Source organism: Hyalella azteca, unplaced genomic scaffold (genome assembly GCF_000764305.2).
Source record: "Hyalella azteca isolate HAZT.00-mixed unplaced genomic scaffold, Hazt_2.0.2 contig11611, whole genome shotgun sequence".
Lineage (NCBI taxonomy): Eukaryota > Metazoa > Arthropoda > Malacostraca > Amphipoda > Hyalellidae > Hyalella > Hyalella azteca.
Genome location: NW_025941602.1, coordinates 81,516 through 146,388, shown reverse-complemented (window position 1 = coordinate 146,388; position 64,873 = coordinate 81,516). Strand labels below are relative to the sequence as shown.

Here is a 64,873-nt window from a genome sequence, read left to right as displayed (position 1 = left end):
TAATGAAGAGCTCTGCCCTGATTATAGAAATTTAACATCATAGTATATACCCATCCATGTTTCTGTTTAACAACTTGATTATATTACTATATACCGACACATGCTACATGATGTACCTATGACACACAAATGTTTATGACTTATTGACAATACCATGGAGATATGACTTTTCCTTATTATTTCGCCATATTTTTTCAGGTGACCTTCCCAGACATGGAGAGAGTCGAGTGGGTGAACAAGGTGAGGTTTTTGAGGGTGAAGTCGTTTTTTTTATATAACGCCCGTTTTACGTTATTATTTGTCACTTCCTAAATTCCGCCTACTTTAGTATAAAATTTTCAAGTATAAACAATAATGCTTACCAAAAGAAGATGATGCATATTTGAATACATCAAAGGAAAGATAATTCACTCATAATTCACCCCATGTTATTCAGTTATTCATAAAGCATCATTCTAAATATTCGTGTTAAGATTTGGTTTTGCTGCAGTTGTACATAACCGGCACTTAATAAATGTTGTTTTTGCATAACAACCTAACGTATTAGAATGAGAAGAACGTAAAATTCCCTCTTGAAGCCTAAATGCAAGCCTAAAAATTAAATTCAAACTCTTTTAAAAATTGGAGCCTTTTGCAAAAATCTTAGTAATTTAATTTTTACTAATAAAAGCTGTGAATTTAAATTCCAGTAAATTATCTTAAATTTAAATCTTCTGTAACCTTTTCTTGCTGCATACTCAATGTAAACTGAAAAACAAAGGGAATGCGCTGTTTTCGTTATGATGTAATAAGCATCGGTGAGTTGTTTTCGTTATGATGCGATGAGAATCCGTGCGTTGTTTTCGTTATGAAAACATCGGTGGTTGTTTTCATAACGATTCAGTTGGCATCGGTGCGTTGTTCTCGTCATGATGAGATAAGCATCGATTGGTTGTGATCGTCACAATTCAGTTAACATCAGTGGGTTCACGATTCAATTAAGATCAATGGTATGTGATCGTAACGATTCAGCTGGTATCGGTGGGTTGTGATCGTAACGATTCAGTTAGAATCAGTGGGTTGTGATCGATAACGATTCAGTTAACATCAGTGGGTTGTGATCGTAACGATTCAGTTAGAATCAGTGGGTTGTGATCGTAACGATTCAGTTAGAATCAGTGGGTTGTGATCGATAACGATTCAGTTAGAATCAGTGGGTTGTGATCGTAACGATTCAGTTAGAATCGGTGGGTTGTGATCGTAACGATTCAGTTAGAATCAGTGGGTTGTGATCGTCACGATTCAGTTAGAATCAGTGGGTTGTGGTCGTAACGATTCAGTTAGAATCAGTGGGTTGTGATCGATAACGATTCAGTTAGAATCAGTGGGTTGTGATCGTCACGATTCAGTTAGTATCGGTGGGTTGTGATCGATAACGATTCAGTTAGAATCAGTGGGTTATGATCGTAACGATTCAGTTAGAATCGGTGGGTTGTGATCGTAACGGTTCAGTTAGAATCGGTGGGTTGTGATCGTCACGATTCAGTTAGTATCGGTGGGTTGTGATCGTCACGATTCAGTTAGAATCAGTGGGTTGTGATCGTCACGATTCAGTTAGAATCAGTGGGTTGTGATCGTAACGATTCAGTTGGAATCAGTGGGTTGTGATCGATAACGATTCATTTAACATCAGTGGGTTGTAATCGTCACGATTCATCAGTAAAACATTGCCCTCAGATCGTGTACAAGCTGTGGCCGTACGCCGGCCAGTACGTCAAGGATCTCTGTGATCTATGAACAAGGCACGAAATGGAAAAGAATCGGCGACAGGCCACATCAGGCCTACACTTCAGAGCCGACATCACTATGTTATGTTATGTTATGTTATGTTATCCATTCATGGAACTGGCCTGTCTACTGCGTCACTTGTCTACTTTGACCTGTCTCCAATTCATTCGTGGAGCGATTGTTTTCACAAGTCACCTATGAGAGAAACAAGCAATGAAATATAATTTCAACTAGGGTACTGGAGTCCCTTATTCGGACCAAAAGCTATCTGCTTAGCCGCAACAAGTGATCAAACCCGAAATGTTAGATCACTGCAATATGCAAGCATGTACGAAAATAAGCAAAAGGAAGATGACCTGTTTCCGTGGCTTGCTCATGTTGAGTGAAGGGGAAGAAGTGCCGCACTGTGATAAAAAAAGGAAAAAGTGTCAATGTGATCGAACACAGAAAAAGAAAAGTGTCAAATGTTCCAAACAGAGGGGAAAATATAACGTGTTCAATTTGACTAATTATCGTCAAGCAAGATAAATGCACAGTACATGAGATAATTTTTTTTTTATTTTTCTAACCAACGTTTCTGACGATCTAACCAACGTTTCTGACGAATAATCTCATTAACTTTTGAGGTTTTAGTCTGTTTATGAACAATAGAATTTCTGGTATTTTGAGCTATGCAATCTGGTATTCTCGCTAAGAAAAAACCTGGCAACACTTGAGTGGGCTCACTGGGCTGTCGTGTCGTCGCGCTGCACTCGCGCAAGCCGCAATTCATGTTGGCAGTTGGCACGGTAACGTTCACGACAGTGCGTGGACAGTGCTGTTACTTTGAAGTGATTAGTGATCCCACTCGTGTAATGATGCGAGTGTTTTTCGTACAGTCGTACACTATGTTCTATTTGAGTAATCTGACTTAGTGACAAATTATTAATAGTTGAAGACGCACTTCATAATTTTAGCGTTGACCGTTATTCCGTTAACACTGGTACCTAGTGTCAGGCTAGTGACTGGTAGTCTGAGTGATAGGCGATAGCCTAACATTATTATTAACATACTTTGGAAGTTTGGAATGCTTTTGTAAGGACTGCCTACTGCCTAGCACAACGTAGCCTACAGCTAGACCGGTAGACTTAGTCCTGTAGTCCAGACTCCAGCCTACCACAAGTCCACAACGTTCTCAGATTATCAGATACTTTTAACGTGTGATACTGATACGTTTTAGTTTGATGCTGTCAACAATAATCAAGAGTATCAATAAATAATAAAATGATGATTAATGAGCCTTGAGCCATGCTCAGCATCCTATTATTATTATGTAATGATTATAGGCTCATTGAGATTTGAGCCTGTCTCTTATACACATCTAGATGTGTATAAGAGACAGGTAGTAGTCAGGGAGAGATTTCTAGTGCTTCAGATCAGTTTTGTCTATTTTGCGCCAAAGGTGCAGTATCCAGCTTCAATAATAAGTTTTTCTAACTGGAAGAGAACTATAAAAAATGTAACAGCATTGACCAGTAAGGAATTAAATTTGTTTCAACTTGAAAAGAGCTTGAAGCAAAAATTGGAAACCAATACTACGTGCTGGAGTTAATGCGTCTTGAATAATACAGAAATAAAATTACTCCTATTAATGAGTATCTGGGAATTTAATTGTCCACTTTTGTTGACTGTGAGTCTGCTAAGAGTTCTCAATTTAACTCACACTATTCAGTAATTTCTCAAAGTCCCTTATCATCGTTTTCCTCAATGACTACTTATTAAAGTTAAGCCCANAATCTGTTATATATGGTAATTTTATATTAACTTCCAAGCCGGTCTATGTTACCCCGTCAGGGCTGATATTAGGTGGTCTAAGTTCCCCCATTTGGGGGTGGCACCCCCCATTTGTAAACTATGACACTTTCCTAAAATTTGTCATTTGCATATGTAACTAGAAGAGTTCCACTACAATGCATCAATACCTGGAGTTATTTTACCAAGAAATAAAAAAATTGGAGGGGGTACTCTGAGGGCTTTAAATAATAGCTTTTTTTCGTGGGTCACATTTTTATTTTTTTAACCTATTAGATATGCAAACTTTTTAAATCTTTCTATTGTGTTATGTAGCCTCAGTATTAGGCCTTTAATGCTTATTGACAAAATTTTTCTATGTCAAATAGTTTTTGAGTTTTGGGGTTTTTGTTAAAAAAACGAAAAGTGGTCTAAGTTACCCCTGGGGTCTAAGTTACCCCATTTTACGGTATGGAGTATGTTTAGAGAGAGAAGAATTAAAGCAGCATTGAGATGTAAAGTATGACTGTATAAAGAATATATGATTAATGTTGGGAGCGAGAGATGAACCTGTTGAACTTGACTGAGCTAATGAAAACGTAAGTGTCATGCAATACTATGCAAGTGTGAGTTACTTGAGATATGGGCTTACCCCGAAGTGTAATAGGTCAAGGAGAGGAATAGCTTATATACAGATCAGTTGATCAGCTCATAATAGATTCACTGAGCCAGAGTGCAACAAAAATTAGGATAGGCAAGAGAATACAAGAGGGTGCTGAGCTGCAGGGATATCTGCTTCTAAGGCTGTCTTCAGCCTTGAAGAAACTCAATGACTGCCAATGCAGCAATATAGGCTGCTTATTGGCATCAGGCCTGTCTCAATTTTTCTGAATAAGTCCAGTAGTTTAAAAGAGCCTTAGGGCTGAGACATGCTAATGTGCACTGCATTCTCCGACTTGGGCAGTTATTGTCAATGTAATTAATAGAGTTGTCTAGATTCAATCAGAAGTTTCCACAGCCAGTTAGCAGTCACTTCTGCTACCTGTCTTGTCTGTGCCAATGTTCATTCCATTGAATGAGGAAGCACTTCTTCAACTGGCACATTGATTCCTCTGTTTGAATAAACTAATATAATCATAGATACATTTCTTAGGTAACCAAGGTGCAATTTTTAATGAAAAGTTGTCATGATTTCTTACCCTGACTTGTGCATCATCTCTGAGAGAGATTAGAGCTAATTTCTGTCTTGCAAATGTAAGCAAACCATTTGGAAAGTCACACTACATTCCACATTTCTTCCTTATAATTTAATTTAATTATAATTTAAATACAATTTCATTTCCTTATTTATTTCATTTTCTTATAATATAATGACTTCCTATGTATGTAATGATCAACATTTAAAAGGTTAAATATGTAACGTGGCTAACCTTTTCAACCATTTCAGAAGAAATATTTCATAGTAAAGTAGCACTTGATCAACTATGACTACCAAAGTAGATGAGGAGAAGATAGAGGAGTTAGCAGAGAAGGTGGAAGAAGTTGCAAAAGATGTGGCAGAAGAGATAGAAGGCGCGTACAGCAGCTTTATCGTAGACTACATTAAACTGTTCAGCAAACGCTTCTTTGAGTGGGTGACCGTATATGCTGTAGGGCTTCTCAACATCAGCTTTGGCTGGCTCATGGCACCACTCTTCTTCATGGTGCTTAGAGAGAAGCGGTCTCGTGCTAAGCAGTTCAATATCAACGTGGTGAGATCCATCGTCAACACTGATGAGAAGGAGTTCATCCAGGCTATCCAAAAGTACACAACTTTACCATCATGGGTGAGTGTTTACTGTTGCTCAGATATCATCTGTTCGTGATAAGCTGAGCCTTCAGTGTTTGCTCCCATCTTCATTTGTCGTTGCATGTAATGTATTGCTTCACTTGTGTCTATTGATGCGAGTAATCTATTTCGGACGTGCCATCAATTGTTTTTGTTTGTCCCAACTGATGTCCTGTTGGTAAATATGTGCTCGTGTCTATTAATGGGTTGCTGTAACTTGCACTCATGGGTTGCTATAGATATCCAAAACTAACTGCATTGGATGTTTCGTTCATTTCGAGCGCTGTGAAAATTCTTTGATAATATAATTTATTAAAGTAGACACGGTGTGAATGTTCCCTCCGATCTAATAATTTGCTTTCTTTAAAACATGGCGGCGTCATTGACCAGATAAAAGAATAATAACTTTGTCTTAACAGTGTGACAATTTATCTTTTTTTTTGTCGGTGTTGATCATTATTATATCTTAAGCTTGTTTTAAATTTCAATGTGTTGCTATAAAATGTACTTTCTGATGGTATCCACGATATGCATATATTACATGTAGCTAACACGGAGTAAAGATAATAATTAAGAGGCGCCCAATGCTTCTTATGAAATTGACATTTCTTCCACTAGCTATGGAGGTTTGAATTTCTGATTCCATACCGGTGATATTGCTTTCTTATTTTGTAAATTTCGGTGGTATGACATTCATCTTTTTCCATTCCGGTGATGTGGGATCCATATTTAGTAAGTCCCGCGGTATGGGTTCCATATTTAACCTTTTATTTGATGTGTTTTTCTTATTTTATCCATCCTGGTTGTATAGCTTTCAAAATTTAACTTATACGGTACCGTGACTTAATATTTTGCGCATCCCGAGGATGTTAACAATGTTGTGCATCCCGGTAGATGTTTGTCTGTCACACCGCGTCTCCCGGCGTATATAGTGGCAGATGACACTACAGGTGTTGTCGGTGCCATGCATTGCTGCAGGTCAGCTGCTGCACCTGCAGGCTGAGGGTATAGGGCAGCTGCAGCACCCGCAGGCTGTGCGTATAGGGCAGCTGCAGCACCTGCAGGCTGAGGGTATAGGGCAGCTGCAGCACCTACAGGCCTGTCTCTTATACACATCTAGATGTGTATAAGAGACACGTATAGGGCAGCTGCAGCACCTGCAGGCTGTGCGTATAGGGCAGCTGCAGCACCTGCAGGCTGTGCGTATAGGGCAGCTGCAGCACCTGCAGGCTGTGCGTATAGGGCAGCTGCAGCACCTGCTGGCTGTGCGTATAGGGCAGCTGCAGCACCTGCAGGCTGTGCGTATAGGGCAGCTGCTGCACCTGCAGGCTGTGCGTATAGGGCAGCTGCAGCACCTGCAGGCTGTGCGTATAGGGCAGCTGCAGCAGCTGCAGGCTGAGGGTGTGGCTCGTTCGTGTCTTCGGCATCTCCGTTGGCTGTGCTGTGATCGCCGTGCAACTGATGCCAAAAATCACATGAAAGCTGAATTAATGAGCCATGTGCTTAAAAAGTGAAAATAAATAAAAAAAACATGAATTGTTATGTTGTTTTTTAAACAAAATATTTATTAGTTTCTTTTCGCTATTAGATTTTCAAAGGTAATCGAACCTATTACTCGTTACAATAAAGACTATAAGGCCGTCATTTTCACCTATGCTAACAATAGCATACGTGCACAAAACATATGTCTATTTTTGCCTTCAGTAATCGCGCGTCTCAGATATTTGTCGGCACACGTGATTCCGCTCGACGAAACTTCTGCCACATCACTGGCCGCTCGATGATAGTATCAGTTACAAAAACAAATAGTTTATATTTTTCTAAATAGTGACATTTTCTTACTCACAGCATGCACGAGCAGTGAGCGTACGTAGCACTGATACACACCCTTTTGTAGAGCAAAAACGTTTCGCGATTTAGACAATGTCTTGCATATTTCTTTGCAGAGTGTGGAGTTCCGTGAAAAATTGGTCCTGACTGTGACATATCGATGTAATCATGCATGCTTTACGTCTATCATCGTCTTTAAATAGTGACATATCGATGTAATCATGAATGATTTACGTCTATCATCGTCTTTAAATAGTGACATATCGATGTAATCATGAATGATTTACTGCTATCATCGTCTTTAAATAGTGACATATCGATGTAATCATGCATGCTTTAAGTCTATCATCGACTTTAAATACGATTACGTATATCGATTTACGCATATTGATATGCGTAAATCGATTTACGTATATAAATTTATGTATATGGATTCACGTCTATCGATGTAATCATGCATGCTCTACGTCTATTATCATCTTCCACGTATACCGCTGCGTGGTCATTTCCTATGGTTAATTATGCCTGCGTCGTCGCTGTGCATTGCTGTAGTAATCGTCCAACTCAGCCCTATAGCCCTCCTATACAACTGTGCCGTATACGCACCTGCTGCCAAGCCCTGTGTGTGCTGTCTTCACTCAGTCTCTACACAGCTCTATGTATAGCTCTTGTTTAGAGATGCAAAAAAAAACGTTTTTTTTTCCAGAGTGTTTTTTTTAGTAAAAAAAACGTTTTTTTTATGTGTTTTTTTTTTTGTTTTTTATTGTTTTTTTTTTCTTTCATGTATTTATTTGGGATCAATATATCTATACCCTTAATATACATTGAAATGATGTGTTTTTAAATCTTATTTAACATATCTCATGTGTGATTTATAATTTATCAAGCCTAANCTCCACACAGCTGTATGTATAGCTCTTGTTACAGTCTCCACACAGCTGTATGTATAGCTCTTGTTACAGTCTCCACACAGATGTATGTATAGCTCTTGTTACAGTCTCCATACAGCTCTATGTATAGCTCTTGTTACAGTCTCCACACAGATCTATGTATAGCTCTTGTTACAGTCTCAACAGAGCTGTATGTATAGGTCTTGTTACAGTCTCCACACAGCTGTATGTATAGTTCTTGTTACAGTCTCCACACAGCTGGATGCATAGTTCTTGTTACAGTCTCCACATAGCTGTATGTATAGCTCTTGTTACAGTCTCCACATAGCTGTATGTATAGCTCTTGTTTCACAGTCTCCACACAGCCGTATGTATAGCTCTGGTTACACAGTCTCCACACAGCTCTATGTTTGGCTCTTGTTACAGTCTCCACACAGCTATTTGTATAGCCTTGTAACACAGTCTCCACACAGCTGTATGTATAGCTCTTGTCACACAGGCAAACGTCAACACATTCAAATTCGTTTGCCATTCATTTGGATAACTATACTTAATACTCTTATTGTATTATATCACTTCATCATAGTACTAACGTTACCGTCATCAAGCTGTAGTTCTATGTTCTGTTGATGTTCATTAATTCCCTGATTTAATTATTATTAATGAGCCTTGTATTATTAATGACCAATCGCTTATTATAATATAATGACATAATCGTGCTATGATATCACCGTCCTGTGATGACATTCACTACCATGGCAACTGGCTTTGTTGCCTTTACTATTACAACTGTAAACAACGTGCTCTGTGACAAGCCTGCACTATTTTAGTGCCAGATTAACTATAGAAGCAGCCGATACTTCGAAGCTAAAGAGAAACTCGGACCAAAAATGTATTTTTCTTTTGCAACTGCCTATGTTTCAATCGTTTCTTCGTTTTTTTTACTGTGGAAGGATCCTCGATTGTTCTCGTAGGTTTATCGTTATTCTATTCTATATGTGAACATGAAGAGCTAGTACGTTGTAATGACAAAGGATTCTAGTTCGGTAGTAGAACGCATAACACCTGCACGCGATGACGCATCGTACGAGTGTATATGATGGTGGTGCTCGAGCAGCTGTGCTGGTATCTGCATCACTTGTTACCGTTCATACTTTAAATACTGCATCACTTGTTACCGTTCATGCTTCTATAGGTTAAACTTTATCATGCTTTACATAGGACGGAGAAAATTCTTACCAAATAGCACTTAAATTCATTTTTTGACCATGTTGCATAATTTTATCAGTTTCTCATTAGGGTAAATTATAAGTCTCGTTGACCCCTACCGCTATATCAATTACCTATTAGATAGCTGGGGGAACTAAAGTCCAAGGAAAATTTTCAATAGAAACGACAGTCTTTTTAATTGAAATTTTTTTAATGAAGAGCTCTGCCCTGATTATAGAAATTTAACATCATAGTATATACCCATCCATGTTTCTCTTTACCGACTTAATTGATTATCTATATAACACGTGCTACATGGCATATAACACACAATTGTTTATGACTCATTTTACGTTATTTTATTGTTTTACGTTCTTATTATTTGTCCTTTCCTTAATTAATGCCGTTGACCTTAGGAGAAATTTCAAGTATGCCAACTTGATTATGTATATACCGACACATGCTACATGTATAACACACAAATATTTATGACTTATTAACAATATCATGGAGATATTATTTTCCTTTTATTTCGCCATATTTTTTCAGGTGACCTTCCCAGACATGGAGAGAGTCGAGTGGGTGAACAAGGTGAGGTTTTTGAGGGTGAAGTCGTTTTTTGGGTGTAAAAAGTGAGTTAAGTCGTTTTTGAGTGAAAAAAGTAGGTTAAGTGTTTTTTATGTAATGCCCGTTTTACTCTATTATTATTTGTCATTTCCTTAATGCCGTCGATTTTAGTATAAAAATTGCAAGTATAAACAATAAAGCTTATAAAAGAAGATGCATATTTGAACCCATAAATGGAAAGATAGCACTCATAATTCACCCCATATTATTCAGTTATTCATAAAGCATAAGTGTATTAGTGTTGAAGTTTGTGTTAGCTGCAGCTGAACGTTAAGGAATGACATGAAAGTAAACCCTGAACTCTCTCCTGGAGCCTATAAACGTCAAATTACAAATTGAGTTTAAACTCTTTTCCAAAAATTATAACCTTTTTTCAAATCTCAGGAATTTAGTTTTTACTAGTTAATAAATGCTGTAAATTTGAATTTCAATAAATAATCGACAGTTTAAGTACTCTGTACATTCAGTACATTCAGTACTTCTGCCGCATCAACAGTGCGCACGGGAAAAAGAAAACGGTAATGGGCTGTTTTCGTCTTGATGCGATGAGCATCGGTGGGCTGTTTTCATAACGATTCAGTTAGCATCGGTGCGTTGTTTTCGTCATGATGAGATAAGCATCGATTGGTTGTGATCGTCACGATTCAGTTAGTGTCGGTGGGTTCACGATTCAATTAAGATCAGTGGTTTGTGATCGTAACGATTCAGCTGGTATCGGTGGGTTGTGATCGTAACGATTCAATTAACATCGGCAGGTTGTAATCGTCACGATTCATCAGTAAAACATTGCCCTCAGATCGTGTACAAGCTGTGGCCGTACGCCGGCCAGTACGTCAAGGATCTCTGTAATACATTGCCCTCAGATCGTGTACAAGCTGTGGCCGTACGCCGGCCAGTACGTCAAGGATCTCTGCAAAGACACGATCGAGCCCAGCATCGCTGAGGCCCTCAAGGCTTATAAAGTTAACACCTTCCGCTTCGATAAGATTATCCTGGGCGACACACCGCCTCGCTTCGGTGGCATTAAGGTCTATGATGATACATCCAGACACGAGATCATCATAGACGCCGACATGGTGTGAGTCTTGAATGCAGATTATTGTTTTCTTAATGGAATTAATGATGTAATATAGTGGCAGAATTAAGGTCTATGATGACACCTCCAGACACGAGATCATCATAGACGCTGACATGGTGTAAGTTCAGATTAATGCTTTGTGAGTGGAGTTAAAATGGTAATTTCGTGGTAGAAAATAATTAATGCTTTCTTAATGGAGTTAAGATGGTAATTTCTCATAACACCTGAGCAGATCTCAGGACGGCTGCGTATCGTGATGAAGCCTCTGGTGCGCCAGATCCCGCTGGTGGGCGGCCTACAGGTCTTCTTCCTTAACAACCCTGACGTCGACTTCAACCTTATCGGCATAGCTGATGTGTTCGACATGCCTGGCATCAGGTGGCAATAATATATATAAATATTGTACCTATAAATTATAATATATCGATATATCGAAATAATTGTATATATATCGATATATATATAATTATCGGCATAGCTGACGTCTTCGACATGCCTGGCATCATGTGCTATGCTCACGTTGAAACCGCACTACAATTATAAATGTAATTGTTGAATATATATAATTATCGATATAAATATATATATCGATAATAATATATACAAATATTGTATAAACTATAATATATCGATAATATATCGATATATCTGAACAATTATATATATATATCGATATATATAATTATCGGTGTAGCGGACGTGTTCGACATGCCTGGCATCATGTGCTATGCTGCTGTTTGTTATACATAACGACATACTCTTTTTCGAGCTATACTCTTTTTGTTTGTTTTTATGATGGAAATTAAGATTTTTATTTGTATTTTTATCTCATGACGGATAGTTAATACCACTTAACGTCGACAATGTTGTGTGACATTGCTTGAAATTCCTGCCGTTTATGTTTCCGCTCTTTTTTTATGACAGAAATTACGATTTTTATTTTTATCCCATGACGGATTGTTAATACCACTTTACTCCGACAATTTTGTTTTCTGATGAAGCTGAATATTTATATTGACGAATAATGCTTGTGTGAGGCAGTGACATCCTGCGCAGCATCGTCGTGGAGCAGATCGCTGCTCTCATGGTCCTGCCAAACCGCTACCCCATCCAGCTCGTCCAGAACATCAACATGGTCGAGCTTAAGAGTCCTGCTCCTGCTGTGAGTCTCTGTGTAATTCCATACACTGGGTACCGTATGTAATTCCATACAGTGGCTTCCGTGTGTAATTCTATACAGTGGCTTCCGTGTGTAATTCCATACAGTGGCTTCCGTGTGTAATTCCATACAGTGGCTTCCGTGTGTAATTCCATACAGTGGCTTCCGTGTNTCCAGCTGTGAGTCTAACATTAAATATAATAAGACTACTCCATCCAGCTCGTCCAGAACATCAACATGGTCGAGCTTAAGAGTCCTGCTCCAGCCGTGAGTCTCTGTGTAATTCCATACGGTGGCTTCCGTGTGTAATTCCATACAGTGGCTTCCGTGTGTAATTCCATATAGTACTGTGTAATTCCTTACAGAAGCTTCCGTTTTTTTTTGTCCCCTAGTTCTCGAGGCCGTGATGTGTTGCCATTATTGGGAATCTTTCTTCGTCCTTGATTGTATTAATAAATGCATTTTCTTCTCAGTCAATATTGGATTAAAAAAAATAGTGATTTCCAATAATTTGAATTCTATTCTGGCCTTGACGATGTCGCCCGTCAAATCTGATGGATGTTGATGTGATGTTGCGTTTACTCTATGAAGATAGGAATCTTTTTTTTGTTTATCCCTATTAACTTATCCCTATTATTAGCTTATTAACTTAACTATTATTAACTTATCCCTATATCCCTATTAACTTGATCTTATTTCAGGGAGTGTTGCGTGTTCACGTAATCGAGGCCCAGAACCTGATGAAGAAAGACATCGGCGTGTTGGGCACCGGCAAGAGCGACCCGTACTGTGTGCTGCGTCTGGGCGCACAAAAGTTCCAGACCAAGACTATCAACAACACCATCAACCCTAAGTGGAACTACTGCTGCGAGGTCTGACTAATTAAACTCTAATTACCGTCATTAGGTAGATTTATGTACATTATACCTAGTAGCTCTCACACCATCAACCCTAAGTGGAACTACTGCTGCGAGGTCTGACTAATTAAACTCTAGTTACCGTCATTATGTAGATCTATGTACCTATATCTACTAGCTCTCCCTACCTAGTCAGTGACATGGCCTCTAGATGAGGTAATATACTAGCTATGGCCACCTGGCTTAACTATACTAGCTCGCTGTAACTAGTGACACGAACTCTAGATGACGTGATACTTTAAGAATAAGTGATTCATCAGAGAGAATTAATCTTTATTGATTCACGGTTTGGAGTTATCTCCTATGAACTCCAGAATTGTTAATAGTGTGTGATTGGATTGCTTGATAAGTAAGCTTCAAGTCACGTGTGACTGTGAGCGTCATTTTTCATATTCTCTTGTGGGTTATGATTAATTGTCATGATTTATTTTACTTGATTGCTGTCTGAAGTCGTTCATATATTTTTTTTGTTTTTTTTTTTCTGCCATTGCCAACTTTCACTCATCGTCCTGTGTCAATATTAAACTTCTAGGAATTAATGTCTGGAATCGTTTTATAGATCGCTACCTCTATTTTATCGTTACAAAATATTCATCGTGTGGGGGAAATAAGAATTAACATCAATTAAAGAAATATTTACTGAACTGGTTAATTCTTTGCACGTTGGAAGTTTCTTGTCTGAAGGCTCTCAGTAGGAGAATAACTGGAATTATCGCGCCAAATGCCATGATTCGGTATATGAGGCCCTGCAATCGCGCTATGCCGCCGAATGCCACTTTCTTCGAGTTAAGGGATAAGTATAAACTTGTATGAATAACTGATCATGTTAAGCATTAAATATTTTATTACTAGAGGGGATGCTTAGTCGTGCCGGACCAACATTTTCGACCAAGTGTTACGAATACCTCGTGTTTATTTCTAATCATTCGCTAAGGTTTGATACATTTTTTTCTCGTTTTTGCTCGTTTTTGTTTACGATCGTCAAATTATTCATAGAAACATCAGTGTAGTGGTTATTAATGCCTCTGAAACTGTGAGGGAACCAGTAACCTCCTCATCGGAGACCAACCAAGTTCTCATTCAAGTACACTCAGTATTCGCGAAGGGTCTACTACGTACCTACCGTGTACATGGATTTAATACGGTCTGAGTAATTACTCGTACCTGGCTACTCAATAATTACCTGAAGTTACTGATATATTTCCACTTGTGTTGCCTCTGAGGAAGCTTTACGGATGTGAACGATGCAAGTAATTGAGATATTTTTAACACTCCTAGGGTTTTCATAATATCTTTCCGAAACCCGAAGGTTTAACTATGTTTGGTGTGCAAGTTAGCTGTGTGTGTGTAACGTGGCCACTCCACTCATACAGTATCTTATTGAGGTACAGTATCTTATAGGTAGTAAGGTACAGTATTCACAGTATCTTAGATACTGGTACAGTATATTATTCTATCCTCTCGTACAGTTTCTTATTGAGGTACAGTACCTTATAGGTAGTAAGGTACAGTATTCACAGTATCTTAGATACTGTACACTCAGTATTCGCGAAGGGTCTACTACGTACCTACCGTGTACATGGATTTAATACGGTCTGAGTAATTACTCGTACCTGGCTACTCAATAATTGCCTGAAGTTACTCATAATTTTCCACTTATGTAGCCCCTGAGTAAGCTTTACGGATGTGAACTATGCAAGTAATTGAGATATTTTTTACACTCCCAAGGTCTTCATAATATTTTAACGAAGCTACAACAAGGTTTAACTTATGTTTGGGTTTCAAGTTAGCCGTGTGTGTAACGGGGCCACTCCTCTCGTACAGTATCTTATTGAGGTACAGTATCTTATTGAGGTACAGTATCTTATTGAGGTACAGTATCTTATTGAGGTACAGTATCTTATAGGTAGTAAGGTACAGTATTCACAGTATCTTATATATAGATACTGTGTACAGTATCTTATTCTATCCTCTCGTACAGTATCTTATTGGGGTACAGTACCTTATAGGTAGTAAGGTACAGTATTCACAGTATCTTAGATACTGTGTGCAGTATCTTATTGAGGTACAGTATCTTATTGAGGTACAGTATCTTATAGGTAGTAAGGTACAGTATTCAGTATCTTAGATACTGTGTACAGTATCTTATTCTATCCTCTCGTACAGTATCTTATTGAGGTACAGTACCTTATAGGTAGTAAGGTACAGTATTTACAGTATCTTAGATACTGTGTACAGTATCTTATTCTATCCTCTCGTACAGTATCTTATTGAGGTGCTGCATCGTCAGGAGCTCGAATGCGAGCTCTTTGATTTGGATGACGGCATGAAGAAGGATGAACATCTGGGCAGGTGAGATCTTCAGCATCTGTCTTCACATTGACTTCCTTCTGCCAGCTGCAGTTCTCTTCTACTCGTCTTGTTATTGGTGGCTGGTAGATAATTCTCATCTCGGTCGTTGTTTTTGCTGTCGTCGTTGGGAAGATCTTCAGCATCTGTCTCCTCATTGACTTCCTTCTGCCAGCTGCAGTTCTCTTCTTGTCTTCTTATTAGTGGCAGGAATATAATTCCCATCGCGGTCGTTGTTTTTACGGTCGTCGTTGGGTTTTGTTGTCGAGGTTACTGTGGGATTCAACGCCTTCCTCTACAGCCTTCTTCGTGATCAGGTCGTTATGGGGGAATTGTTATCCTGAAAAACATCTATGTGCCTTGAAATTCAAATTAATCCCCGAAGACGAAGGATTTGATTCTGCGCCGGATGTTTTTATTAACGTCACGGCAGGCATTCCCTACTGATGTTATGCGCGTATTTCCTCGTGACATCCGTGCTGTGCCTTGGAAATTTTGTCATCGCAAATGTTCAGTCCACGTGAACATTCACTTGCGTTATTAATTTACTTCTATTTTCTGCTTCACCATCTGTTTGCATGAATAATTGTTCTTAGAGGCATTTACAGATTCACGCACTGTTAGTCGGAATAAATGTAAATGTAACGAACCCAAACTCGTTAGCCGAAATGCCATCTCGCGGTATTTCGAGCCGCTTTTACTCGACATGTAGTGCTAGCTTTGTGTCAATATTTAATTGTTTGCAAGACCACTTAATGTGTGGTGCCGGCAAGAGCTAGCTTGCACCTTCGTGTGAAAAGTTCCTCATAGCTCTCAATAATCAAAAGCTTTCCCGCTGTGTCGAAAAACGTCGAAATCAGCAGATTGGCACGTCTAAACGTGATGCATGTTACGGTTCTATTTTTACCGCACCAACGCTCTAGAATTGGGTGGCATTCCACCCGTTATTAGGGAAATTCATTCCGGACAGAGCTTATTCAAGCCTTTATTGTGTTGTTAGCTTAGAGCTTCATTAACAACATGTATATTGTTGCACGTATCACCTGCCGGTAGCAAACACATCTTCATTAGTATGTCTGTCTTTCATTTAATTTTCCTCTTCATTTTCAGAAGCATGACATTTATTCATCTCTGTGCTTGATTCATACGATTGTGGTGTATCAACATGAGTCCCGTGTTCTTTTCTTTATTTATTCTCATTTCACCTAACCGTACCTCATTTCATATTATTTTCACGGTGTATGTGTCTCCTGTATGATGTGCTCAAGTGTTCGAATATCAAACACTTTAATATATTCAAGAGTTCGAATATCAGCACTGAAATTCTATTCAATGCTGTATGTGTCACACGAACGTATCTCCGTTGATTGCTAATCTATTTTATTGGTAATTGATCAAACCTTCAAACTCATTTTCCCCCAAACTTCTTTCACTCCCAACTGCGTTCGTAAGTTGCTTGCAAACTATAATCCATCGGCAATGGGAAAATACCTTGGAAGACATCACACTGTAATGTTTTGTGATGACCTCAACCTCTGTTGAGTTCACAACCTCAACTCAACCTCTGTTGAGTTCACAACCGCAACTCAACCTCTGTTGAACAAAGAGTTCTTGACTCGGGGCTTGTGGTTGCCATCTACAGGCGTTGGCNCTCAACCTCTGTTGAGTTCACAACCTCAACTCAACCTCTGTTGAACAAAAAGTTCTTGACTCGGGGCTTGTGGTTGCCATCTACAGGCGTTGGCTAATGTGATCAGGCGTCAGAGCATCAGCATAGAGTGCTGGGACTATGACTATTCTCCTCTCAACTCCCTCGAAAATGATGATCCATTAGGGAGGTAACCATGCAGTGATAACCCCAAGTTCCCGTGTGACATACCAAAAGGCCCCGTGTGAAATACCCCAAGGCTTCGTGTGACATACCCCCAAAAGGCCCCGTGTGTTATTTTGTTCCGGGCCAACACGCGCCGTATGAACTTTACGACAGCATGCTTGTGGTGTTGAAACTCCAGTGACTGTGATACTGGTCTAGTCTAGTGGCGACGATAGTCTCATTTCAGAGTTTGTTCTAATAACTTGCGAAAATATTTTATTATGGTGGAATATTTAACGCGCAGATTTGATTTTCGTTTTTGAGTCACTGAGAAAATATCTTGCTTGAAACCAACGTTTCAAACTTGTTAATTGTGCTTGCTCATTTAGAACTCAAAAACCTTAGCCATCTTGTTAATTTCTATTACCTTTTATTTTTCAAACTACCCCCACCACTGTAATAACAATATCAAATATCTTGTACATCCACAACGTGCCCAGAGTTCGCATTCACTGTTGAAAGTTATTCGTACGACTCGTGATGGCCCCGCTTGTGTTGCGGTGATGGTGCGATCTTTATAACGAGTGTTGTGTTATATGCTTAACAAGAACTTGTGCATTCAACTTGTAAACAAATCGGCATTACGAGCATCCCTACGTGAAAACTACTTCCAACTTAATGCAAGCTAATCCAGGATTTAACAGTATTGGAGACGGGACAGTTTAATATGAAAACTTACTTTCAGTTTTTCCAAAAACTTTATTTTGATTCTGATGGAATAATTCGGTCGATAAAAAAGCAGGTGGTGCTTTGTGATTGATTAAAGCGTAATTATATAATCAATCTCCACCTGCCTCCAATTAAAGTAAAACCTACCTGTCTTGAAAATAATTTTAGAATTTGTATGCTATTTTCCGCAAAACCTGAAGCTTCGTGTGCACCACGGCGGTGAAACTGCTGATCTTCTTGTAGATTAGCATTAATTCTGCACGACTCTGGGTTTGGAATCGATTTGTTTGGCCTCAATGAAATTATTTATTGTCTAATCTAGAAAAGGGAACGCATCTTTGACTCGTACTTGTGTTTAAGCTTCATGCCTATAAAATTAGCTTCAACAGGCATGCAGCCGTAACACGAAGTCGTCGGTGTATGCGTGACGAGTGAGCTATAGAGAAGCGTGTTGACTTGCCACGCTTGATGTCTTGTTCCTTTTTTCCTTTTCTTTTTCCCCCTTTTTTATTTTTTCCTGCTTTTTTTTATTACTCCATTCCACAACTTTAACTTTGGAATCTCTTTTCCGCTCTATTGGAATAAATTTCATGATTTTGCTGCCTCTTCAGCGCATTTTCTCATTTAAGGAAAAAATGCACTATTGTGCTCGCCATGTCCGTCTGTCCGTCCGTGACTTCACGTTTTCGTCGACGAAAAAATGCGCTCTCTGTCACTCACTGCAGTGAGTACTGAGTTATATTTTTTCTATTACTCCATTCTACAACTTTACTTAGGAATCTCTTTTCCACTCTACCGGAATAAATTTCATGTATTTGCTGCCTTTTTTTTGCATCACCTGGTTCTATGTGGCTATTTTCGATACTTTTGGGTGGTGGCTTTTTGTTTTCGTTATTTTATAGGAATTTATGTTGCTCAAAGATTTGGCTTTCTAACGCTAAAAATTCTGTTTTGCCTTGCTGCATATTTTCTTAATTTCAAGGCATTGTATCACTTGAAGAGTTTGTTATCAAGCTTTATTCATCTAATTGACTACTAAGCTATTTAATGTGATATATTCGCTCATAGAGGTACCGTGGAGTGCCGAAAAAGGATCCTGCTGTAGGTTAAAAAGACGAAGGTTTAATCGGTGTTGAAACATTGTAAATTAGTTTACGGTAGAGATACCTGGACGAAAGCTGAAAATTTACGTTTTATTTCCCGTCCTAACATATATCCAGGTCCTTCAAAAGTGGATAATTTGGAAGCCGTGTGTGTCCCCAGGAAGTTATGGAGGAGAATATATTCTCGTTATTCTTAGCCATTTAAACTTATTGGGCTTTCAATACTTCACAGTATAATTTTTTTGCTCCAAGTGTCCAATAAATGGATAATGAGCCCTTGGCTTGTATTGTCGTCTGCCTTGACTATACGCTATACTTACTGTAATGTTCTTGTTCTATTTTGTGCATCAGTTCCTTCTGATCTGTCACCCTTCATTCTATACGAATGATATCGCTTTCTAGTTTGCTCTTTCTACGCACACTCTTCACTTTTATGAGGGTTTATATGGATAATTGCTACCCACAGCAGAGACAAATAAGATACCTGCCTACTTGATAAACCAATTTGTGCGTTTAACGATACACAGCCCGTGGAACGCAGCAGATCGCTCCATTAAGTTCTTTACGCAGGAATATAATAATAATATAAAATAATATTAGAATTCGGTGCTACTCGATCTGCTGTCTCGTGTATATAACACTAGTGTGTTGGTAATCGTTTCCCACTGATTTACTAACGGTTCCAATTTTGTGGTTGGTCGAATCAATTGTTCAAAGTTCTGTTAAGGTTTTGATGTTGTCACGTCTTGGGCGATTTTTCTCTTTCGTAGCATTGCTACATCGCTGGCCGGAGATTGCGGATCTTTGGTATCGGTTACGAAAATTTTCTTATTATTCTTCGAAATTAGTCATTTAACTCGCATGAGCCTCTGATCTGCTCAACTTGGTCCGAACTCTAGGAAGTGAGCTCTACCAGGTTCAGGGTCTTTTGGGATTGGCCGCGCTCGGTTTTCGAAGAATCTTCTTCATTTACACCATATATATTCTGCATTAAATTTATGCGGAATGGCGTGCTGCGAAGTGACATCCAACTGTAACCAACGAATAATGCTTTAGTTAGTTATAATAATGAGGCTGTGCATAACTCGATGTAACATCAGGCGCAGTGTGACGTCATCAGACGTCAGACGCTGCACATTAGCTGCTACGACTGGGATGCCAACGTTCCTGGCGCTAAGAATGATGATTATCTGGGCAGGTAATTGCCCTGCCCTTGTTCTCCTCTCCTGCAACTTATTTGTTGTTTGTGTCCGAGTTGCTTGTTCTTGTTACGTGGACTGCGTCACGATGCTCAAGTTTCCGCCGCAGTTATTTTTTTAGACGTTAAAAAACATTGAAATTTTCAATTTCGGAAGCTGCACGCTATCGTCACTATAGATGCAGAAATCTCTTAAAAGGAACGTAACAGAAACCTTTAAAAATAGACAGCTTTTTGAATTTAGAAAAGATTTTGTGACTCGTGTTTGGCGCAAACAGAAAGTTGTTGTAGCAGGCGCTATAAATAGAAAGGTAAACAAATAGTTCCGTTGTAGCGTTCATATTAACTGAGAGTTATGTTCGGAAATTGTTGTGTTTACGTGCCAGCTTGAGCTCATGACAATGTCCAGTACATTTTGCAAAAATTGTTTTCGTATTTTGAGAGCATGAAATTCGAAACTATTATGTCGTACAGAGTTGTCAATGCTTGTAGTGAGATAGCGTACGTTGAATGCTTAGTTAATTGCTTTTATTTTCTCGCTAGTTCATCGGTTTAATTATGGAACTAGCGTTCTAGATACGCGGCCACTCTAGAAACTAGCTTGAACGACAATCAACGATGCTCATACAACGTATGTAGATGAATCTGTAGTCTGGGTCTGCATCTCCTTTGCTTGACATTGTTTTTGACAATATATATCTTCAAGTGTAGTCAGCGTGATGCATGCTACTTTTTTCAAAGTATTTGTGAATTATACGATTCATTTGCTTCAAACTTGCACTGCAGCAACGAATGTCAAGCAAATAGTGCATTTTTATACATCGCCTACGCCGGTCGACATTCATCGCCCTTCATTGTAAGGTAATGAGTTCGTATTCATTATTGGGCGTTCATCATGGTGCTTCACGAAATTTTTAGGTCGGTACGTGCAAATCATAGTTAAGACTCATATCAGTTGTCGATTTTTTCATTGCTGTCAGGTTGATGACAAACGGGTACTTGGCGAGAGCTCGACTATTTAATTCTTGCATGCGCATTCCCCTGATTATATCTATTATGAGCTGTTCTTTAATCAGTGCATAATCTGCCTCATCGCTATCGTTGTTTGCTCTATTTTTTTATTCCTTTATGTTCGTCCATATTGCATGAATTTACCCTGGCCAGCAACCCGTTGTGTCGACAGCAACCTTATCCTGATTGTCGGTTTATTCACATTTTAGCGGACATGATTCCAGTCCAATGACTTTTTTAATCATTTTTTTGCAGTCTTCTTTCTTGTTATTCATATTCGTTTTTATTTTCAGATTATACAGGTTATTATATTATTCTTTATTATCATATAATTATCAATCCAAGGTTAGGACATTTTGAACGGTTTTCATTTTGTGTGTGTTGTCATTTGTTTGAATTTTATCGCATATTCCGGCCTACATTTTTTTACCGCTGTGCTCTAATTAGGCTGACATTTTTCAATTATAACAATCGGCTTCTACGTGAAATCGGTTTTTGTGATACAATTGTAGTTAATTTCAAAACTCATTGAGCTATTTGAATTTAAATTAATAATAATTTATTTATAAAGAACCCAATGCACGTTTTTCTTTGATGTGTAAGTTCTGGTCCGGGATTAAACGTTTTTGGCGTTTTTCTTTTGTTTCTTTGTTATGACGATGTCGAGTAAATTACAGTCTTACACTCGTGGCCTATCCTAGGTATCCTTACTGAGCGCTCACTTCATAGTAAGGAGTTTCTCATTAATATCTCCCACTTAAAATGTTTCTCTGCGTTGCCATGCCGTTGTGAACTCAACTTAAGTTGCACAGTAACAAACAAGAGATTTTTTTTCTTCAGACGTGTCAGAAAGCGCACGATTTTTGCTTGGAGCGCGTTGGTATCATAGATATTCTGGCCTCCCTATAAATATATATTTGGTAATAATTATTATTCTACGAAGAGAATATTATTGTATTGTTTATTATTATTATCTTTCTCTTGTTTGCGACTGGGGTTTTTACATCGGGTATATGGCGTGGTGGGATGATGTCTTGTTCTCGTGGTGTTGGCTCTGTTTTGATTCGCTTCATTTTGAGTCTTGAGTCCTTTTATACAATCCTTCAGAGCTCCTGCTCGTGCTCTGTTAAATCCTACACTTTGATTGGCTTAATTGTGTTGTTGACGTGATAATTATATCAATTCTGTACCTCATTTGCAATAATATTCCTCAGTCAATTTTTGTAAGCAAATGTATTTAATAATTATTGCTGCGATATGTCTTACATATGTGTAATGATGAAATAATGTTAGGTTAACGTAAACTAATAATTATTTATTTATGAATAGTGATATTCTTCTTGATATACCTAAATTTTTGGTCGTGTTTGGAGTTCACTAATGGCATGTGATGCCTCGCAGAGCTAACCTGGACGTACAGTCGATCTGGAAGGCGGGAGAAATTGATATGGTAAGTATTGAGTATATAACTCGATTATATTAAGTATAAGAGTATTGAGTATATTACTCGATTATATGAAGTATAGTATATTAATAGTATTAAGTTTATAATTCGATTGTATGAAGTGTATAAAAGTATTGAGTATAAAGCAGACAATTCTTCATAATAAATTTCTCTATCTCCTTTATATTTTTACAATTTACTTTATAAGGATTGATTATATTGTGAGATTTACCTCTGTAATAAGTTCTTTTTATTACTTCAAGAAATTCGTGTTGGCACCAGATTATTATCATATTATCAAACATTATGTTGCTAGCTTAACATAAACTAATAAAATAATTGTATTAGTATATTTTATTGGTTTATTTGTGTCAACGAGAATTCGTTCCGAACTCAATTAAAAATATTTTTATTGAATAAGCGGCGTGCAACTTCAAATGGCTGCGCTGCAACAAAGCATTATTAGAAGTTAATTCAATTCTATCCTCCCAGGATTATAATGACCTGCGAGCAACATGATGATGTAGATGGTTAGGTTAACGTTGTAGTGGGTTAACCTGGCCCTCTTAGCAGTGGGTTAACCTGGCCCTCTTAGCAGTGGGTTAACCTGGCCCTCTTAGCAGTGGGTTAACCTTAGTATTGAGTATATAACTATTATGTAAAGTATATAATAGTATAATACCTCGACCTCGACGACGTGAGTCATGCGCGTGTTTTCTGCTGATAATGTCACGTGTTATTTTAATTTCTTTTGTTAATTTCGCGTATTTGTTATTTTCTTTCGATAATGTTGTCTATTTTGGTATTTTATTAATTGGATGCGGCCTATTATATTGTTTCATTTTAGTGAGGTGCGACAAAACCCGCAACGTGGCGATAACTACAATAGTTGGCGTGCTGACGCTTCGTTGAAATTGTCTTTAGTTTTGTTGTAGCACTTGTATGAAAGTAAATGAATTAATCGTTTTCACATTAATTTTTTGATAGTGAATATATAATTTGATGATCATATTAGTGGGAAAATATGTCGATGTCCACTAATAATATGACTTATGAAAATAAGAGTTAGTTTATAAGCTTGTTTGCATTGCAGCAACTTGCAGAGATCAGGCAGCTGCAGACGACAACGAAGAACCCGCTGCACAGCGCCGTACTTATGGTCTGGGTTGACTCTGCTAAGAGACTTAATGTGAGTTGCTTAGTGTCGTCCTAGATGATTATTTTGATTGGTATTTGTAGTACAGTTCACTATCAGTGTATTAAATATTATTGAACATACAATTTATAAATAATCCTAAATACTATGGTATTCAATATCAAATAATATCATCGACTCTGCTAAGAGACTTATTGTGAGTTACGCAGCCTAGTCCTAGACTATTATTTTGATTAGTATTCGTAGCATAGTTCATTATTATTTAACATACAATTCGTCAATAATATTAAATATTATTCAATGTTGATTAATATCTATCAATGAATCGATGCACGGTGATGATTGGATCGAGAAACATGAGAAAGTTGCTGTCCGCTCGACCTGAATTGTTAAGTGTTGTGCATCTTCTTGTGTATGGTTCTCTGTGCATACAATTTCTGATCTAGTATAATATAATACGGTATAATGTATTATAATATACTAGTATAACATATTATTTTAAGGATGACTTTCTGTGTGTTTAATTTGTGTACAAGTGCGTCTTTGGGTGTTGGATATGTATGGAAGTGTTTCGATCTTTGTTTAATATGTGAAGATAGTGTCTTTCTGTGCGCTATATTTATTGGAGTGCGTTATCATGTTCTGAATATGGTACGTAGTTCCTTCGATACTTAATATCTCTGCCATTAACAATAACGATCAACGTCGATAATTTCGTATATTGCATTGTAGCGGCAAATAGAAAATAATGTGGCTCGTTTACCACGTCAATGTAAAGTAAATCTTATTAAAAATGTTATCAATTTCTCCTGTTAAAATTATTTAATTGTTCAAAGATATTTGCAACGTAAAGAATTTTCGACATTTTATATCGATGAAATATATATTGATATTTTTGGTTTGAGAATTGATCGTTTTGTAGAGAGGCCTTCATTATTGGTCGATAAAATGTTGGTCGAACTATTGTTAAACATCCAATGGATAATGGAAGCATTTTCAGTGATTATAGTCTTGGAATTAATGTTATTAAGTGCCACTAATGAACTTTTCTTTGCACGACAACCTGTTGTGTTGAAGTGGCGCGTTGATGCTGAGGTAAATAATTGAATTTCTTTCACGTGTTCGGGTCACCTCGGTGAATTTAAATTCAGTTATTCCGTTATTCATCCTTAAATTCTGAATGTTTTACGAGTGTTACACCATTTGGTTGCCCCGGGCATGTCAAGAGAAAAGCTTTATAAATTAAACCAAAATGTAGTACCCGCTTTACCCCCTGGGGGTACTTTATCCCTAAACTTTTTTGTGGGGGTGTGGAGTTACGGTGAAATCGGAATGGGCTGGGTAAATCAAAACTTTTTATTTTGTTACATCGTTCAATATAATTGGCATCATTGAGTGAGAGTCAGAATTTCAATTTTGAACATGTCATTTGTTTTCATGCTCTTCGGCCATTTTTTTTATTATTGTTTATTTGCTTAATTTGCTTATTCTCAAATGGCGTTTGTTGTTGCTTTCAGCATTGAATTTAAAATTTTTTTTTCTTAACAACGAAGTTCATTTTATTTTATACCGGCATGAGTTGCGGTTGTTCGACTGCGAACCTACGGAATAGCGGTTTCAATGTGTGTTTTTATATCATTGCTTCAATTCCTCTTTATGTTATGGCTTCAATTCCTCTTTATGTCATGGCTTCAGTTCCTCTTTATATTATGGCTTCAATTCCTCTTTATATTATGGCTTCAATTCCTCTTTATATTATGGCTTCAATTCCTCTTTATATTATGGCTTCAATTCCTCTTTATATTATGGCTTCAATTCCTCTTTTGAACGCTTGTATTTCCGCTTCTGCAGTGGCCTAAAAGTTGCATTCTAAATCTCCTTCAAATTTCGGTTGTTTGATACTGAAATGTTCAGTTGTCCTATCCGGATTAGATGATAGCAGTATATCCTTTTCTTTTGGATGTTGTTTGCCTGATTTTTTGTTACTATTGATTTTGATTTGATTTTTTGTTACTATTACTGACTACTGTCACTAGATATTATATTATTGTACCTCACACTTATGCTCGTAGTTTCAAACGCTATTTTTTTATTTTCTACTTTTCTATAAAGTGTCACTCAAATTGTATGTGAAGCAGCGTGCAAAGTTTGTATTAGTTACATACGTACACCCCACCTTATCGACGAAGAGGTGAAGTCACGGACGGACGGACATGACGAGCACAATAGCGTCTTTTTTCCATAAATGAGAAAATGCGCTAAAAACTATTTATGCTTTTGTTTCGTGTTATCAAAGCAATATTCGCTGCTTATTCTGCCAATGTGTGTTTCTTCTTCTCTTTGTCGCTCCTGTGCCTCGTCTACTCTTGGACTGGCGGCGCCCCTGCAGCCCTCGCACAAGGTATGCTTTACTGTTGTCTTCACTTCTGTCTCATGTGATAGTCTTAATTTGTAATTAACTGTAGAATTAGAGGAATTAGTGAGCCTTTTTCCAAAAAGCGATGCTCCTTCTTGTTTTTCTATTGGTTTTCTAAATTGGTATATTGGTTGGTTTTCTATTGTTGCTATTTCCCTGGCCTAGTTTTGTTCGGTTAAATGGGGTGTACCAATACTACGTCCGGAAGTGAGTCGTTACTTGGATAGTATGACACATTTTTCTTTGTGTGCTCTATAGATACTGTGTGCATGAGCTAATTTAATGTTTACCTCTTAATTTGTCGCAGCATTTTAGTCAACACAGGCATGCGAAAGCCTCGACAAACTCCCTTACATTTGATAGCATATTTCTGAGAGAAATAGTCAAGTTTATTGTGCAGTATTTGGTTCATTTTTACAACATTTCTCTTTAACTTCGCTTCTTGTTTGTTTGTCTGTCTGTCTGTCTGTCTGTCTGCTACAAATCTTATAATCAAAATTTAACACACTTCAAGGACTACTACACACAGGACATGCATAGCCTATGTCCAGCCTCTGCTAGCAGAGGCGATCGCCTACACTATGAAAATGCTGTTGTTTTAGTGGCATCAACAAATGATATGCCCATAATTGTTTCATACAATAGTATTACAATGTGTGTAGTANCACTCCATTTAAATATTTTTTTTATCAGTGTATGAAGGCAGGAAAATGGTACCTACTTTGCTTAGTACAAAATTTTGAACTTCAAAACTGGCAAAAAGTCTATGGTTCTGACCAAGGACTACTACACACATTGTAATACTATTGTATGAAACAATTATGGGCATATCATTTGTTGTTGCCACTAAAACACCAGCATTTTCATAGTGTAGGCGATCGCCTCTGCTAGCAGAGGCTGGACATAGGCTATGCATGTCCTGTGTGTAGTAGTCCTTGACACACTTCTACTTATCTTATCGATCTGAAATTTTGCACACTTGCGTAAAGTTGGCGGTAATGCAAGAATCAAATGACAAAATAAATGATTTTGAAAATATATATATATTTTTTTCAATATTAAAAAATTGAAAAAATAATTTTGTCAGCTACAAATCTTATAACTGATATTTGACACAATTTTACCTGTCCAATTGATCTGAAATTTTGCACACTTGTGTGAAGTCAGAGGCAATGCCTGAATCAATTGACAATAAACAATTTTGAAAAAAAATTATAAATAAATAAAATTAAAAAATTGATTTTTTTTAATATTCAAAAATAAAATGAGAAATTCATTGTGCATCTTTAACATTTGAGACACAGGATTCTTTAGAAGTGTTGTCTTTAAAAAGTAATTTTTAAACGTATATTTTAGTGTTTCACAGTTTCACTCGTGTCACTTTACAGTCTTGACGCTCGTTCATACGCAATCTCTTTCATCGGTGAACTGAATTTCATGAATTCTCATTTACGACAATAATATTGAACACTAGATTCTTGTCTCATGGTTATGTTCACTTCATTGTTCGTACTTACCAGTCTGAGTTTTATATTTCCGTGCCGGAATTAATTAACTTGCGATATAAGCAGACTGATGATATAAGGAATTTGTTGTAAATCTTGCGACCGCAAACAATTATTTTAATAATGCGAGTTCATTTTATTTTAAACCGGCATGAGTTGCGGTTGTTCGACTGCGAGCCTCTGGAATAGCGGTTTCAATGTGTGTTTTTATATTATGGCTTCAATTCCTCTATATATTATGGCTTCAATTATTCTTTTGAACGCTTATATTTCCGCTTCTGCAGTGGCCTAAAAGTTGCATTCTAAACATCCTTCAAATTTCAGTTGCTTAATGCCGAAATGTTCAGTTGTCCTATTCTGATTAGATGATAGCAGCATATACTTTTATTTTGGATGTTGTTTGTCTATTTTGTTTGTAGTAATTTAATTTTTTGTTACTATTACATTTAATGTCACTACATATTATATTATCGCACCTCACACTTATGCCCGTAGACTTAAACGCTATTTTAAAATTTTCTATTTCTATAAAGTGTCACTCAAATTCAATTTGAAGCAGCGTGCAAAGTTTGTATTAGTTACATACGTACGCATCACCTTAACTTGCCACCCTCCCTCCTGACACCCTACTTTCCTCCTTTGCTCTCGTCACCTCCCTCTCTAACTAGCAATCCCCTGTGCGGCAGCGCACCAACGACCCTGTCTTTGAGGAGGGCTTCACCTTCCTTGTGCGCAGCCCTCTTACGCAGGAGCTTCTCGTCGAGGTGAACACAAAATTATATTCATTTATTATATTTAAATTTTGTTTTTCAAATGGTGGGCAATAGTTTTATATTTATTTATTTTATTTAAATTTTATTTTTCAAATGTTGGGCAAACGGGTATATTTATTTATTATATTGAATTTTTTTTCAAATGGTGGGCAAAACATTTATAATTATTTGTTTTATATGAATTTTGTTATGCAAATGGTGTGCAAAAGATTTATCTTTATTTGTTTTTTTTTTATGAATTTTGTTATTCAAATGGTGGGCAAAAGATTTATATATATTTGTTTTATTTAAATTTTGTTTTTCAAATGGTGGGCAAAACCTTTATATTTATTTGTTTTATTTAAATTATGTTTTTCAAATGGTGGGCAAAACATTTATATTTACTTCTTATATTTAAATTTTATTATTTTATTTTGGTACAACTCTTTGTTTTTGTACCGAAACTAACATTGAATCCGTAGCATTGGATGAGCAGATAACAGAATAAGTTGCAATATTTCTGTAGCAAAGAGATTATTTAAGCAGGGCTTCAAAATATGACGGTTCGTGGCTGCGGTGACTACTAATGAAATCGTGATTATAAGAGGGCGTATATATTATTATCATGAAGATAATGATTCGTGTTACCGATAATGATCACCAACATGAATCCTGATGCATTCTTGCTAATGTGAATAGAAATCATAATAATTTCGATCTTATCGTTTAAATGTGATTGTCAACACCGGTGATATCGATGATGATATTCATGGTTATGAGAGCGAACCTAGGGGAACCATATTTTATTGAGAATTAGTTGCTAGAAAAAAGGATCCCAGTAGAAATGCGTTCAATAAAATATGGTTCCCCTAGGTTCCCCTGGAAATAACTGTTAGAAATAAGGTTCCCATTGAAAATATTATAAAGGGAACCTTATTTCTAAGAGCAATGATATCAAGAGCAATTGATGGTACTATTGATAGTATTGTATGTTCAGGTTGTAGATCACAGGAACGGTAGCCTGCAAGGCAAGCTCGAGGTAGACATGAACAGCCTCCTACAGAAGGATAAGATGGAAGTCCAGGGAGGTTCCTACAGTGATGTCATTATATGTGATGTCATTATGTGTGATGTCATTATATGTGATGTCCTTATGTGTGATGTCATTATATGTGATGTCATTATATGTGATGTCATTATATGTGATGTCATTATGTGTGATGTCATTATATGTGATGTCCTTATGTGTGATGTCATTATATGTGATGTCATATATGCTGCCATTACATGTGCTGTCATATATGCTGTCATATGTGATGTACTTATATGCTCTTTTCTGTTTATGATGCACTTATGTAGGTTGTAATGGGAATTAATTTTCCAAATTTGCATGTAACTGTGAAAAGCTGAAAAATTGTACTGATTTTTTAGTTTTTTCTAGCTTCTATTGGTGCCACTTCACATCATCAACATGGAAATTATTTGTCTGAATTATTATATAATATACGTTGAGTTGTGCGTATAACCATGTAAACCATTCTACCTAAACATCGAAGATATTTATTACATTGAGTATGTGTTGAATGACTTAAATCAGTATATATGTACTACGGAAGATCAGAGTGCTACTTAATCTACAGGCATGTTTGCGCTATCTTCATCTATAATAAGCCATGTTTCGTGCTATCTTCATCTATAATAAGCCACGTCTCGTGCTATCTTCATCTATAATAAGCCATGTCTCGTGCTATCTTTATCTATAATGAGCCATGTCTCGCGCTATCTTCATCTATAATAAGCCATGTCTCGCGCCAGGTGCTGACTAAGGGCAAGCCTCGAACAGACTCGTCTCACTCGACGCCGACACGCACGGCGAGCGTGAAGCAGAAGCAGCCTGTCGCTGACATAGCTGACGGCTCGTCAGGAGCTTCAATTGGTGAGGCTGACACCGTCTTTGTGAAGCCTGGTGTTCCTCGTCAGCCCTCAACTGCCAGCACTGGCAGTGTAACTGCTGCTGGCAACGCTGACAACTTGTCAGCTGCTGGCAACGTGTCAGCTGCTGGCAACGTGTCAGCTGCTGGCAACGCTGGCAGTGCTGCCGGAGCAGCGGAAAGCGTCCAGCCTGACCAGGGTGAGGCTCTGCATCGATATTTTTTCATGGCCAATATAAAGATATTTTTTCGTGGCCAATATAAATATATTTTTTCGTGGCCAATATAAATATATTTTCTCGTTGCCAATATAAAGATATTTTTTCGTGGCCAATATAAAGATAGCTCATTATTGAACGCACTTAATGAAAATCGAAGTATATTAATTATTTTATAATCTTGCAGATGATGTTAGGTTGTGATAGAACTTTACTAAAATAACTGAATCGTGAGCTGAATAGTTTGAGTTATATTATTTACGGAGAATTACGCCACCTCGTAATATTGGGGTTGAAGTGTGCAACATTGTTGAATATCTTCCGTAAGATTTTAGAAGAAGTTTTGATTGCGTTGAATTTGCTTCAAAATTTTCAGTTGAAGATTATTCTCGCGGCGGAAAAATCTTGGTTAACATCATTTGCTAATATGTTGATTAATACGATGAAATGTTGGTGCTGAACTCATTTCATGAAAGTGGAACAGCAACCGAAATGTGTTCTATTTGTCGCTTATAATTTTACTTGTAGTTTTCAGTATTTTCTTCTTAATAATCTCTATTGACTTAACTTTTAGAAATCTTCATTTCCTAATTGCTGAATTGACAAAATTCCGAGTTATTAGAAATCTTTCAGTCGTATATTTGTTTTTCTTACATCACTTTTCAAGACCCAGGCTGATATACTTCTTGTCTTAAGTGATGTTCAATTTTGAGTTATCGCTCACCGAGTCTATTTTTAATCCATTATGTTTTCCTTACATCACTCTTTAAGGCGAAGATTGATATACTTCTTGTCTTAAGTGATGTTTAATTTTGAGTTATCGCTCACCGAGTATATTTTTAATCTATTATTCATTTTAAACGAATTTAATTACCACGTTGATACGCGCCTTAATTAAGTCTATGCAGACCCATGTTCAGCCATACCCTGGTCTAGCGAGGCCTGCTTCTCTGCTCTCCACTGCAAGTAGAATTCTTTTTCTGCATCACTTCATAATCTTTTACGCTTTCTCCGACAATGTTGGTTTGAGGCACAACTGTTTTAACTTTTTTTCGGACTGGTTAATAATTTTAGTTTCGATTCCCAGTCGAAAATTTCTTATTAATTTTTTCAGTGTTGCTTCAAGTGAAATTTCTTATTAATTCTTCCAGTGTTGCTTCGAGTGTTAACATTTATTTTTTGCTTCTACGTTCCTGTTTTTTTTTTGCTTACCTATATGGTTTCGATTGGATATCATTTGTAAAAATTTCTATTCAAGTTTACTCGCCAGATTTTTCATGGCCGAAAACTTACAGTGTACAAACATTTTCCACACGCGTTCGTTTGCCTAAGTTCTGCTGAATTCGGCGCCCCGCTCTTGAATTCAAACTCTTTAGTGTTCATTCGCTAATGTATCATCAATAATGATTTTCGAGTGACTATTTGTTGAGTGATTCATGCCTAATTTTTTACCTTGATCTGGACCGTGCGACCCAGGCGTTTTGTTGTTAATGAATATTTGGTTAGTTGTTCAATTGCAACGAATTATATCAAACAGCATGGTCATTGCGCACTGAATTTGATGATACTGTCTTCTACTATTTTACACGATGTGTGTGAAATTTAAACTTAACTCTCATAATACATTTGAGAATATTTTAAGCTGCCTGCTCACTAATAATTGCCAAAAATACTGAAACAAATTGTTGACTTAATATTTTTATTCTTACTCACTGATCTAGAACCGTTAAGTCGAAATTTCGGTGGTATTTAGGACATTAAAAGAAATGCAAGATTGATGAACCTAGTAAACTTCGAATACAGCGTTCCTGTGTACAGGAGCCATTTGCTAATGTATGATCCCAGGGTTTTTACAAAGAAAAACTATTATTGAAACGGGCCGAGATATTATCGGAATAGACTTGTTCTACATTGCAGTGTCTTTAGAAGTAAGGGTCACACCTGAAGTTGGGGAGACAAGCTGCGCTGAGGACTTGGATGTGAGCGGAAAAGTTTTGAACGAAGTAGAGATGTTTGACAGTGCGCTATTCTACTGTAGGTATCACAACCGGCGTTGTGGAAAAGAAGCAGCACAGAGTCCCCGGGTTTGAACAGAAATTTTAGGATCAAAATAGAAATGTTCTACAATTTTATGTTCTTATTGTAGGTGTCACAACTGGTGTTGTGGAAAAGAAGCTGCACAGAGTCCTCGGGTTCGAACAGAAATTTTATTATAAAAATATAGATGTTCTACAGTACTGTGTTTTTATTGTAGGTGTCACAACTAGCGTTGTGGAAAATAAGCAGCACAGAGTCCTCGGGTTTGAACAGAAATTTTAGTATAAAAATATAGATGTTCTACAGTGCAGTGTTTTTATTGTAGGTGTCACAACTGACGTTGTGGAGCCGATAGTGGAGAAGAGCAGCACTGAAGGCCTGGCGTCTGCAGCGCGTATTCTCACGCCCCTTGTGTCTACCGAGGCGCCCGAGACGGTCGTCAGACATCGAGGAACCATGTGAGGAACTATGTCGTTAATGAGCTTCCTTTAAATAAAATAGCAAGAAAATCGATAATTAAAAGTATTCCCGTCTATTCAATCGATCTTTCATGAGGGAACAGCTCCTGCCATAATGTATCAATATCCTAAACTGTAGATTTATTTACTTTATCAATATCCTAATCTGTAGATTTATGTTGATCTATCCTATTGTCTATGTATCTCTATCTATTCTAGTGTGTCTCTATCTATCTAGAGTGTGTCTCCATCTATCCTATTGATTATGTATTTGCCGTTATATTTGTTTCGCACACTGAATGGCACGAATAATAATTGAATATCTCTATTGTTGTTTGTATTAAAGTCATTTTCTTGTTGCTCAGAGACAGCCGAGGTGAGGCAGGGCTCGGCCGTATCCAGCTCACCATTAAGTACGGCCCCCGCAACAACCTGGTCATCGTCGTCCACAAAGTCGAGTGAGTCTACAGCTGAGCACGTCACTCGTCTTACTTTCAGGGTCCAGAGGCCATACTATTATAACTCATTCAAGTACAGCTAGCGGCCCAAGTACACGCAGCGGCCCGAGTACACGTAGCGACCTAAAGTACACGTAGCACCCCAAGTACACGTAGCGGTTCAAATACACGTAGCGGCCGATTTCTCGTCTGGGATTCGTCGGTTTAAGCTGTTAGTCATGAGCTGATTGAGTTATAACTCGAAACTATTTGATAATACAGCCCCTGAAAATCAAAAATAGTCACGAGTTCGTTATACCGTCAGCGAATAATTGACTACTTTTTCAATCCACAAGCTTCAAGCTCAACCCACAAATCACAGACTGGAAATTGTTTGCCGCTACGTGTACTTGAACAAGTTTGGATAATTTGCACCATGAATTACGACTGCCCAGCTTGCAGAATGTCTGTTCACTTATCATGCTGGACCGTTGGAAAAGTTATAGAGAAAATTGCTGCACAGAACGTGCAAATAATTTCGAAGCGAAAGACCTACTATTTTTTTAACTTTGTTGAGCCGAGTATCAACCCCGATAAAATAACATAACATAACATAGTGATCTCGGCGCTGAAGTGTAGGCCTGATGTGGCCTGTCGCCGATTCTTTTCCTTTTCGTGCCTTGTTCACAGAAGATCTAAAATCGTGTCATTTGACCGGATCTTTTCATGGTTGACGATAGTTTGAAGTAGCTACTAGACTTCCACCGAGTTCGATAAGGTGCTAGGCATTTCAAATCTGAACATATATTTTTCCATAGCTTTATCTAGTCTGTTCTTGAACGCGTTCATACTTGGAGCGCCAACGATGTCATCGGGGAGGCTGTTCCACATGTCGGTGATTCGAAGCGAGAATAAATTTTGTCGCGTGGAGAAGTTGCAGCGCAGTTTTTTTAGCTTATAGTTGTGGCCCCTGGTGTTTTTCTAGTAATTCTAGTAATCCTTCGGGGACCTTGTATAGACCATGAGTATACTTGTATGCTTCAATGAGGTCCCCACGCAGACGTCGATAACTGAGGCTTGGAAGCTTCATAATCTTCAATCTTTCTTCATAGGACTTGCCCTTCAAGCCTGGAATTATCCTTGTTGCACGTATTTGAACATTCTCTATTAAATTTCTGTCCTCAAATGTCGGTGACCACACAACGTTTCTAAACTCTAGATTCGGGGGCACGACAGCAACAAACAAACTGCTTCATTGCTTCTGCATCTAGGAACTCGTATGAGCGTCTGATAAGTCCAAGAAGTTTTTTGGATGTATTAGCTTGTGTTTCAATATGCTTAGAAAATTTCAGCTCCTTGTCGACATAAACTCCAAGATCTTTTTCCACACTAGACTTTTCAATCATTACTCTCTCGTTGCAGCCATGTCTTCTCATACTGTAATCTTGCTGTTCATTGTTCTTCCCGAGGTGAAGTACTTTACCCTTGTCAGCTTGGCTTTTTTTTTTGTTTATATAACTAATGAACGTTTTCCTGAGCATGATAATCCAGTTTCTTCATGAATGAGATTCAAATTGACTCGCACTTATTGGATTACATTTTGTGTTAAATTAATAGTCCATTATCTTTGTGTCGCAGAGGCCTAGAAAAAGAAGACGATGGCGAGCTGCCAGATCCGTACGTGAAGATTTACCTGCTGCCGGACCGGTCCCGGGACAGCAAGCGCAAGACGGACGTCATCAAAGACTCGTGCAGCCCCGTGTACGATGAGAGGATCGAGTACGCAATCTCGCCTAATGAACTAACGCAGCGAACACTCGAGGTCTCCGTCGTCAACAAGAAGGGCTTCTTCCACCTTCAGAAGTCCAGTGTCATGGGACAAGTTAGTTCTTGTGTCTAACTTTCATTTTGATGCATTATCGTGGTCTACGTTTTTATGACTAGTGTAAAGGAAAGTGTACAATTTCGTAGTGTTTTTACTTTAGTTGGCGTATGTTCGGTGCATTATGTAATTTTCATATTATGGGCACACAAATACTTGTGTAGAAAACTCGAGTGGATTTGTTGAAAAAATGCGCTGAATTTTTGTACTATTTCACACTTCATCATGTTGTCACTTCATGACACATTTCCCTATGATGTCATGAATGTTCATGTCATGGATGTGCATGTTATGTATTCATATCTATGAGTGCATGTTATGTATTCATATCTATGGGTGTATGTCAGGTGAAGATCGACTGCGGGCTGTTGAACCCTCAGGACATCACGAACTGGTACGACCTGCAGCCCGCCATGGACGAGGGAGACGACTGAAAACGACCACCCCACAACTCGGCCTCCGGCAGGTGCAAGAATTTCTTCAATAAATCAAAGCCTGGAAACGAACTTCATGAACGGAAGGGCTCTAGAAAGCCAGGAGCCTTGAATAATGCCTTAGCGCGCACTGGTAATGCTTACCGGAGATTTTTCGATCTTCTGAACAAAAATGATATGAAACGAGACCTTCCAATTATCAATTTTACTTAATTGCCTTGAGCAAAATGCTTAAAATGTTAGCTCAGGAACAGCTTTTGCTATAATAAGCGCGCTTTGCCAACTTCCGCCTTTGAGCGCCTCTTAATGCCAGCTCAAACTCATGAAATTCAGACTTTGACACTCATGCTAAACTAATGATATTGACTATGAGTGAACAAATATTGACCTGAATTTGTGACATAAATAGTTTTAGACTCAGCCATAATTTCTCCATCTCTTCAGAAAAAACAATTTTGCATGAGGTAAATGAAACGCCCTCGTCTTAAGAGGCTGGGTTGTGGTCCGCACGTTATTCGTCTCACTGAGAGACCTCTGAGTTCAACGATCAAAACTTGGCGGTTATACCGCTGTCTCCGACTGTGCTTTCTAATATTATTTAGGGCTGCTAGCGCTTGTAAGTAGTCGATTGATCATTTCATTGTATGCTATCTCTAAAATTGTATTTCAAAGGTGCAATATTCTTTACTTAACAAGTGCCTCGGTTTAAGATAGGTTTGGTGTTAAACATGTGTGCGCACATATGATGCTGCTCATTTAACAGCTGTTGAGATTATTTTATTAAGGTTATTCTTATAACGAGCTTGTTATTATCACTGGAATAGTATAGTTAGAAGTTTATCTTTATTGTTCTATGTGTCACCTTGAATAAATTGGAGGGTATATTGGTATTGGAATCTTTACGAAAGTCAGTATGAGCTTCTAGAAATTGCACTCAGCCACTGATTTTGCAATACATTTTATTATCTATGTTTACATGTTGGCCATATAGTGCGTATTGGTAATTCTTCATCCGAATGCCGTACTATTCATTTTCTCATGAGATAACTCAGCTCAGCATGAGTTTGACATTACCTGCCTGTGTGGTCAAATCCTGTAAGTTTTATCTAAATTTCATATGATAAAACATATTACGTAATTGTTTAGCTATTTCTGGTGATATTCTCATGTATTTTCAGCGCCAAGGTCTCTACTGTAGCTGCTCTAAACTCTTGTATTCTTGATACACACATTTGCTTTATACTAATCTAACTTCCGGTGTAACATCCGTTCGTTAAGCAGGCGGCGGTATTGCAGCTCTCGTCACGGGCTGAGATGTTGATTCCTGACAACAATTATTCCTATTCATTTGCGCAAATTTGTTGCATTCATTAGTGAAAGAAATTCAACCTTGAAACGTTCGTAGAATCAATTAGGCATCTATTTTTGTTAAATTTGCTATCTATTGTTTGTTATTTGTTGATGCATTTGATGCTTATTTCTTCCTGTTTTGCGATTTTGTTTATGTCGAGAGGTTTGTCATCGTCAAGAAGTAATCTAAGAATGGCTGTGTTACTCATCAAATGAGACCGAACAACGAGTTATGAATCTCAACCTATGAATATATCATGGAATTTATTAGTGTAGATTTGCTTATTATTCTTTTATGTTAGATTTTGCGCTCTATTACTTATTTGTTGTGTATTTTTCCATGGATTGTATACAGTTCTTTCGTATTGCAGGCCATTTTGCTAAAGAAAAGTGCCATTTTCCAAGCGCACCACTTTCTTACGAAATAAACCATATTGGAAAAAATAATTTAATTGTAATAACTAAACAACTGTAAGCTGAACAACTTTCAGCTTATACTTACTCGAGTAACGCCATTTTTTAAGTTTCGTAAACTTTAATGATAAAATTGATATTTTAGAATGGAGCACCATCCATTAAGTTTATACACCTTAACACAATACCATACGATACCCTCTGTCTTAACAGACACCTGCTTGGTCAACGCGATCAATGCCATCAACTTGCATTTGCTACTTGACTGCGCCACAACATAATATAGTACCGCTTATAACTGTGCCGTAAGTCTTTTCGCGTAGTTATTTTCATGCAATGGTCGGGTTGTAACAAGCATGTGAGACCCCGAATAATAAATTACACTAGCTGACGTTACTGAAGATCTTCGTCATTACTCGCACGTTGCTTGCACATTACGCTCTGCATCAACGATTCTCGTTGGCTGATTCTTCTGCATCTAAAATGTCTTGAGTTGACGCATAACCATTATTATATTAAGCATTGTTTTTGCTGCTATTAGAGTGTAAGATATACTTTCATCCTGAAGCCGAAACCTTAGCTATTGAGAATATTGCCAATTCGACGTCAGCCGTATGAAATGCATGTGAGTAATTTTTTTTCAAATTTACGCAGAAACTTTAAATTTCCAACGACAAATTATGGTTTTCTCAGTTTATGTACAAGAATATGTCCACAATGCCGCTTACATTTTGCTTGCTTCATTTTATAGATTTAAGCAAGAGTTCATACTTACTGACACGCTCTTACAATACGGCGTAACTACAGTCGAGCTTACAGCTTCCTTACAATGAGGCGTAACTGTAGCGGAGAGCTGACGATCGAATTGTTTTTTTTTTCAACCACTTGAAGCTCTTTTCTTTCGAAAGCACCGTATTTGGCTGTGTTGCACGATTGCTATACGTATCTTCTGAACGTTAATATTTGGATAGGATCGCTTGATCATCATAATCCTAGTGTACAATATATGGTCTCTGAAATCTGGGAAAGTCTATTAAATGGAAGATTCTGCGCAGTCTATTCGCTATAATATGTATGTTACGTTGTTATAAAGAAAGCTTACTTGAGTTGCCAATACATTTTTAAATATCGAGTTTCGTGATTATATCGCTTCCTTTAATGATGGAAAACGTATCACAAATTTTTCGGCATGAAAATTCGTAGCATCGAAACATGTAACGGACACTGTACAGTGCCTTACTGACGATTACATCGCAGGAAAGTTCATTTCTCGCCAATATATTTTTTCACTCGTCTAAACAAATCTTGAGACCATAAGATCCTCCACATGTAACATACCCCGAGTGTTTAGGGACACACACCCAAGGCCATGCTGAAAGAACCACCTTTTTGACGGCTACTATGCGCCGTCCACTAGCGACACCGAGACTTTACCTGAGTTTCCTGGGGCTCGAACCCACGATTAATTCATACGTCTCGGTACCGCGTTGCCGCCATCATTGTGCGCTTACAGTGGCGCTAGCTACTGCGCTACAGTAGCGATAATCTAAACTTTTTCTCGAGTTCTAGCGAGTATTAATAGTCAATTACTCAATTGTTGTATTAATAGCGGTTTCAGCGTTTAGTAGGCCGAAGGCCTGTAGCCGATTCATAACATCGCAGAACATTCACAGCATTTTGCGGTCTCGAACTCGCAACTCACTGCTACAATTCTGCTGTGCTTAACCGCCCGGCCTCCTTGACGATTCTGACCAGAAACTGGCGCACAGAGCTGGGATCGAACCCGCGCCTCTCTGCGCCAATCTTGGTACTCTGAACTATTAACCACTAGGCCAACCTGCCCTCACCTCATTGGTACATTTTCATTTGGTTTTATCTTTGATGCTAATAATGTTATGCATTAAATTCCAAGCCAGCCCGCATCTGGTGTAAATGAATTTTAAACGTAGTGGCGGCATCTAAACACTGGAAAATTAAAAGCAATTCACACACAAAATGTATAACATTAGTACTTTCAGAAATGAGAATACATTTTTATCAACAACATTAAATATTGTCCATCCATAGAGTTTCTATGCATGGAAACGTTGAAAAATCACGTCGTCGTTTCCTATCGCACTTAATTGACGTTCATACACATTTATTCGTGAGAGAAAAAAGTTAAGTGCTTAAAAGCACTTATAAAAATACTTCAACTTCTGCGAGACTGTAAACAAATTCTATTATCAACTTTGATTAGTTTTTCATGTTGTCTCTACATATATCACACAGAGAATCACGAGATATCTATAGAAGTGGTAACGGACGGGTAATTTTCCCTTGGTGTTCTTTGATCGTGCACAGCGCTTTCTTAATCACTAAATATCTCAAAATGTCCCAAGTCTATTCTCAACTGACGTTCAAATACGCAGGGAAATAGCGGTGCCAAGCAGTGAAATTCTTATGACAACAGCAAGACTCTAGGAGGCAGCCGAATCAGGTTTCGGCAACGAGGAAAAGGATATATTTGTTACTACGAAAGCTTTCAATTTGCTCAAATGTTGATGTAATTCGGACGTATTTCGAACTAGAAGAGACACGTTTTCATCGATAGCCTCGTCCCTTCATTCGGAAGAAGCGAGAATATCGCGCAACAACTGAAGGGAAATATGAGAACCAGACTACGAGAAGCATCACTCCAGAGACGGAGGGAATATGAGAACACCTGACTACGAACAATATTACGCCACAGACGAAAGGAAATATGATATCCAGGCGGCTACAACAAACATCCCGCCAGAGATGGAGGGAATAAGAGAACCAGTCTACGAAAATCACGCCACAGCAGAAGCTGCTAACTACTAAAATTCACACTCAACATTGATCAATGGCAGAGCACCAAATTTTTATTTATAACACACGGGTAATTAATTTTCATTGATAATCATAAGGTTTATAACTTTCAGTCCAATCATATCAGATCCATTTAAACTTATGCAATGTTTTGATCAATATTTTTGCATTTAGCTTTTTTAATTTGTTGGAAGAAAGATCGATTCAATCAGAACTCGTTTTTTCGAAAATGTGATCGGATTCATGAGCGCAGTAGAGTAATAATTTGACACGCGAATGCCATTTAAATACTGATGAATTATTATGATTCTAAGACTCACACGAGCGTTTAATTTCATGCGCTATTTAGTTCACTCGATGGCCTCAGGCACCTGCTCCCCGTTGACGACCAGGGCATGGATAATTCCTTCCCTTCTGCTCCCGCTGCTTCTAGCGCAGATGTACGCGGGTTGCCCGCACACGTCGAAGTGGGTCTCAGTTCCCCCGTCTACGAATTCTGCCTGAGGGAGATTTTACTCTCAGTATTCATTCAGAGGCGTTCTCCACAAATAAACTGCCGAATTGAAGAGTTCTTCAATTTGAAATTCGAAGCTGTCCTTATTCAGTCTAACATTGATTGATGTCATAATTTCTTGAGCAACAACGAACAAAAAGCTTCCTAGTGCAGCCATTAGAGATAGAGCGTGAAGCGCACACTGTCTTGGCAAGATAAGTTTCGCCTCCAATATCTCTGGGCAATCGCATTGGAAACAATTCAACATTTCAGGAAGGGATTTGTAACAGTTAGAGGTAAATTATTGTCGTTTGCAACTGACAAAACTTATTTGTTATTGCAAGCATACGATTAAAAAAGTTAAATTAACTCAACCTGTGGTGCTTGAACATGAAATCTGACGCCAGTACAACAAGTATGCTAAGAAAATTCTGAAGACAAGAAAGATTAGTTCTAAATTTATTTGAAATGCCATGGCAAAGTGCAGAGTCAGGGCCAAAACTATAGTACTAGAGAATTTGAAAATAAAATTAAAAACCATGTTAGGGGAATAAACTTTGAGCCTATGCGTGTATACGATTGAAAATTGTGCGTAAATGATTTACTCACTGCGACGTCTAGTTTGCTACCGTTGAGCCAAACGTCGAGCGTGTCTCTCTCCAGCACGACCCTCTGCATGACAGAGTTTATAGGGAACACCCACGTACGTAATATGCGACTCTGCTTCTCCCGGAACTTCTTGTATGTCTGTCCGTTGACCTGCCATGAGCAGGGTTTCATGCTGAATTGGGCATTCTCAATTTGGCATTCTTAATTAAGATATTCATTCAGCATTCCTCATTAACGTATTCTTAATCAAGAATTAGCAAACTCAATCAACGCATTTTTGATGAAACATTAGAAAAAGACAAGAATAAATAATTATAAGTGCAAGAAAATTAAAATTAAAATTATAATTGTATTGGTTCACATGATAGAATTACTGAACCAATCATGATAGTACGAATAATAAATATGAATAAACAACAATCGGACATCAACTTACTTCAAGGGAATATTCGTAGGCGAACCCACCCATTGGTTCTATTTTTATTACGCACTTTGCACTTCCAATCTCGAAAGTTTCGCTGCCCACTAACTTGAACATCCATTCTTTTTTGACGACTTCCTGCACAAAATAAATTGGGCTTAGAAAGAGATGTGCTTTATTTGTTCCATTGTGTTTTTACATAACTGTGATAACTTGATAAGGCGATCAGTCATCTGACATATGCGACATTTTGCCCCTACGTATACTAGGCTATACGCAGATAACTCCAAATGGTAATCAAAGTCATAAATCCTGTACCTGCTTCCTCGAAAAATGCTACGTTTAGAACGGTTGCATTGGTTTTCACCAAGCACGCTGAGCTCGAAGTGAAAGAGCAGGTTTAATAATTATGAACTAGGTTCGCTTATTTGTCTAGTTGTGAAGGAACAAGCAAGTTGCAATTATTAAGGCAATCTGCTACAATAAACATAAAAAATGAATAAGCACTAGAAACACTGGCGCGATTATAACAATTAAAATATATATTCAATTAAATACGACGTTGAACAGGAAGGCACAGGCAACTAAAATGTGAATTAAGAGCCGTGAAAAAGTAACTTCAAAATGGTAATTCTAACAGGTAATGCGACTGGACCTCCGACACTAGTCTGAGACGCATAAAAAGTGGCGGGCGCGGGCCATGAGATCCGGCGTCCGCAATCTTCAATTCTGGTAGATGTTGCCAAAATGAAATCACAAAGGAAATATTCGATCTCTAAAGTTAATAAACTGCGGCTACAAATCTAAATTATTGTAGTTTTTATGTAGTTAATTATTGCCCTATGTAGTTTCTAACTAATTAATAGGCAAACATACAGCAATGTATAAAGCTTACTTGCGAATCGACAAGAACAACTCTCTTGCCGGTGGTGGTGCCGTGCTCGAAGGCTACCGTGTGGACACCGTCGCTGAGACGCACTTCCCAAGTCCCAACAAGATCGCCACCTCCCATCTGATGTAATTATTTCCATTATGCACTTGAGGGAGAGATGAGGTTAAAGACTATGGCAAAATTTAAAAATCTATTGCTTAGCGCTCATTAAAATAGCCAACCGCAAATTGGCAGAGACGTATCGTAGTCGTAGACCTTGAGAAGCTCGATCAACATGTATTCTTCAGTTTAAGCTTGGCGTTACAGGAAAAAGCAAAAGTATATTGGAATTCAAATTATTGTTGCATCAATGCTTCATTTGAGCAAAATGAAGTAGAAGTAGAATACTCGTTTAGTAGAATACTCGTTTCTCTCTTCATTTTATTAGAGTAACCATCATGGCAAACATTATATTTTTTGTTTCGCTTAGGAATTTTTACCCGTGAAATACATAAGACAATGTACTGCAAGAATATCGATATTTGTACGTGCATCGCCAATTGTAAATTCTGTTCGCAGAACATGAAAATATTAGCTTAAAAAGTTCGAGGACCAAAACTAATCTCAGTTTGAGAGTCAAAGAAAGGATTAAAGAGTACAAGTATTTTCAAGTATAATGCAAACAACTCGTCGAAAAACACAAGACAGATGATGAAGAGATAATTAATTAAGGCAATATTATAAAAAAAAATAATATGTAAAATAAACGACTTAAATGCTCGTTTACAAAAATGTGAAATTATCGCATATGAGAGTTAGTGAAGTATAAAAATACTGCATAAAATGAATAAATATTACATAAATGTGGCAGGACTTACTATGAGAGATAGCGCAGTACGAAAAAAAATCGATGATAAGGTCGGTCTTCGAGAGATACGACAGTTCTCACCTGGCCCCAAGCAGGTCTGTCCAAGAACAACAACATAACATCAAGACGCAGGTACAAAGACAAGACTTCACGCTTGTGGAAGATGTGATCATACGAACATCAAGCGGAGAAAACGTGCATTTTAGTGAGAATTGGAAAACGTGATACCGTAGAATAGATACAGTGAAACTTCACCGCACTTTATGAAATGATCGTACTCTGACAGTTGACGGCTTTGCAATTGGAGAAGCTTGATGAGCAGGTTACTGAGCGGCGTTCATGCCACGACTCACTGTTTGCTTGAACTGGATTTGCGCGTCGCCATGGAGATGCCGCGAGAAGCACACGAGAGCGACACTGTTTACACTACAGAGCCTAGTGATCCGAACTAGCAGACATTACAAAACAATAAATTTACGTAAAAAATAAATTCGAACGCTTTAGAGGACTCATATTAGTTTCAATCGGTCTCAGTTTCAATTCAGTGACACTAGTGTTAAAAAAACCATTCGTGAGAATTTCCAAGCTAAACGGACAAAAATCGTATGTAATAGAAAATAGGAAAAAATTCTTTCAATTCATACGAGTAGTGAAGGGGTAAAAAAATTAATTGACGTGTTTCAAGAAGTACGAGAGAGGAGAGGAATTATTATTTCAGCCAAGTGTTAGTTTAGTGGAAATAAAACACAGTATATAATTGCCTCAAGAATTTCCTTCAATCGTCGACGTGAGAAATGGTCCTATACCTGACCGAAAAGAAATGGAGCTTCAGGGCTCGCACGACAAACACAATTTTACCTTAAAAAGTAATAAAATAGAAAATCTTTGATATAATTTCGAGGAAATATTCAACATTATATTCACGAAGTTAATCTAAAAATTAGTCACTACAGACGGCGTCGATATGAAGATCACATAAAAAGTTACATTCTTGTGCGTTTGTGTTACAGCCAATCATTAAAATCCTTTGCTCCTGAGAAAAAAATATTTACAATATGAGCAAAACGAAAATACTTCCAGGCAGTAAAGACAGACCATCTCCTCTAAAAATAGTCAAAGATGTAGTTTCCACCCACGTGTCAAAAAGAGAAGCGTAACAGGCTTCAGATTGGTTGATTTTTATTCACAAAGGCTTTAATGAAGGCTTTAATGTTTAATGGCCTTTAACTTAACGTAACAGACTTTAGAACAGATAATCGCCATTGCACTGTAGTTAAATATCCTTGATAATTTTTTGGTAATTTTATTTTCATTAAAAACTGTCTCAACGGTTACTGACGCAATCAAATGGGGCGTTAAAATTACAACCAAAACACATGAATAGGTTTCGTTTGATTACAGACGGGAAAATATAACATTATGAATAGAATAGAATAAAAGTGTCGGCACTGAAGAAATAGGCCCATGGCCTGTTGCTGATTCTAGTACTTTTCGTGACTTGATTCACAAGGGATCCGGAGTTTTGAACCCGATCTTTCCATAACTGACGATTGATTGAGATAGCTGCTGGACTTATTGCAAGGCTCGTAAGGTGCTAGGCATTTTAAGACTGACTGAACATATTATCATTAACATCGAATTGAGAGTAAGGCACAATAGGAAGCCAACGGAGGGAAGTGCATTGACCTTTACATACAAAAACATACATACATAAAAACTGCTTCCTAAAGATGAAAATAACTTGAGATGCCAAGTTTCACTAAAAATGCCTTGAACTCGTCCAAAGATATATTTGAAAATTCATAACTTCGCGCACATTTATAGCATCTATCATTTCTTGACCAGCAGCAACTGTCGAAGAACAGCACAAGAAATTGATCCAAACTCAGTATGTGCTATCACTGCTATAACAACATAACTTTTATTCCCTACATAACAGCCATCATCAAACGTGGTTGGTTTGAGAAACCAAGGCTTGTCGGACTTCCGAGCTCTCCTCGGGTTTAGGCTCGGCGAGTTCTTGGCCACTTTTGCACGCTTTTGGTTCTGGTAGCCATCTGAAGATTAATGGCTAGTTTAGAGTAGCTTGACTCGCTCACTTTAAACTAATGTATTTAATCATGTAAATAACTAAACTTTACTGTAAAATATTTTTGTAGAGACAACAGTAACTATTATCCCCAAATCGCATGAATCAAACTGCGAAATCAAAAAATGTTCGTATCGCTGATATTTTTCTAGTCGCATAACCTTCGGCTTAACTCTTAAGAAATAACGAGGAGTACTTATATTAAGCTGAATACTGACTGGAAAATGATGAGCAGCACGAGGGTGAAGGTCGTGAAGAGCAGGAATGAGTAGTGCTGCATGTGTCGCTGGATTAACGGGAACAACAAACCAACCAAGAAATTTCCTCCCCAGTTTGCCGTCCCGCCTACCGCCAGCGCTACACTGCGCGGCCCGTCCGGGAACGTTTCTGGCAGAGGATAGAAGAAAATATTAGTTTATATTCTACTGTTACTTAATGTTTATTCTTGTATTTTATAATAGTGAATGAGCAGGAACTACTCCGTGTTTCACAAGCGAACTGAATTGAAAATTTTCTTCATTTCCATGAGAGAAGATGAAGCAATAACCAGCACAAAGTTTCATGAACAGAAATGAGTGTTAACAATAGAGCTGACCTGCAGCATATGAGTACGGCACAGGCCCTAAGCCGACACCGTAAGCGAGAACGAAAATGACTGTCGCCACCAACGCACAAACACCGGCCCAACCCCCATCATCAGCCTGGAGTTCAGTCATTTGATCCTCAAACTGTAGGCCGTTAATATTGGAACTCGGTTCGGTAGTTTTCATTGTAGAAAAATTTTCAATTAATGCAGGATCCTCAACCTTACAGTTGTTGAAGAGCGAAGCAGGTTCAATGGGTGCCATTCCGGGATTAAAGAGCGTCTGATCAGTCCAAGTCGTTTATTGGCTTTATTAACTTGACCTTCAATATGCTTAGAAAATTTCAACTCATTGTCGATATTAATTCCTAAATCCTTTTCCATTGCCGACTTCGACATCATCACTCTGTCATAGCAACCGTGTCTTCTCATACTGTAATATTGCTGTTCATTATTCTTGCCAAGGTGAATAACTTTACATTTGTCAGCGTTAAAACGCAGCTGCGTTTGACTTATCAAACTTATCAAACTTTGATAAGTCAAACCAAGATTGACTTATCAAACTTGGTGACTTATACAACAAATCTGCAACACATCACAGTGGAGACTTGTACATCCAACCTGCAACACGTCACAGTGGTGACGATTGATCTATGGAATCTGCAACACGTCACAGTGATGACGACAAATATATCAAACCTACAACTGTAATGGTATATCTGGAATAACTATACAGTTAGGGCTGTGGGTGAGTGGGGTGCGTGTTTACTAGAGGAATGCTTCTTAATTGCATAGAGCATCAGTAAGTGCAGACGGTACTAAAATATATTACAACGTTCCTCACTATAAAGTTGTACGAATTCACCGATTCTAACAATTAGCATATTATTTTAGCAACAATCGAGTCGAAATAAAAAATTGATTTGCATCAGCAAAAATCCATTCGATAATTACATTTAGGTGAAGATAATTAGTAAGAAGTGAAGCAATTAAGTGACAGGTTGAACGCAGAAGTAAAATATTAAAAATTTCAATGGACCGGAAATGGCGGGAGTCCGATATTACAAGCCTAATGAACTGTGTATTTCTCGTTGATAAATTTGCGATCTTGAGATTAAATAGAATTGCGATAAGGCAATCACAGAATTTAGGGCGAATTACAAACAAGCAGAACAGAAATATTAATATTGACAGAAATCTATGTTGGCGCACAGATGGATCCGGGAAAATAAACAATAACAAAATATAGCACTAGCCACTTATTTGGCGATGAAATTGTAGAAAAAAATGCGATAAATTGAAATAATATTCTAATAAATAGGACAGGTCAGTGATTTTGAATCACCAACTGCAATTCTTTGCCTCATTTTTTCTAAAGGCGCCATCATTACTGCGGTCAAGGTGCGTTTGAATAAGATGTGTGCCCACTTAATTAAAGCGTCGTGCTGATATATAGATATATCAACATCGTGTTATATCAACGCTGACTAAAGTTCATAAGACAGCCTCGTATTAAAGTTGATAGAGACAACTTAAATTCGCGGCCAGACTCCACAAGTTCGTACCTTAACCCAGAACGCAACCTCGGGATGTCAATTGCGAGTGCTACAAGTACGTGCTCTTTACTCTATAGAAGGCATTTGCAGAACACAAAAATTATAGTTTGAAGAAGTGAATCATACGCAGGTAGTGAATAAGCAAGAGATAAACAGAATTAAGGCAAAAATTTCATGTAAAAATTCCAACTAATGTACTAATTCATCTACTAATTTATGAACTAATTCATGTACTAATTCATCTACTAATTCATCTACTAATTCATCTACTAATTCCAACATTTTCGGCGACGTTATAGTAGGCTTTTATACTATACGGCGTCTGCCAGACAAGCGAATTTTTACCGAGCAGGGGAGTGACCTTAGTGTTTTCAACACTTAATTGATAATGAAGGCACAAATATAAAATTACGACGCAGAGGATTCAGAAAAAAAACTAAGAACATAACTCGGAGAATGACTTGTACTGAACAAACTGGTGATAACAGTGTAGGTTCAGAAATAAAAAATCATTAACGTAAAAAAATAGGTATTGGAGGTCAGCCTGAGCAATTACTATTACGATAATCATACATAATTCAAAAGAATAACAAATACAAATTTGAAATACACAAAAAACCTATTTAACGGAGGTTTGACCAGCACTGAATCACTACATGGTGCTCCCCTGTTAACAGATATGAAAGTGACAAGTTTTGAAGGATCGCGAATAACAGGATTTTTCTCTAGATGAATTGTTAGTAAAATCAAAATGATAAATTCATTCATGAAATTTAGTCGAAATTTAACTACACAAAGTGTAAAAAGTAACTGTTGGAATAATCACACAAAAACTGCCTAGGAAAATCGCAGGACAAAAATAGCGACGCCTGAAAGTTGGCTGCAATGTAAAATAATGTAAGAAGGATCGCGTTAATGTAATGTAATAATGTAAGCATGAAATGATACAATTGAATACTTGGAACTTTATAGTTTAAAATTAATTTTTTACTAGGCGAAACAATCGCGTGTTTCGTCGAATTAATGCTTCTTTTACAAGACAGTTACGTCGGCCGAGCGTTGAATTTGTGACAAAAAATTGTGCGTTTCAAAAACTGAGTCTTGCATAATTGATTCTGCACATACACATCTAGAATGGCGCAACAAATTCTGAAATTTCTTGGCCAAGCACAAGTTTAAGTTTATGATTATAGTTATTTATTGAAATGCCAAAAATTATAAAGTTGACAGGATTGGAAATTCAAATTTGCTAGTCAATGCAGGTCAAATGAGAAAATCAAACAGAAAATTGATTGAAAATAATTAAAATTAAACGTCTGTGCAATACCCAATCGAAACGAATCCTATATAAACGTTAAAATATGTTTCATATTAGAAACTAGACTCGTTCAGGAAACAAACTGCACAAGAAAATAGAACAAAATGAGCACAAAAAATTGGAACGGAAAATAACAATTTTTTTCTAGGCTTGAATTAAGGTAAAAATTTTCAGGTAAAAAAATTAACTCCAGCCGAGAAATCGATCTTGCATGCTGGCCTGGAGATGATCAATGGTTACTAGGGTCCAATGTATCATTATATCATTAGGCATGGAAGAACTGGAGCCTAGCACGGCAAACTTGCCATTCAGGCTCAACCGAACACGAATGACAAGTTAAAAAAACATCATGCGCTTATCTGGTTGTTTTAAACAAAAAAGTAATTGTCAGGTAATTGATTATTTTTATTTAAAATATATTTTTACTTCCATTGCGTGATGTAAACACATGCTGACATTGCCCTGTCAATTTGCATTTATTATTAATATTCGCATCCAGTATTTAGCATATTTACTGATTTCATCCATTCTCCAGAAAAGTTAGATCGAGGAGTGAGTCCTGCTCATAAATGCATAGCCAATAATAAAACTGCATAGCCAATAATACAACAGCGCATAGTATGAATGTCGCTAAGTATTCAGTCAGGAAGTATAGTGCTTACGCAAAATAAGAATGGCCACATAAGCTTTTTCTTATCTTTAAAACTAAGAGGCACTCCTGAAGAATCATCGTTATCACTTGCATGCGATGTTTAAGAGAGATAGGCTAAGCGATGCTAACAGAAGAACCCGTCGCTTGTGACGCTTTCAAGCATTATTCCATGTGTCTTGACTGCTATTAAATGAAAGCTACAAACACGATTCCCTCTAAAAATGAGGAGTATTTCTTTCGTAAATTTGCCTGGTTTTAACAAAGGTAATTGTTCGTACAAATATGAGATAGAAATGTAATGCGCTCACCTTTTCTGGCGTATTAATGACGCCCAACGAATGGCCGGCTGGAAGTATGCTTCCCACCAGCGCTGCCAGCGTTCCTATCACCAGCGGTAACGTAACGCGACTCATGGCTGGCGACTCTGCGAATAATAAGCTGAAATAAAAATTCAATTCGAAAAACAAATCACCGTAACGCACTCATAAAAATATCAACAACATTAAGACTCCAGTAATGGCTATGAGATATTTAACTTAAGGCCTAATCAAAATTATTACCGTAAACGATCAAGGCATTTGAGTTTAATTACCGATACTCCCATCAACCCACGCGGGCGTATTCCTAGATGCGTGTGTGGTACATTATTTAACGCTTGGACTGGATTTGTTTTTAATTTTAAAGCTCAATAACATTTCATCTTATGATAACAGCCTCAATTAATTAAGTAACCTCATTTTTGTTGTATACAGTAGGCGTATTTACGGAACGAATCATAAGTGCCCAAAACGCTTATAACCTTCTTATAACCTTCAAGAGATGGTCTCTACGTAGCATGGAAACAAGAGAACGACGGCTGAATAGAAAGAGTTGATGTGAATGACCTCTTATCTATATCACACCATTTATTGACACTCACCAACGCGCTATCTTGAGTCTAATATCAATAAATCTAATGACTTGTTCAATATGTATAGTCTGTCTCTTATACACATCTAGATGTGTATAAGAGACAGGTTAGGGCTGTGGGTGAGTGGGGTGCGTGTTTACTAGAGGAATGCTTCTTAATTGCATAGAGCATCAGTAAGTGCAGACGGTACTAAAATATATTACAACGTTCCTCACTATAAAGTTGTACGAATTCACCGATTCTAACAATTAGCATATTATTTAAGCAACATAATAGAGTTAAAATATATAATTGATTTTCGTCAGTAAAAATCCATCTAATAATTAGATTCTGCATACTGGTACTAAATAAATAAGAAGTGAAGCAAGGAAGCGACAGGTTGAACGCAAAAGTAGAAGGAAAAAAATTCACAGGACCGGAAATGGCGGGAGACTGATAATACAAGCCTAATGAACTGTGTATTTCACGTTGATAAATTTGCGATCTTGAGATTAAATAGAATTGCGATAAGGCAATCACAGAATTTAGGGCGAATTACAAACAAGCAGAACAGAAATATTAATATTGACAGAAATCTATGTTGGCGCACAGATGGATCCGGGAAAATAAACAATAACAAAATATAGCACCAGCCACTTATTTGGCGATGAAATTGTAGAAAAAAATGCGATAAATTGAAATAATATTCTAATAAATAGGACAGGTCAGTGATTTTGAATCACCAACTGCAATTCTTTGCCTCATTTTTTCTAAAGGCGCCATCATTACTGCGGTCAAGGTGCGTTTGAATAAGATGTGTGCCCACTTAATTAAAGCGTCGTGCTGATATATAGATATATCAACATCGTGTTATATCAACGCTCACTAAAGTTCATAAGACAGCCTCGTATTAAAGTTNCTCTCATTGATCCGTGAATAACTGGATTAACTTTCATTATCATGAAAATAAGATACCTTAGGATCCTTGCCAACTGCCAGTAATGAGCAACACGCTGTACGAGGCACGGAGTTGCGCAATCGATCCGCAGTGTGGCACCGACAAGACGACTCAGGAGCACGTCACTTTCAGTTACAAGTGAGCGTACATACACAGTTACAGAGTTCTTACGAATAGAGCTATTAAATGTCAGAGTGAATGGTCATATATAATTTAATATTAACTAAGAACAACAATAACGAATAACTGCTATGAAAATATCTGTAAAAAATATTGAATAACTTGTAATCTTGTGAAATTTAAGTGGACAAAAGAAAAATACATCAAATAAGTATATCCGCGATTCTTCAGATCATCAACAAAAAGTAAATAAGCTGAAATAGACCGTGAAAAAAGTTCCCTTCTCTCAGCATCAGTTGATTAACCACGTGATTTGACCTCCTTGCATCTACGGTTACAATAAAAGGTTAAACAACGAAAAATGATAGAATTTACACGAATAAACTCAATATTTATGTTGAATTTTATAAAAAATAATGTAATTTGAAAATAGTTCACGAAGATCAAAACACCGCACATGAACCTAATTGCCAACCACACACCCTGACAGCTGAGCTCGCACTGGCAGCCTTCCACAGAATCCGTCGCCTGCTCGGCACTCAGCTCTCGGTACGGCGGAATCTAATGAAATCTGTGATACCGCGAATAATGCGTTGATAACGGCTGTGTGTCTTGTTATTGTGATGCGGAACAAAGCTTTTTGTGGAGTTAGAAGTTGAGGGTGGTTTAAAGACGTTGAGAATTGATGGTTGGATATTACATAAAGGATATTAAAGGGTAGTCCAGTGGTTGGGCAGGGTGACCCAGTGGTTAAAGTTCAGAGTACCAAGATTGGAGCAGCAGAGGTGCAGGTTCGATCCCAGCTCTGTGCGCCAGTTTCTGCATGTCAGATTCAGCAAGGAGACCGGGCGGTTAATTAATCAATGAAAACTATGAATCAGTGAGTTGCGAGTTCACGCCCGCAACAAGCTGTGGATGTTCTGCAATGTTAAGAATCGGCGACAGGTCTACGGCTTAATAAACGCTGAAACCATTATATATATTTATATATTATGTAAAGTTTTGGATATTGCTTTGATCGACAGAAATCCAGTAAGGATATTTCGTAGGAACAAAGTTGCGGGGAAATAAAGACATCAAGCCTCTGAATTAGGTAGGAAATTGGTGTGCTTATTGTTGGAAAAAGTTAAGGTCTCGTGCGCTTGTAAATATTTATACGGTCTGGTGTATTAAGAAGACATTAACGCTTGGGGTATAAAAGTCACAAGCAAGTTCGGTCGAGTGAAGGAGATCAACCAAGATCGGTTGAAATGAAGATCAGTTGAACTGAAGATCAGTTGAACTGAAGATAAGTTGAACTGAATATCGGTTGAACTGAAGATCAGTTGAACTGAAGATCAGTTGAACGAAGATCAGTTGAACTGAAGATCGGTTGAACTGAAGATAAGTTGAACTGAATATCGGTTGAACTGAAGATCAGTTGAACTGAAGATCAGTTGAACTGAAGATCAGTTGAACTGAAGATCAGTTGAACTGAAGATCGGTTGAACTGAAGATCGGTTGAACTGAAGATCGGTTGAACTGAACGAAGTCACTGAGAACGAGAACAGTTCCAGTGTCGGGAACCGCACGACGGATCAATATCTTCCTGTGAAATAGGAAGTTGGGGTGATGTAGAGTGATAGAAATCACTTTGGAATTTGTTCTGGTTACATTTTTCTTTGCCTACAAAGATTTTTTTTTTTTCATTTTGAAATGTGAACTTGTATTAACAAGTATGGTAGCCAGTATAATTTTAAAGTGCTTAATTATAACCTTCTCTATCTACTCTTATTGTTGCGGCCCCATCATAAGAGAATGTTAATTACTCATCCTACTCCTAGGAGGAAAACATTTGACGCTAATCGAACGCATACATAATAGAAGGACCGACCGAAAACAGCGATATAAAAGAAAATAGTTTATGTGTCAGATGTTTACTGCAAATCTGTTCCATTTGTCAGCACTTGAACTGCAGAATATAGAGCTGCCTTAGTATACTCAGTGTACGTGTGAGTTAATTAATCTCAACGAGCTAATTAGTGAGTTGGGGCAAATTTTTTCAACTGTGCTATTTCTATATTATTTCATCAATCCAGAATCAGGAGTGCAGTCTTTCTATGTTAATTTCCATTGCATTTTCAAATCTTATCTCATAAAAGTTCCATGGGCCTTGACTGCCGCAGCAATGACTAGGAAATGATCGAGACTGAAAAAAAATTTTCGTCCAAAATTTATGTCCGATTTACTAAAAAATTTGTCTTCTAACACCTATCCCACAGTAAAAATGTTTAAAAGTTTTCTCGTGACGTTAAATTTTCACGAGCATAGATAGACAATATGTTCATCAAAGTGTAAAAATTCGGTTATTGATGATTTTCTTGATTAATTGTGTTTCCATCGAGCTAGCTCCCTCGATGGACAAACAATTATTCTCAATAGCAAACCACAAACCACACCTTCAATAACTGCATGCGCTCAAATGTGCAAACTTGCTGTTCTGAAAGACGATAAAAAAATCATAGTAATTCCCAATAAAGCAAGTCAGCGTGGTTTAAATTACTTCCCTTGAAACACTGCAATTGGATCAAACTGTTCCATATTTGTGCCAATCTGCGTTAAATGTCGCATTGGCAAACCCAATTCAGAACGGTTACGAAAAATTGTTTTCAGCAATTAATGCTCACGTCATAGTATTTTTAGTGAACCTTAACATTTTATGTTAATTTAAATACCTCGGAGTTGCTGAAACCCTCGCGAGATTAATTTCTTTACATTATTCACAAGCGAAAATATAATTTATGGGCTGCTCGACTTATCAAGTTCGACAAATCGCCTTTGAATGAGGAAAATTATTTTTTAAATATATAAATAAGTGACTTAAAGTGAACACTTGCACAATTAGATGAATGAAATTGTGATCTATAAATCGAATCTTACCTGGAAACAGGTACATTCAACTCGAAAATCGGGTTTCGCTTCAGAATATGTAGAAGCGACCTATTTAAACACTTATTTCTCCTCAACAAAACGTATTTCGATACGGATTTCTCAACAGGTTTATCAGCTCGTATAATCTAAATCTGATTTGTCGTTTTTTTCTGACGTTTTCTTTTGATTGCAGCAATTTTGATGTAGTTTTTATATTTTCTTGATGAATTCGGAGTTGAATGGCCATCTTTTTTTTTTTGTGCAGCCGCGCGACCGATTCTAATTCCGTACGTTAACCCCATTTATATTAGGTGTTGCTGGGTCACACGTGCTGCCTTACGGATTAAATTTTGGTCCACCTGCCTGTCGGTAAATGAATGTATGTTATATGCACTCTGTTGAGACTAAATGTGTCGTTTCGGTTGATGCGACACAATTAGTCAATTGTATTGATGAACTGCGGTTGACACAATAGGTTGATGAACTGCGAAGACTGTAATATTTCATAAAGTTGTAATTTCATAAGTGGTGAATATATGCTTTCAATATATCGTCGAATTAGATATTGTGAACGATAATTAAAAAAAAACGGCCACAGGTTCGGCATCTAGCTTAATTTTATTTTTTGGCTATCGTCTCTAAACTTTTCTTTGGGAGATAAAATGGGAAGGAAAATTCACAGGCAGCAAATAAAATAAAAATTTATTCTAAGTAAAACTGTACACGGTAAAAAATAAAGGCACATCTCTTTGGTAATCTCCTGACTCCTCATTCTTTATAAAATGTACAGCTAAACAAAAACATGCTCATCTACACTAAAAAATGTACACTACAAATTAATATAATTCAAATGCCAGAAAGTTATTATTTCTTTAGGCAAGTCTAGTAATATGTTTTCAAACTTATCACACACAATGAGAGTATGTCATTCAGGAGCGGTTATGTGGTAAAACCGAATATACAAAATTACATAACGATTAGGTTTGAAAATTAAAAATTGTCTATAAAGATCAGAAAAAACATTAATATCCGGGAAGAAACGGTGTATTAAAATGTTGGCTATCAAAATGCGCATAAATAATCTATCATCGTCGTTGAACCTACGAAAATAGAGTCTGCGATTCATGAGTATACGACTCGTAATTCAGAATGAATATTCTGTATCGTAGACGAAAAGCATGGAAATATCGACTGTGATGAATTTATGTGAAATAATTGTGATTCAAATTTATACATTTAGCTGTGATATAATTGCCCTTAATTGCATTGTCATATTTTGCATTGTCAAACGGAAAAATTTAACTAAATTCGGTCCTAAAATACGAAATAAAAATGTCAATCATCACGACTTTTTCACAAACTTTCGTGAAAAATGTTTCACGTTTCACAAACTTTTATGGAACCTTCCAGTTGTTTATTAATTATGTGACGACGATAAAATATTATCGGTAATTTCCAGCAGACTTGGACGCAAAATGAGTTTAAACTGAATAAAATTATTTGAAAAAATGTGAAGAAATGCTATTCATGATAGCAGGCAAGAATTGTACTAAAAGACTGAGCGATATGAATAATATAAATATAAATACGGCTGTCCTAATTTCAGGATTAATCGTTCCATTAGTGGTCAATTTATATGAAGAATAAAAATCATCAACGTATTGAAAATTGTTCCGACGTTCAATTGATTTAATACTTGAATGATGCAAAAAAATAAATTTAATACAGTAAGTGATAAGTCAACACTGATATAATTTAGCATATTAACAGATCTGTTAAATATAGCAATTTAACAGATTTCTTATCTTCATTCTTCAGAGATTTGTAAGAATCAACTAACGTATTTATTTCATAGCCAACATACAAAGAATGGAGAGGTCAGGAGGAAGGCATTCAAGATCGGAGAAAGATATTTTATGTACAAGGGACACATTATAGGTATTTCATGAAGCAAATGAAATGAAGAAAACAATTTAAATAATGATAGAAGAATAAGTTATTTTGTAAATTATAATTAAGTTATAGTGGTATGGGGCTTTAGGACAATAAGGAAGACAAGAAAACAGCTGAAGATGACAACAAGCAGCGTTGTAGGAGTAATTTTCACACGACTTGAGACAGTTTATCAGTGTATTGAAATACGACAGCTCGTTAGATGTAATTAAATAATCAAAGTATTATACTTCAACAATGAACAACGGGACACAAATTTACGACAGAAATAATGGAGATTGTTGCAGCACGTTTTCAAATGTTTATCGAAAAGGTTGTGAACTGAATTGATAAACATTATAAGAGGATAAAAATACGCTGCAATGTTCACTCGGAATTTTCTAGTCGTAAAAAGGTCTTCACACCAAAGTAGCTGAACGCTTATTAGTAACGGTAGCAGGGACAGCCTGATGGAGAGGTGTTCCCTCCCAGGAAGGGGTGTTAGGTGCACCAGGTGAAGGGTGGCTACCAACTCCCTGACAAGTATAAGGAGCCAGCGACTGGTAGATACCCTTTTGTTGAGCAGCAGGAGTAGACTGCTTAGCTATTACGTTAGGGGAGGGCGGCGCAGCCTTGCTGCTACTAACAACAACTTGAGCTCTTGGTGGAAGCACGGGTGACATATGATTACTGTCCGAGCCGTTACTGAAGCTGCTGTTACTGCTGTTCATGCCTGAACCATGCATTTGCTTACGATATTTCGTACTATATTTGTAGAAGTCAGCCATTTCGAATGGTTTGCTCACTTCTCGGGATGGCTGGTAGGAACCCGTGGAGATAATCACTGATTGGTCTCTCTCATTAGGGCTATTAGATGGAAGTTCAGGCGATAGAGCAGAAGATGACACGTCATTATTCGACGACACCGCAGTCGCACTGGCTGAGGCAATGCCTGGAAATTTCGATATAACAATTTCCGCTGCCGCACATTTTTGCGGTTTCCGGCCGGAACCTGGTGAATCCAAGCTAGTTTCGTACCATTCTCTTTCTCGGTCTTTTTTCAGATTGGCAGCTTCGGCTAAACTCATGAGCGGCTCAGCATTACTATTACTCCCATGGTATTCACCTCGGGGATTTGTGGCTTTAAGAGGGGGAAGCTCGCTACTGGATTTGGTCGCCCTAAGGGGAATAAGGTCAGCTGCAGGTAGCAGCCTCGGAGGGGCGAGGTCGGCAGGAGTAACGCTGGCCGAGGCTCGTAAATGAACACCTGTTGGCTTAAGAGGTAACAACTGCTCAGAAGGAACAACTCGTTTAACGGGAGGAATATTTTCTTGGTTAGAGGTAGTGGAAGACGCCGAAGAACAGTCGCCCAAAAACGTAGTTTCCATATAACTTCTCCCACTGGATGTTCTGACTAAGGTATGGATTGGTTCTGGATTCAGATCATCCGACTTTGAGCAGCTTTGATAAGAATGTTCATCTGAATGCGGGAAAGAAGAATTCGAGTAGTTCTGAGATACCGGGGCAGGGTGGGTGGCATTCGGGTGGCCATCCGAGACATCAGCGTTTGACTGTCGCGTATCACATGAGCTGTCAGCGCCGCACCCACTGTCACTGGCAGTCAATTCTTTACTTTGGCCGTGCCGAGAGCGACTAGGCGAAGACACGTTCTCGGGAGAAACTTTAGCCAAAACTTCCCGTTGGGTTTGGCTAGTGCTGTAACTTTGGTGCGGTGGAGGCGTTGGATAGCTGCTGTTTATGGTCTGATGAGGGTTGTAATACGATGGCTCTTGAGAAGTTCTTCTTTGCATTTCGCGAACATAACCAGCATTCGTTTGACGATGATCGTTATGGATACCGTGAGAAGAGGGTGAATAATAAGCTCCATGATGATCCTGAAAATACATCCCGTTATTTTGAGGAGTGTGGTGCTGAACAGGACCCATTGAATACCCATTATGTGGGTTCCCACCGACATACGGGGAGTACAAGCTCTGCCGATTAGGAGGAGTACAGTGGTTGCCACTCGTACTTGAACTGATAGAACTGCTGGTGGTGTTGTGTGGTTGTGACGAGCTAAGGGAGCTGCCACTTGTGTTATGCATGGCAGAACTATTACTATGGCGTAATTTACTGCCCGATGTATGCCTACGTGCTTGGTGGTTGTAGTGGAAGTTGACATTAGGACCTTGTTGGACCAACTGATGCGGGTCGAAATGTTCAGGTACTCGAGGAGTCCCAGACTGGTAATGAGGATGGTAGTTGAAGAGAGCCCCATCAAGCAATTGGCAAGCTGCCGCGTGGTCGGGAGTGTCAGGAGTTGTTCTGAAGACCTCCGCCCTGCTGGCGCTATTCCCTCGACGGCGGTCTGAACTGAGGGGCCTGAGGTGGGGGCAGAGGGTCAGACAATACGACGAAGGATCATGCAGATAAAAGAGGAAGGAGATTTGTGTAAAAACGGAACAGTAAATCAAGCAAACTCAATGATGGCCTAGGGAAGCAGTCTTTATCTTAGTGGATCACATTGTCGGGATATCTGAAGAATCCAATATGACGTCTTCATGTGGAACTTAGATCGGTATTCTTTTCAATTATCAAAGGTAATTTGAGATTAGCACGAATTAACTGAAATTAGGTAACATTTAATTCTGCCAATTTAGTTCATGCACAATAATGGTTATTAATATTTTTCGATTACTGAACAGTTGAACATTCGAGTAAAATAAAATGAAATAGGAAATAAAAATAATTTTATAACGAATTAATTGAAAAATTTGTAAGCCAGTGAAACGTGAACAAAATTAAAGCTCGGAATTAACGGATTAGCTCATCTTGAAAAATTGCTATAAGTATTTTCGGAATAAAAAATATTTTGGAAAGTAATACCAACTTTTCATCAATAACTTGAAGTAGATTACTGAAGTATTAATTAAATGATTATAAGTAGTACTATATTACGTTATGGCTCAAATGACTTCAATCGGCAATGCAACATACATATGCATATGCAAAATTTTCCAACCCCTGGGATCTCCTGAATTAAATAACAAAATTAAAGACAATAAAGAAACATTGAAATTGAGACAACATGCAAAAAAAAATAAAAAACAGCCAGTCAGAAAAAAAGACATAAGAAGATGTCATGCTTAAATTATCAAACTAAAAGAGGAGGGGGAGCCGACCTATCAGGCATCTGCATGCGGTGCCGTCTGTTGCTGTGGAGGTGGGGCAGGTGGTTGTGGTGGTGAGGGTGGTGGAACGAGGGGGAGTGTTGTGCGTTAGGGGAACTCGAGTGTTGTGTGTGAGTTCTGTCTATACTAGCGGAGTCGCAGTACGAAGGTTTCGAAGGCGAACTGCACGAAGAAGATCCAGTAGAATCTAAGTTATTCATGCTCTGGGTGCTGAGGGTCTCTCGTTGGCGCGAGGAAATATTGTAGAGTCCCCCCGGGAAAGATAACTTTTCGCCTTCGAGGATCGCGGTGTCTACACAAAGATTTAAAGGGTCGCGTGTGAGATGAGCTTCGTATGACAACCTGCTGGGGTCTAATTCTCGAGGTACCGATCTCGACTGCCTCATGTTCGGAGGTCGACTTTCGTGATTCTTATCCAGCAGCGCCACCGTCAACGTGTCGCTCAGGTCCTGCAAGGAAGCATTCCCCCCGACGACCGAGCACCGGGAATCATAAAGAGACGGCCTTGCAAGACCTTCCGTAAATTCTTGCTGGTGAGAGTGGGCGCTCTCTAACAAATCGAGTCCGGTGTTGTCGTCATGCTGCAGTTGGTCGTTGTTCGTGTCGCCCGTGGTATCGCGTCGTTCTGAAGTCACGATGGTGGTGGTCGTTATGTAAGTCAGACAACTGACGATAGATGCAACAGAAGACGACGAAATTTGACCATTATCATTCCATGACCTCGAAAAAGTATCTCTAAAGGAGGCTGGTGAAGCTGTTGATCTTGACCGCGTGGGGAGCGTGGGGAAGCGTTGACTGCGATACTGACTGCACGCGTACACTGAGTTGGGAATGTATCCGCTGCAACACACATGCATCAAGTCAGAAAAGATACAGTGAAGTGTAGTCAACCTCAGCTTCCGTCCAAGACAATGTCAGTCATTGACAAATGCGTGACTCGTCGTAGATGTGAAGGTATAATTCGTACAACAACGGTCGTCTTGTACAGTCAATGTATTGATGAATGGATTAGTGGAAAGTTATTGTCCAGCTTAAGTTACGCACTGGATTGATTGAGAGTGTAAAGAAATGGTGGCATCTGTCCTTGACTCTCCGGCAAGTTGCAAATGATTCAGGTTATTGGTCGTTCAGGAAACGCAATTAATTTCAGCGCTACAAGAATTTCAAGTGATTTTTTAAGGATTAAAAATTGATCAATTCAGAAAAAAATGTATCTCTAAGAATTTACGACGTTTAAAGGGAAGATAAACTAGTGTTTAGAATGACGTTCAAAATAAGAAGTTATTTTTTTGCATAGCATTTATACCTAAAATGATCCGGAAAAGAGTGTATATAGCTCTGAAGACACTCATTGTCAACCCATGAAGTTCTGAATGAGATGTTCAAATTGATTCATAGAAATGTTTTTATTAAAGTCAAAGGTAACAAAGAATATAAGCTACTCAAGTTTTAGCAAATAATGTTGAATGTCTAAATGTTATATAATGTACTGAAAATATAGTTTGCATTAAACTGTAGTCAAAACACCACGTGCTGCAAGGAAGAAGTCGAGATGGGAGCCAGGGTCGAGAGGTCGTACAGAAGAATCATAGGAACAGCCACAAGGACCAAATACATCCAAGATAATCATTTAATAATACGTGTTTCATGACGGGTACACGACGTCCGAGACTAATCATATGAGAGTCAATACTCGATTCAGAAAAGAAACATTAATTGCATCAATGACAGATAAACCAACATACCCAAGTTCCCATAACAATCATGTTCAATGTTCAGTCCTTCATGCATTTCCCGAAAAATAAATTTAAAAATCAGTAAAGAAGGTTCATAGAATTTTGATGTAGCATTCAGTGTGGTTTGATGTAGAGAGTACTAGCATTACTACACCGTGGAAAAAATAAGTTCCTTTCAGAGCCCCAAGAGTTTAAAAGCCTTTGTTATTGCCTAATATTAATTCAAACTTGGACTTGGATTCTTAAAGAACCCAAATGTGTACGGCTAAAATATTCGTTAGGTGAACAAGACGGTACCTGGATGGGCAAGAAGGGCTTGTGGGTCTCGAGCTCGACGAACTTGTCATGGTAGAGTTGTGGACCGACCCACTACCATCACCAAGACTACCACCACCACCACCACCACCAGCATCACCACCTCCACCACTGTTGCTGCTGCAGGTGCTGGCGGCGCTGCGGTAGGGACTGGCTGGAGCAGAACCGCGAGTGCGATGCGGAGATCTGTCTCTCTGTCTGCCACTGTCTGTATTGTCGTGGTGGTTGTTCCTGCCATTCTGTCGGCTGCCGTCAGATGTGTCACGAGGGGTGATGGTACTGTTCCTGTCACTCTGTCTACTGCTGTCTGAAGTATCGTGAGAGGTGAAGGTGCTATTTCTGTCGCGTAGTCTGCTGCCATTTGCATCATGGAGAGTGAGGGTGTTATTGAGGGAAGGTGAGGGCAAAGTGGACTGGAACCCTGTCAAGTCTCTGGGAGATTCACGACCACTGCCAGCACTTGAGCTCAGACTGCCTGTGATGCCAGAGTCTTCAATGCCTGTTAGAAAAACGGCGTTAATGCTATGCTGGTTTAAAATTAGTAATTAAAGATAACGAATACGATCTTTATTAGTCCCGCTCAACGACAAAATTTTATGTACACAGAAACTCATTAAAGTTCCCTTAGACAACTCGAAATGTTAATTAAGTTATCACAAGAACACCGTTCTTTAATGGCTTAAAACCAAGTTAAATCATCGTGTAAGCTCAGCATGGTCGGACAGAAACACAGTGCGTAGATTGCAATCCTTCTCATCAATGTGCGAACTGTTCCTACCAGCGAATACCTCAACGCAGGGCCGCTAAACTCACCCTCGCAGTCAGACAAAGGCCTCGGTTTCTTCTTCTGTTTGGGGAGCGTGGAGGCCGTGACAACAGCTTTACTCCTGGCTTGCTTCAACTTCTGTTCGAGCTCGCGCAGTCTGTGGGCAGACTGCTGGTACGACAGCTTGCGTTGTCGGCGCACGCCTTTGCGCGCAGTGCTCTCGTTTGCGAGTCGCAGAGCAGCGCTCGTAATCTTGGCCATGATCTCGCACTCCAACTCCAGCGCAGAGACTGTCTCTTCCTGAAATTATACAGGGGTTAGACGACATAATGGAAACACCTGAAAAATCAACAGAATATATTTTAGTTAGATGTAGGTCCGCCTTTTGCGGCAATTACAACCTCAATTCTCCGCGGCATTCATTCATTCATACATATTGTGAATTGTTTCCAAAAGAATTTTAACCCATTCTTCAGTTAAAACTCCCTCCGGCTCTTTTAAAGACAATGGCGGTGGGAATCGACTTCTGACTTTCCTCTCTAAAATTGACCATAAATGCTCGATAATATTCAGGTCCGGTGATTTTGGTGGCCAAATGAGATGCTCAACTTCAATAATGTTCCTCGTGACATTTTTAAACAATTATTTATAACAAACGCACTTTTATGAATAAATTACTATTTATTATGTTCACAAACCGATAGCAGGAAATTAATTATAAATGTTATTTTCCTCAAACATTCACTACGCATTCATGAGACAATTAGAATTTTTTTTTTCAAATTTGGCCAACTGCGAGACAAAATGTTACCTGCTTATTGATGATTTTATCAATGATGCTCTCATCTAGAGCGAATGAAGTTCCGACCCTTTTCCTGACAGAGGGGGGTGGTTGGCCAGGAACCAGGGGGTACTCGGGGGGCAGTTCCCCCGTAAGCTCCCCCTCCCGGAGACACAAGAGCCTCAGCTCCTCTGTCTTGGCGCTGAGCTTCTCCTGCAGGCCGCTCCTGCGCAGCCGTAGCGCCTCCAACATCTCCAGCCGCGCCGCCTCCAGGCTCTCGCTGCTGCCGCTCTCTGCAACGTTGCAGAAAACTCTAACTGTAGGTCGACTGATAACTGTAAGTCTGTAAGACTACAGACTAACGACTGTAATTGTATTAAGCCTGACGACTGTAAGTCTGTACGTAAGACTATAGACTAACGACTGTAAATCTGTAAGTAAGACTACAAGTGGACGAGCTTGGGGGACTAACGACTGTAACTCTGAATAATGACTTCAGAATAACGACAGTAAGTGTAAGTAAGACTACAGATTAACGACTGTAAGTCTGAAGAGTGACTTCAAAATAACTACAGTATGTGTAAGACTACAGACTAACTGTAATTCTGTAAGTAAGACTACAGATCAACGACTGTAACTCTGAATAGTGACTTCAAAATAACAACAGTAAGTGTAAGTAACACTACAGACCAACGACTGTAAGTCTGAAGAGTCACGAAAATATCAACAAATAGCGGCAGATGACACCATGCCTATATTCTTCAGCACTGACAATCCAGTGTTTAGTTAACTCCTTCAGGAACTCGGGCGCATATGTTCTACCTCAGTGAGAGTCACGATACAAAACTAGGCTATGAAAGTGAGATGAATGAAGTAGCCAGAAGGCGCCTGATGTCAGTAAAACTTCAGCAGAATGAGACAGAAATTAGGAGACAGTAGAGCAAACGCTATCACAAAAGCAAGGTGAAGGATTATATCGGAATGCTCGTCTTCCTCGAAGTAGGAAGTGCGTCAGAGAGTTAAGTGTCCGTTGCATTGAATGCTACATGAACTCTAACCAGTAGTCCAGATGAACATCAGTCTACATGCAAATAACAGATAGAATAACTACCTTGTATAAGAGCGAGTGAGAGAGTTACCAGCTATTGTAAGAGAGGGTAGAGAGTTACCAGCTTGTATAAGAGAGTGAGAGATATACCAGCTGTTGTAAGAGAGAGTGAGAGACTTACCAGCTGTTGTAAGAGAGAGTGAGAGACTTACCAGCTGTTGTA

General features: G+C 38.2%; 3 protein-coding genes across 8 annotated transcripts in view; 1 reads left to right on the top strand and 2 right to left on the bottom strand.

Moving 5' to 3' along the window:
* Window positions 1-4,984: 4,984 nt before the first annotated feature.
* LOC108682729 (extended synaptotagmin-1-like) lies at window positions 4,985-38,844 on the top strand. The gene is made up of 18 exons (XM_047882906.1): window positions 4,985-5,363; window positions 9,844-9,885; window positions 10,785-10,997; window positions 11,232-11,377; window positions 12,041-12,161; window positions 12,860-13,030; window positions 15,339-15,427; window positions 22,680-22,728; window positions 23,402-23,419; window positions 23,816-23,911; window positions 26,268-26,279; window positions 28,468-28,563; window positions 29,549-29,653; window positions 30,367-30,682; window positions 33,063-33,195; window positions 33,561-33,653; window positions 35,271-35,514; window positions 35,862-38,844. The coding sequence occupies exons 1-18, from the start codon at window positions 5,022-5,024 to the stop codon at window positions 35,946-35,948; spliced, it is 2,373 nt and encodes a 790-aa protein (XP_047738862.1). The 5' UTR covers window positions 4,985-5,021; the 3' UTR covers window positions 35,949-38,844.
* Window positions 38,845-39,737: 893 nt separating this feature from the next.
* On the bottom strand, window positions 39,738-44,268 carry LOC108682727 (fas apoptotic inhibitory molecule 1). Of its 5 annotated transcripts, none has more exons than XM_018171959.2 (5): window positions 43,888-44,268; window positions 42,963-43,079; window positions 42,083-42,205; window positions 41,647-41,796; window positions 39,738-41,044 (listed from the first exon to the last, which is right to left on the bottom strand). In XM_018171959.2, the coding sequence occupies exons 1-5, from the start codon at window positions 43,921-43,923 to the stop codon at window positions 40,895-40,897; spliced, it is 576 nt and encodes a 191-aa protein (XP_018027448.1). In that variant the 5' UTR covers window positions 43,924-44,268; the 3' UTR covers window positions 39,738-40,894. The 5 variants fall into 5 exon arrangements, with proteins under 5 accessions (XP_018027448.1, XP_018027449.1, XP_018027450.1 ...); XM_018171960.2 differs by having other exon boundaries at window positions 39,739-41,044; window positions 43,817-44,268; XM_018171961.2 differs by having other exon boundaries at window positions 39,739-41,044; window positions 44,067-44,268.
* A 12,289-nt stretch (window positions 44,269-56,557) lies between these two features.
* LOC108682730 (dentin sialophosphoprotein) overlaps window positions 56,558-64,873 on the bottom strand; it is a 13,689-nt gene continuing 5,373 nt past the window's right edge. Inside the window, exons 6-10 of one of the 2 annotated variants that reach the window (XM_047882907.1) lie at window positions 63,633-63,895; window positions 62,869-63,121; window positions 62,038-62,554; window positions 59,996-60,844; window positions 56,558-59,195 (exon numbers count right to left, since the gene is read on the bottom strand). In XM_047882907.1, the coding sequence (XP_047738863.1) occupies window positions 57,233-59,195; window positions 59,996-60,844; window positions 62,038-62,554; window positions 62,869-63,121; window positions 63,633-63,895 (3,845 nt within the window). In that variant the 3' untranslated portion in view covers window positions 56,558-57,232. The remainder of the gene's footprint in view (window positions 59,196-59,995; window positions 60,845-62,037; window positions 62,555-62,868; window positions 63,122-63,632; window positions 63,896-64,873) is intronic. The other variant, XM_047882908.1, reaches the window with a different exon arrangement.

What these genes read in the sequence shown, in the direction of transcription:
- LOC108682729 (XM_047882906.1), top strand. Translation starts at nt 5,022, where the DNA reads ATGACTACCAAAGTAGATGAGGAGAAGATAGAGGAGTTAGCAGAGAAG. An exon ending in ACACAACTTTACCATCATGG is followed by an intron (nt 5,364 to 9,843) that starts GTGAGTGTTTAC and finishes ATATTTTTTCAG; the next exon opens with GTGACCTTCCCAGACATGGA. An exon ending in TTAAGAGTCCTGCTCCTGCT is followed by an intron (nt 12,162 to 12,859) that starts GTGAGTCTCTGT and finishes ATCTTATTTCAG; the next exon opens with GGAGTGTTGCGTGTTCACGT.
- LOC108682727 (XM_018171959.2), bottom strand. Translation starts at nt 43,923, where the DNA reads ATGTTGTTGTTCTTGGACAGACCTGCTTGGGGCCAG. An exon ending in TTGTTCTTGTCGATTCGCAA is followed by an intron (nt 42,206 to 42,962) that starts GTAAGCTTTATA and finishes TATTTTGTGCAG; the next exon opens with GAAGTCGTCAAAAAAGAATG. An exon ending in GTAGCAAACTAGACGTCGCA is followed by an intron (nt 41,045 to 41,646) that starts GTGAGTAAATCA and finishes AATCTCCCTCAG; the next exon opens with GCAGAATTCGTAGACGGGGG.